This window comes from Rutidosis leptorrhynchoides, chromosome 9, assembly GCF_046630445.1.
Source record: "Rutidosis leptorrhynchoides isolate AG116_Rl617_1_P2 chromosome 9, CSIRO_AGI_Rlap_v1, whole genome shotgun sequence".
NCBI classification, from domain to species: Eukaryota; Viridiplantae; Streptophyta; class Magnoliopsida; order Asterales; family Asteraceae; genus Rutidosis; species Rutidosis leptorrhynchoides.
The window spans coordinates 211,152,282-211,224,370 of record NC_092341.1 but is presented as its reverse complement, the minus strand read 5'-3'; the positions used below and the strand labels follow the sequence as shown (position 1 = coordinate 211,224,370).

The window sequence follows — 72,089 nt, the reverse complement described above, 5'->3', positions numbered from 1 at the left end:
CCAAGAAGGTGACATGGTGATGCTTAAGGTTTTTCCATGGAAAGGTATTATTCGGTTTCGAAAACAGAGAAAGTTAGCTCCTCGGTTTATTGGCCCATTTAAGATTTTAGCTCGTGTTGGTGAAGTCGCGTATCGTTTGGAATTACCCGAAGAGCTTGCGGGGATCCATAATACATTCCATGTTTTCCATCTCCGTAAGTATCTAGCGGATGATTCTTCTTGGGTGCCATTAGACGAGATCGAGCTAAACAATAAGTTAGAGTATATTGAGGAGCCGATTGCTATACTCGATGAGAAAGTCAAAAGGTTGAGAAATAAAGAGGTGAGAACTTTTAAGGTTCAATGGCGTCGTAATAAAGGTTCTGAGTTTACTTGGGAGCCCGAAGAATTCGTGTTGGTTTATCTTCCCTCTTGTCATGCGGCTTGGATCGCGAGGACGCGCTCTGATTCAAGTGGGGGAGAGTTGTAAGACCCTAATCATTTTGTACAGCAGTGTATATATGACACATAGAGTGTGGGTATCTTTGTGTAATTAAACTGAAGTCAGAATCTGTCCAGCACTTAGTGCGCGCCGCGCACCCTTTACTGTAGCCGGATTCTGCTCTTTTAATGAGATATTTTGATGGGCTTTTTGGTAATTTCACTTGCGGACGAGTTAAAGGCTACCAGATCAGTTTGAGGTGAGTCATAACTCCATTATCACCAACCTTATCATGTTCCACTTCAATTTTAGAGAGAGAGAGAGATTCTTGTGTGAGAAAGTTCAAGCAAGGGAAGAAGGAGCTAGTTTTGGGTCTTAGCTCGAGTTATAAAGTTGTTCATCTAATCACTAGCTACGTTGTGATTGTGGTGGTAAGTTCTAACTTTGATTTCCTTATTTTAATTGATTTAAGGGTTAGAGTTTGGGTTAGTGATGAACATAAAACCCATATTTAATGATTTTGGGTGTTCTTGGGTAAGATGGAGTCATGAAGACTCAATGGTAACTAACCTAGGGTTTCAAAGTGTTAATTGATGTTTATGAGTCCTAATCGGTTAGTTAATCACTAGCACACCTAGTTAATTAGTAAATGGGTGTTAGATGGGTTAGTGGATGACCCGAAATGGGTGTGTTGACTTTAAATTAGTCAAAGGGCTAATGATTGACCTAGTTGGGAAATATGGGTATGAAATACCCTAATTGTATAATAGTTAGTGTTGTTGGACCTTAATCACTACCTTTTAAGTGATTAACGATGGTCTTGACCCTTAAGGGGCAGTTTTGGTGAAAATCGAGAATTTAATGCATTTAAGTCATTAAATGCACATGAGTGAAGTGTTGGTATTTAGTCTAACAAGTTTGTTTGTTGATCGAGTACTTATTGCATTAGGTACTTGGCTTTGAAGCTTGTGGAAGGATAAAACCATTACCAAATCTTTAAGGTGAGTGGAATAATTATGCGTACATGTATATGGCGTGTTTATTTGTGAATGTTATGGTATGAACCACGTGTCGGTAGTACCATAACATGTATGTGACTAGTATTATGATGTGAACCACGTGCCGGTAGCATCAAGTGTGAACCACGTGCCGGTAGCACTATAAAATTTGGATGTGAACCACGTGCCGGTAGCATCAAGTGTGAACCACGTGCCGGTGGCACTATAAAATGAGGCTTGAACCACGTGCCGGTAGCGCCAAAGTGTGAACCACGAGTGATGTCGTGCGAGGTGTATATAAAATAGCTATTAATTTTTACAAGAAAATACTATTAAATACGATACAATTTTACACAAGATATTTATTTATTTAGAGAATGGATATACTTAAACCTTGCTACAACACTTATAGGCAGTGTACCTAATCGTACAGTAGTGTAGTTTTTAGTAAGTCCGGTTCGTTCCACAGGGAATCTTTTTAAACAAAGCTTAACGCTATATTAGTTTACTTTTATAAAAATACAAATATATATATATATATATAAGTAATATTATTATTATAAAGGGGGGTTTTTACCATTTAATGACCGGTTTGTCGATTTTAAAACTTTAGTCGCAGTTAAAACCAAATGTAAAATATTAAAAATAAATACAAGACTTAAATTAAAGCGTAAAGTAAATAACGATAATGAAATTGTGAATAATAAAAGTGCGATAAAATAAACTTGCGATAATTAAAAAGTACGATAATTAAAAGTACAATTAAATACAATAACAATAAAAATGCGATAATTAGAAGTGCAATTAAATATAAAATAAAGGAAATTAAATATGAAATAAAAGAATTATGCTTATTTAAACTTCCGTATCATGATGTTTGACGTGTTGATTTTAGTTTTATGCCCATGGGTTAATTGTCCTTTGTCCTGGATTATTTAATATGTCCGTCTGGTTTTTGTCTATAACATTCCATCAGTCATAAATATAAATTGCGAGTGTCCTCGTCAAATTATTCTTATACCCGAAGTTAAATATTCCAACTAATTTGGGACTTAAACTGTAACAAGATTTTAATACTTTGTTTAATAATTACACCAGGATGTCGACTGAGTGTAACCCAAGGTTTTAATATTTTGTTATCAATTATACCAAGTGTCCTTGTACATAATTTCACCCCTTTTAATTATTCTAGTGGCTATTAATCCATTCTCGTGTCCGGTTAAATGAACGATTATTCGTACATATAAATACCCCGCCCATCGTATCCGATCGAGTGTATATGGTAATTTATAGGGACGCCCAATTGTAAATCTTTATATTAACATTAACAAACTATCATTTAGTTAAACAAATATAAAGCCCATTAATAGCCCATAGTCTAATTTCCACAAGTGTCGTTCTTTTGTCCAAACCTCAATTATAGTACAAAGCCCAATTACCCAATTTTAGTAATTAGCCCAACATCATGATTACTTCGGATTAAATAAGCATAATAATAACTTAGCTACGAGACATTAAATTAAAAAGGTTGAACATAACTTACAATGATTAAAAATAGCGTAGCGTTATACGGACAGAATTTTGACTTACACCCTTACAATATTCGCTAACATACCCTTATTATTAGGATTTAAAATTAAAATTTAAATATAAATTATATATGTATTTTTACGTATATATTGAGAGAGAGAGATATATTGATGATAAAAAATGATCAGAATTCGGTTGGCTTTATAGGGAATTTCAGAATTTGGGGCTCCGCGACTCGCGGCCCTTTTTGCCTTCAAACTCCGCGAGTCGCGGAGTTTGTAAATACAGCTCACACAATTTGGAGTCTTTCTTGCCGACGGTTTTTATTTATTTATATAATATATAAATAATTATAAGAATTATTTAAATATTATATTTATGTGCATAGTTGACTTGTAATTTTTAGTCCGTTGCGTCGAGCGTTGAGAGTTGACTCTGGTCCCGGTTCCGGATTTTCGAACGTCCTTGCGTACAATTTAATATCTTGTACTTTGCGTTTTGAATCTTGTACTCTTGTAATTTCGAGACGTTTCTTATCAATAATTGGAACCTCTTTGATTGTATTTTGTACTTTTGAGCTTTTTGGTCGTTTGCGTCTTCAATTCGTCGAATCTGTCTTTTGTCTTCACCTTTTATTATTTAAACGAATATCACTTTTAAATAGAACAATTGCAACTAAAAGCTTGTCTTTCTTGAGGAATAATGCTATGAAATATATGTTCATTTTTAGCATTATCAAATATTCCCACACTTGAGCGTTGCTTGTCCTCAAGCAATATCGTCTTGAAATACTAGAATCACTTCTTTATTCTTCACACTTTGTACATCAGTGATTTCTATACGGCGGTATAAACAATGGTAGTAACGATATGGTTTACAGTCCCACATGACTATAAAAATTTAGATCCATTAAGGAAATTGGATCTTTATGAAAACATTTGATCTTTTGAAAATTAAATCTAGTTTTTACCCTAGATAAGTTTTCAGGAATAACCCTTTACCGGTGTTTGCAAAATATTTTTGTGGGTTTGGTGGGTTTCAGATTTGAAAATTTTAGCTCAAAACTTATGGTTTTGTGTCACCCACTTGCTAACCTTGTATTTGGAAAGCAACACGTCCAGTTTACTTGTCCCGTATATTACCTTTCGGTAAACTACCGTCCGGTTATAAAGGAAAGCGTTGAACAAGCAACTGTTAAGGCAATGTCCTTTGACATGCTTTTAATTATGGTCTATAACGTGTCGGACGCAATTACTATCCTTGGTAGGAGCAATAGTAAAGCTCACCCTTATGATTTTTCGGTCTGGCACAAGGTCCTGTCTTTGACCACTATGCAACCACCGTTCTTACGGTTGACACCCGATTTAGTTCAGGTGACCTAATGAATTCCAGGTGAATTCCTAGGATTTTACGTTCAATGGTAATGAACGCATTGAAAATAGGGTTTTCAGAAAACAGATCGGTTTGTAATTTTGATCAAAATATTTTCTCGTTCAAGCTCGAGTTTAGATATCATTGAATTCCATGAGTTTGTAATTCTCAATCTTTAAGGTCAATCTCAAGGATTGAGTAATATCAGGCTTAAAAGCTGATTTTTGATCTTTTAAGGAGATTATCCTTTCTGGGGATCTGATTCATTAGTCTTATCCAGCTAATTTGCATGGTGCCTCCCCATTTTACGAGATAAATCCTTTTCATGGTTAGGATAAATCTGACCACTTGGCGACCCTGTTTAATGCTGAGGTCCGTGGATTTCCTGCTGATTTTAGTGATGACTTTTCTAGATTTTTCGTCAACCTACAGCTGGTCTGGACGACAACTTCTTGACCTAAATCAAGAAGCGCGTGTCTTTTTCGGTAGACTTTACTTCCTTTTAATGATGGAATTGATTCATTGTGTAGATCCATCTTTCTTACAGTAAATCAGGTAAAACTTTTTAGTTTAGTCTAAAACAAAAGCACCTGCAATAAACTTTACAGAAACATGTGATAGATAGTTTTTAATTGAATAACTTGGTACATTCTCCCCACACTTAGTTTCTTTCTTTGCCTTTTTATTCTCCTTTATTCCATTTTAAATGAATTCAAGCGTTTTAGGGTGTTTCTCAATTTATGTCCTTTCCGAGGTAACGATAATTTCGGTATTAACACCTAGTTTTCACCGTTCATAAATATATATAAACATGAGCGTGAGGGTACGAAATAATATTATTTTTAATACAAAATACTACAAAATATGACACAAGTTTTATTAATTTACGAATGGGATATACCTAAACCTTGCTACAACACTATAGGCAGTGTACCTAATCGTAGAGTAGTGTAGTTTTTAGTAAGTCCGGTTCGTTCCACAGGGAGCTAGTGATTACGTACTATATTTTTATAAAACTATATTTATATATATATATATATATATATATATAAGTAGTAATATTATTATAAAAGGGGGTTTTTTAACGTTTAATGACCGGTTTGTCGATTTTATATTTTTAAGCGTAAAGATAAATGACAATAATTAAAGTGCGTAAAATATATAAATGACGATAAATAAAATAACAATAAATAAAATTGCGATAGAATATGAAATAAAAGGATTATGCTTATTTAAACTTCCGTAATCATGATGTTTAACGTTTTGATTTTAATTAATTGTTACTCGGGTTAATTGTCCTTTGTCATGGTTTATTTGATACCTATCTGGTTTTTGTCCATAATAGTCCATCGGTCATAAATATAAAGTGCGAGTGTCCTCGTCAAATTACCCTTATACCCGAAGTCAAATATTCCAACTAATTAAGGATTTAAACTATGACGCAGTTATCACTTCTGTCAACAATTACACCAGTTATCACTGTATGTAATCCACCCCTATTTTGATTAGATATGAATATTAATTTACCCACTTGATCAGTTTGAATAATCAATTACCCAACCCGAATAATTAATTAAATGATTATAATAGATTCCATATGAACGTCACTAAATAGGACAACCATAATCATTATTAATTATTAGGATAATTAATTTGAAGATAGGTTCGACAGACTCCAATGAGTTGTCACTCAATTAGACAATACCCCCCATCTATTAATAGTCAATAGTCCAATTTCCACAAGTGTCGGTCTTTTGCCCAAACCTTAATTATGGTACAAAATCCAATAACCCCGTCTTAATATTTAGTCAAACATCACGATTACTTCGGCTTAAATAAGCATAATAATAACTTAGTTACGAGACATTAATTTAAAAAGGAAGAACATAACTTACAGTGATTATTAATCGTGTAGCGTTACACGGACAGAGTTTCGACTTTAAAACCCTTAAAACATTCCTTACAATAACCCAATTATTATTAAACTTAAACTAAAATTAAAATTATAATTATAAATATATATATTACATGTAAAGAGAAAGAAAGAAGAAAAGGTGTCCATAAATCGATCAAATGAATTGCCTTTTATAGGCAAATATTGAATTGAAATTTTCACTTATGACTCCTTAACTATGCTCAATTAACAACTTTTTATTATTTATTATTATTCTTATTATGAATTATTTAAATATTATATTATATTCTTGTGCATAGTTGACTTGTACTTTCAGCTCCGTTGCGTCGAGCGTTGATAGTTGGCTCGGGTACCGGTTCCGAATTTTCGAACGTCCTTTCGTATAATTTAATATCTTGTACTTTGCGTTTTGTAACTTGTACTCTTGTCATTTTTAGACGTTTCTCATCAATAAATTGATCCTTTTGAATTGTATCTTGTACATTTGAGCTTTTTGGACGTTTGTGTCTTCAAATCTTCGTTTTCGCCTTTTGTCTTCGCACTTATTTATTTAAACAATTACAATGAAAATATAATACAATTACATATGAAAACCTATTATTTAGAAGGGATATTGCTATAAAATATATGTTCCTTTTTAGCCATATCAAATATCCTCACACTTGAGCGTTGCTTGTCCTCAAGCAATACAGAACTTGAAATAAAAACATACATGAATCACTTTTTTATTCATCACACTTTGTACATTAGTGATTTTGATATGGTGGTATAAACAATGATAGTAACGATAGAACCATGGTTAAAGGTGGGTGTGTCATCCACAGTTACCGCGGGTTTAGGTCAACGACACTTGCAATCAAATAGCCAATTTACTTTCGGTTTCCAAAGCAAAGTGCACATTTGAAAGGTGGTTTACAGTCCCACATGACTATAAAAATGTAGATCCTTAAGGAAATTGGATCTTTATGAAAACATTTGATCTTTTTGAAAATTTAATCTAGCTTTTACCCTAGATAAGTTTTCCGGAATAACCCTTCACCGGTGTTTGCAAAATATTTTTGTGGGTTGTGTGGGTTTCAGATTTGAAAATTTTAGCTCAAAACTTGTGGTTTTGTGTTACCCACTTGCTAACCTTGTATTGGGAAAGCAACACGTCCAGTTTACTTGTTCCGTATATTACCTTTCGGTAAACTACCGTCCGGTTGTAAAGGAAAGCGATGAACAAGAAACTGTTAAGGCAATGTCTAATGACATGCATATGATTATGGTCTTAAAACGTGTCGGATGCAATTACTATCCTTTGTAGGAGCAATAGTAAAGATCACCTATAATTTTTTTCGGTCTGGCACAAGGTCCTGTCTTCGACCATGCTATGCAACCACCGTTCTTATGGTTGACACCCGATTTGGTTCAGGTGACCTAATGAATTCTGATGAATTCTCAGGATTTTACGTTCAATGGTAATGAACGCATTGAAAATAGGTTTTCAGAAAATAAATCGGTTTTATTTTTTATCAAAATATTTTCTCGTTCAAGCTCGAGTTTAGATATCATTGAATTCCATGAGTTTGTAATTCTCAATCTTTAAGGTCAATCTCTAGGATTGAGTAATATCAGTCTTAAAAGCTGATTTTTGATCTTTAAGGAGATTATCCTTTCTGGGGATTTGATTCATTAGTCTTATCAAGCTAATTTGCACGGTGCCCCCCCATTGTGCGAGATAAATCCTTCTCATGGTTAGGATAAATCTGACCACTTGGCGACCCTGTTTGATGCTGAGGTTCGTGGATTTCCTGCTGATTTTAGAGATGACTTTTCTAGATTTTTCGTCAACCTACAGCTGGTCTGGACGAGAACTTCATGACCTAAATCAAGAAGCGCGTTTCTTTTTCGGAAGACTTTACTTCCTTTTAATGATGGAATTGATTCATCGTGTAGATCCATCTTTCTTACAGTAAATCGGGTAAACCAGTTAATTTAGTCCAAAGTAAAAGCACCTGCAATAACTTTACAAAAACATGTGATAGATAGTTTTTAATTGAATAACTTGGTACATTCTCCCCACACTTGACTTTTTTCATGCGTCTTTTTATATCTTAATAAATAAATTCAAGCGTTTTAGTTGTTTCTCAATTTATGTCCTTTCCGAGGTAACAATAATTTCGGCATTAACACCTAGTTTTATCCTTCATAAATATGTATAAACATGATTTTGAATTCATTTAGTTAAAAAATTTTAAAATTTTCATAATATTTAGAAAATAAGCCAAGTATAAACTCGAGAGAATTTATAACCCTTCCCCACACTTGAGATCATGCAATGCCCTCATTTGCATGAAATCAGACTATAATTATAAATTCATGAGGGTGATTAGTGTAGGAAAGTGATTAAAAATACCCAGTTTGTAATTACAAAGCTCGTCGAATGATAGATGGCGCGCCTCATCGTTGATTCCTTCATTTATTATATCACATTTGTTGTTTTGCATCTTGTCATCAAAATCAGTAGCTTTTGCTGAACTTAATGTTAGTCTTTGAAAGTGCGTTGTTTTACCCTGTTGTTTACATGATAAAATACAAACATATATACATATTTTTAAAGTTGGGTATATTACCCCACGTTCAAAAATTTATAAAATCAAATATATTTTTTTTTGCATACTTTAAATCAATAAAATTAAAAATAATGATGACAAAATTTTTCGCCCCGCCCTCGGGTAAAGTAATTTCGGCTCAACGACCTAGTCTTCAACTCACGACGAATTTTAGAAATCATTTTTTTTCAACTTAATGAAATAAATTAAATTTTTGTTTTTAAATTCACACAAAACTTAAAAAGAAAACATATTAATTTCATATAAAACCTAAAAAACAAAAAAAAATTCAGAATGGGGGGAGAAAACTAGTTCTTTAGTGTCTGCTAGTGGAAAAGACCAATCGGATTCCATTCTCGGAACTACACGAGAACAGAACAACTAACTCCAAAAACTTGATGATGTAGCGTGAGGGTACGAAATAGTATTATTTTTAATACAAAATACTACAAAATATGACACAAGTTTTATTAATTTACGGATGGGATATACCTAAACCTTGCTACAACACTATAGGCAGTGTACCTAATCGTAGAGTAGTGTAGTTTTTAGTAAGTCCGGTTCGTTCCACAGGGAGCTAGTGATTACGTACTATATTTTTATAAAACTATATTTATATAAATATATATATATATATATATATATATATATATATATATATATATATATATATATATATATATATATATATATATATATATATATATATATATATATATAAGTAGTAATATTATTATAAAAGGGGGTTTTTTACCGTTTAATGACCGGTTTGTCGATTTTATATTTTTAAGCGTAAAGATAAATGACAATAATTAAAGTGCGTAAAATATATAAATGACGATAAATAAAATAACAATAAATAAAATTGCGATAGAATATGAAATAAAAGGATTATGCTTATTTAAACTTCCGTAATCATGATGTTTGACGTTTTGATTTTAATTTATTACCATGGGTTAATTGTCATTTGTCCTGGTTTATTTGATACGTCTATCTGGTTTTTGTCCATAATAGTCCATCGGTCATAAATATAAAGTGCGAGTATCCTCGTCAAATTACCCTTATACCCGAAGTCAAATATTCCAACTGATTAAGGATTTAAACTGTGACGCAGTTATCACTTCTGTCAACAATTACACCAGTTATCACTGTATGTAATCCACCCCTGTTTTAATTAGTTTATGAATATTAATTCATCCACTTGATCAGAATGAATAATCAATTACCCAACCCAATTGATTAATTAAATGATTATAACAGATTCCATATGAACGTCACTAAATAGGACAACCATAATCATTATTAATTATTAGGTTAATTAATTTGAAGATAGGTTCGACAGACTCCAATGAGTTGTCACTCAATTAGACAATACCCCCCATCTATTAATAGTCAATAGTCCAATTTCCACAAGTGTCGGTCTTTTGCTCAAACCTTAATTATGGTCCAAAGTTCAATAACCCCATCTTAATATTTTAGCCTAACATCACGATTACTTCGGCTCAAATAAGCATAATAATAACTTAGTTACGAGACATTAAATTAAAAAGGAAGAACATAGCTTACAGTGGTGATTAATCGCGTAGCGTTGCTCGGACAGAATTTCGACTTAAAACCCGTAAAACATTTCTTACAATAACCCAACTAAACCATAACTTTATTATTAAAATTAACTTATATTAAAATTATAATATAAATATATATTACATATTACAGAAGAGAGAAAGAAATATGAAGAAAGGTGTACATAAATCGATCAAATGAATTGCCTTTTATAGGCAAATATTGAATTGAAATTTTCACTTATGACCCCTTAACTATGCTCAATTAACAACTTTTTATTATTTATTATTATTCTTATTATGAATTATTTAAATATTATATTATATTCTTGTGCATAGTTGACTTGTACTTTCAGCTCCGTTGCGTCGAGCGTTGATAGTTGGCTCGGGTACCGGTTCCGGATTTTCGAACGTCCTTTCGTATAATTTAATATCTTGTACTTTGTGTTTTGTAACTTGTACTCTTGTCATTTTTAGACGTTTCTCATCAATAATTTGAACCACTTGGATTGTATCTTGTACATTTGAGCTTTTTGGACGTTTGCGTCTTCAAATCTTCGTTTTCGCCTTTTGTCTTCGCACTTATTTATTTAAACAATTACAATGAAAATATAATACAATTACATATGAAAACCTATTATTTAGGAGGGATAATGCTATGAAATATATGTTCCTTTTTATCATTATCAAATATCCCCACACTTGAGCGTTGCTTGTTCTCAAGCAATACAGAACTTGAAATAAAAACATACATGAATCACTTTTTTATTCATCACACTTTGTACATCAGTGATTTTGATATGGTGGTATAAACAATGATAGTAACGATAGAACCATGGTTAAAGGTGGGTGTGTCATCCACAGTTGCCTCGGGTTTAGGTCAACGACACTTGCAATCAAATAGCCGATTTACTTTCAGTTTCCTAAGAAAAGTGCACATTTGAAAGGCGGTTTACAGTTCCACATGACTATGAAAATTTAGATCCGTTAGGAAATTGGATCTTTATGAAAACATTTGATCTTTTGAAAATTCAATCTAGCTTTTACCCTAGACAAGTTTTCCGGAATAACCCTTCACCGGTGTTTGCAAAATATTTTTGTGGGTTGTGTGGGTTTCAGATTTGAAAATTTTAGCTCAACACTTGTGGTTTTGTGTTACCCACTTGCTAACCTTGTATTGGGAAAGCAACACGTCCAGTTTACTTGTTCCGTATATTACCTTTCGGTAAACTACCGTCCGGTTGTAAAGGAAAGCGATGAACAAGAAACTATTAAGGCAATGTCTAATGACATGCATATGATTATGGTCCAAAAACGTGTCAGATGCTAGTACTATCCTTTGTAGGAGCAATAGTAAAGATCATCCTATGATTTTTCGGTCTAGCTCAAGGTCCTGTCTCCGACCATGCTATGCAACCACCGTTTCTTACGGTTGACACCCGATTTGGTTCAGGTGACCTAATGAATTCCAATGAATTCTCAGGATTTTACGTTCAATGGTAATGAACGCATTGAAAATAGGTTTTCAGAAAACAAATCGGTCTGTATTTTGATCAAAATTTTTTCTCGTTCAAGCTCGAGTTTAGATATCATCGAATTCCATGAGTTTGAATTCTCAATCTTTAAGGTCAATCTCAAGGACTGAGTAATATCAGTCTTAAAAGCTGATTTTTAATCTTTAAGGAGATTATCCTTTCTGGGGATCTGATTCATTAGTCTTATCAAGCTAATTTGCACGGTGCCCTCCATTGTACAAGATAAATCCTTCTCATGGTTAGGATAAATCTGACCACTTGGCGACCCTGTTTGATGCTGAGGTCCGTGGATTTCCTGCTGATTTTAGAGATGACTTTTCTAGATTTTTTGTCAACCTACAGCTGGTCTGGATGACAACTTCTTGACCTAAATCAAGAAGCGCGTGTCTTTTTCGGAAGACTTTACTTCCTTTTAATGATGGAATTGATTCATCGTGTAGATCCATCTTTCTTTAAAATATATTACAGTAAACCGGGTAAAACTGATTAGTATCATCCAAAGCAAAAGTACCTGCAATAATTATTATACAAAAATGTGATAGATAGTTTTTAATTGAATAACTTGGTACATTCTCCCCACACTTAGCTTTTATTTATTCTTTTCTTTGCCTTTTTATTCTCTTCTATCCCATTTTAAATGAATTCAAGCGTTTTGGGTTGTTTCTCAATTTATGTCCTCGAGGTAACAATAATTTCGACATTAACACCTAGTTTTATCGTTCATAAATATGTATAAACATGATTTTGAATTCATTTAGTTGAAATTTTTTCAAATTTTCACAAAATTTGGCAATTAAAACAAGTGTAAACCCGAAAGAATTTATAACCCTTCCCCACACTTGAGATCTTGCAATGCCCTCATTTGCAAGAAATCAGTAAAAATTTAAATTCATGAGGGTGATTAGTGTAGAAAAATGATTAAAAATACCGAGTTTGCAAACATATTGTTGTTATTTCACATTTGATATTTTGTTTCTTGTCGTCAAAATTAGTACCTTTTTCTGAACTTAATGACAGTCTTTGAAAGTGCGTTGTTTTACCCTGTTTTGTATATAACATAAAATACAAACAAACATAATTTTGAAGTTGGGTATATTACCCCACGTTCAAAAATTTATAAAATCTAATATTTTTTTGGCATACTTTAAATCAATTAAATTAAAAATAATGATAACAAAATTTCTCGTCCCGCCCTCGGTTAAAGTAATTTCGGTTCAACTACCTAATCTTCAACTCACGACGAATTTTAGAAATCATTTTTTTTACTTAATGAAATAAAGTAAATTTTGTTTTTAAATTCACACAAAACTTAAATTTAAAAAGCATATTAATTTCATATAAAACCTACAAAATAAAAAAAAATCAGAATGGGGGGAGAAAACTAGTTCTTTAGTGTCTGCTAGCGGAAAAGACCAATCGGATTCCATTCTCGGAGCTACACGAGAACAGAACAACTAACTCTAGAGAGCATTTTCTTTTTAGAACACTTGAATCTCCCCACACTTAGGTAGCTGTGGTGTCGAAATTGTGAATAACTTCATCGTGAATTTCTCTTGGACCATAATCAACTTGCATATCCATGACTTTTTTTTAAGCCATTGGTCGGATTCCTGTGTAATATCCACAATTTCAACTAGTTTCGCCTTTTCTTTAGGCGATAGATTGGATACTAACCGGTTACATAACTTAGAGTTCCCCTTGGTTCTAGCATCGCGAATCCGTTTAATAAGTTTCTTCATTGAACTATTAATAACGGGATCATTTAATTTCGTATCAACAACGGGGTTCTTTGTTATCAGGTCATCATTAGGTGTTACTTCATTTTCCCCACACTTAGGCGTTTTATTATTGTTAAGCACTACCGTTGGAGTTGGTAAAACAACATGGTTCTTACCAATCGTTTCCGCTGGTTCAACGGTTTTGGTTGGTGGAGATTTAGACTTTCGAATCATAAAGGTGATCGATTTCTCATCATTACTAAGTGTCATTCTACCCTTTCTTACATCAAATAACGCCTCGGTGGACGCTAAGAATGGTCGACCTAAAATTAGAGGAATGTTTGAGTCCTCTTCTATGTCAATGACAATGAATTCGACTAGAAAGGTTAAATTACCTAATTGAACGGGTAGGTTGTCAGCAATTCCAACTGGGTGCTTAATGGTTTGATCAAGGAGTCGAACACTCATATCCGTTGGACTTAACTCACCTACACCTAATCTCTTATATAATGAAAGAGGCATAATACTTACACTCGCACCTAAATCTGCTAGTGCATCATACATGACACAATCACTAAGTAGACAAGAAACAATAAATTCACCTGGATCACCTATCCTAGGTAGAGGTTTTGGTGGAACTGTCTTCACTGGGTTTACTTCTACGGTTTTTATTTCTTGCACTTTCTTATTCTTCTTCTTCTTCTTTCCAGAGGTATCACAAACTTTATTACCTATTACTTGCTCATACTCAACTCCTTTTCTTGGAAACGGGATGGGTGGTCTGTATGGTGCCACCACTGGCTTTACATACTCGGGTGGTGGTGGTGGTGTAACTTCTTCATTGTTACTTACATCTAAAACCTCCCCATCTTCTGATGCTGGTTTTTCAGAATTTGTTGAAACCATATTAACATTTTCATTCCGAGGATTTACTTCAGTATTACTCGGTAGCTTTCCTTGTTTCCTTTCACTCATCAATCTAACAAGAGTACCTACTTGTTTTTCTAGATTCAAAATAGAAGCTTGTTGAGTTCTAAATGACTGATCAAACCTCTCATTCGTTTGAGTTTGAGTTTCAATAAATTGTGTTTGAGATTCAACTAGCTTAAATACCACTTCTTCCAGATTTGAATTTTTCTCTTCGGTTTGTTGTGGTGGTTTATACAAGCCAGGTCTTTGTTGATTGAAAGTGTTATTTTGAGTTGGTTGGTTATTCGGACCTTGTTGGTTATACGAGTTATTGTCGGGTCCTTTTGGATTGTAAAGAATGTTTTGATTTCGATTGAAGTTTGGCCTTGGCGGTTGATAATTCTGATAACTATTTTCCAGCCTTTGGTTCATGTAGACAACATTCTCACGTTGTTCCATCGTTTGTTCAATGTGACAGTCTTTCATTAAGTGTGGTCCACCGCATTGCTCACAACTGATTCGTATTGCGTGAATATCTTTATTCATCTTTTCCATTCATCTCTCGAAAGCATCTATTTTTGCGGAAACGGAATCAATGTTATGGCTAGAATCGGCTCTAGCCGCTTTAGATGAACGATATATATCTTTCTCTTGGTGCCACTCATGAGAGTGGGAGGCTGTGTTATCAATAATTTTGTAAGCTTCAGTTGCGGTTTTCTTCATAATGGAACCAGCAGCTGTTATGTCAATGTCTTTTCGTGTAGCAACGTTGACACCTTGGTAGAATATTTGTACTATTTGATAAGTGTCTAAACCGTGTTGAGGACATCCTCTCAACATCCTTCCGAATCTTGTCCACGCCTCATATAATGTTTCATTTCACTTTTGTGTGAACGTAACAATTTCTCCTTGAAGTCTCACGGCTTTAGATGCCGGAAAGAATCTTTTAAGAAATTTATCAACTAAAACATCCCATGTGTCAATCGCCCCTTCAGGTAACGATTCTAACCAATCTTTGGCTTCTCCCTTTAAAGTCCAGGGAAACAACATGAGATAGATCTGTTCATCCTCAACTTCTCGGATTTTGAATAGTGTACAGATCCTATTAAACGTACGAAGATGTTCGTTTGGATCTTCCTTCGGCGCACCACTATATTGGCACTGATTAGTTACCATGTGTAGGATTTGTCCTTTGATTTCATAATCTGGCGCATTAATGTCTGGCATAATAATGGCGTGACCTTGGCCCGTGCGTGTGGCTCTCATTCGGTCTTCCATACTTAGAGGTTCCAGATTTTCCATAATTGAATTTGTTGAATGCGAATCACTAGAAGATTCTGATTTAACGGTTTGTGGTTCAGGAGGAATGATTAGTGGTTCTGGATCTTGGAATTGTCCCTGAATATTCTCCGGATTCACAATTGTTAGGTCGGGTTCAAAAGATGGATTATCGGAAATTTGAGTTGGAGTTCTTGGTCGTCTAGATGATGATTCTAAAGAAAAATCAACGGTGATAATATTGGCTAGATGTCTTGATCGAGTTATAGGTGGTGAACGTATGAAAGGTGGTGAACGTTTTACTCGGTGCATTCACTAAATATCCTATTAGTTTTTAAAAGGAAAGAAAAATTATATAAGTTATCCAATTAATAGACTTTTCTGATTTTGCCCACGTTTCGAATAGCCAAAAGATGCAGCAGAGGGGCAGGATTCGTTTGGTCTCAATATAATTGAGTACTGTTTGGCTCCAATAACCCGGTCCACGTACAAATTCAACTATTACTACGAACCAGAAATTTTGATGTCTATTAATTTAACCACTTAAAATAAATTTTCGTAATTTTAAGAAATTTAGATAAGAAGTAGAATAAAAATCTTATCCTAAAATTAGAATAGCGAGAAATAAGAAAGAAAAAAAAACGCGTCGAAAAAGGTCGAAAAATAAAAGGTCGAAAAATAGGCGTCGAAAAATAAAAATAAGAAAGTAGCGCGAAAAACGGCGTCGCAAAATTCTAAAGCACATAAATCTTAGTCTAAGGAATAAGCACTTAAGGGATTTTACGGCAAACCTAAAAATTCTAGAAATAAAAATAACTATGACAAAACTAAACTTAATACTAAAAATTGTAACTAGAGTCTAAAAATCTAAAGGTACTAAAAAAAAAACTTTTTTTTTATTTTTTTTATTTCATTTTTTAAGGATTTTAAAATTTTTTTTTTAAAATTTTTTTTTTTTATATTTTTTTTAAAACTTTTTTTTTTTAAAAAATTTCTTTAAAAAAAACGATTTTTTTTACAATTTTTTTTTAAAACGAATTTTTTTTCTTTAAAAAAAATGATTTTTTTACACAATTTTTTTTTAAGGAATTAATAATTTTTTTATTATTATTATTTTTTTCAAAACTTTTTTTTAACTCATTTACTATTCATGAATAGTAAATAAAAAGAAATTAATTAATTTACTATTCACATGAAAGCGACATGATAGAAATTATTAATTGCAAGTTACATAATATACCCCTGAAATATTTAATAAATACGACTTTTTAAAAATTTTAAAACTTTTACGATTCAAAATAGTAAAGGAAAGAAATTAATTAATTTACTATTCACATGAAAGCGATATTATAGAAATTATTAATTATAAGTTACATAATATACCCCTGAAATATTTAATAAATACGACTTTTTAAAACTTTTAAAACTTTTACGTATCAAATTTGATTCTAAAATATTATTATATTATTATATTTTATTTCAATATTATTATATTATTATATTTATTAAATTATTATATTTAAATTAATATATCTTTAATCAATCAAAAACTAAAAAAAAAAAACTTAAATACCCCGTGAAAACACAAAAAGTGTCCCCGAAATTACTTTTTTATAACTATAATTTTACATATATAAATTAAAAATATAGCGTTTTAACGCTCCCCGGCAGCGGCGCCAAAAACTTGATGATGTAGCGTGAGGGTACGAAATAGTATTATTTTTAATACAAAATACTACAAAATATGACACAAGTTTTATTAATTTACGGATGGGATATACCTAAACCTTGCTACAACACTATAGGCAGTGTACCTAATCGTAGAGTAGTGTAGTTTTTAGTAAGTTCGGTTCGTTCCACAGGGAACTAGTGATTACGTACTATATTTTTATAAAACTATATTTATATATATATATATATATATATATATATATATATATATATATATATATAAGTAGTAATATTATTATAAAAGGGGGTTTTTTACCGTTTAATGACCGGTTTGTCGATTTTATATTATTAAGCGTAAAGATAAATGACAATAATTAAAGTGCGTAAAATATATAAATGACGATAAATAAAATAACAATAAATAAAATTGCGATAGAATATGAAATAAAAGGATTATGCTTATTTAAACTTCCGTAATCATGATGTTTGACGTGTTGATTTTAATTTATTACCATGGGTTAATTGTCCTTTGTCCTGGTTTATTTGATACGTCTATCTGGTTTTTGTCCATAATAGTCCATCGGTCATAAATATAAAGTGCGAGTATCCTCGTCAAATTAACCTTATACCTTAAGTCAAATATTCCAACTGATTAAGGATTTAAACTGTGACGCAGTTATCACTTCTGTCAACAATTACACCAGTTATCACTGAGTGTAATCCACCCCTGTTTTAATTAGTTTATGAATATTAATTCATCCACTTGATCAGAATGAATAATCAATTACCCAACCCAATTGATTAATTAAATGATTATAACAGATTCCATATGAACGTCACTAAATAGGACAACCATAATCATTATTAATTATTAGGTTAATTAATTTGAAGATAGGTTCGACAGACTCCAATGAGTTGTCACTCAATTAGACAATACCCCCCATCTATTAATAGTCAATAGTCCAATTTCCACAAGTGTCGGTCTTTTGCCCAAACCTTAATTATGGTCCAAAGTTCAATAACCCCATCTTAATATTTTAGCCTAACATCACGATTACTTCGGCTCAAATAAGTATAATAATAACTTAGTTACGAGACATTAAATTAAAAAGGAAGAACATAGCTTACAGTGGTGATTAATCGCGTAACGTTGCACGGACAGAATTTTGACTTAAAACCCGTAAAACATTTCTTACAATAACCCAACTAAACCATAACTTTATTATTAAAATTAACTTATATTAAAATTATAATATAAATATATATTACATATTACAGAAGAGAGAAAGAAATATGAAGAAAGGTGTACATAAATCGATCAAATGAATTGCCTTTTATAGGCAAATATTGAATTGAAATTTTCACTTATGACCCCTTAACTATGCTCAATTAACAACTTTTTATTATTTATTATTATTCTTATTATGAATTATTTAAATATTATATTATATTCTTGTGCATAGTTGACTTGTACTTTCAGCTCCGTTGCGTCGAGCGTTGATAGTTGGCTCGGGTACCGGTTCCGGATTTTCGAACGTCCTTTCGTATAATTTAATATCTTGTACTTTGCGTTTTGTAACTTGTACTCTTGTCATTTTTAGACGTTTCTCATCAATAATTTGAACCACTTGGATTGTATCTTGTACATTTGAGCTTTTTGGACGTTTGCGTCTTCAAATCTTCGTTTTCGCCTTTTGTCTTCGCACTTATTTATTTAAACAATTACAATGAAAATATAATACAATTACATATGAAAACCTATTATTTTAGGAGGGATATTGCTATGAAATATATGTTCCTTTTTAGCCTTATCAAATATCCCCACACTTGAGCGTTGCTTGTTCTCAAGCAATACAGAACTTGAAATAAAAACATACATGAATCACTTTTTTATTCATCACACTTTGTACATCAGTGATTTTGATATGGTGGTATAAACAATGATAGTAACGATAGAACCATGGTTAAAGGTGGGTGTGTCATCCACAGTTGCCTCGGGTTTAGGTCAACGACACTTGCAATCAAATAGCCGATTTACTTTCAGTTTCCAAAGCAAAGTGAACATTTGAAAGGAGGTTTACAGTTCCACATGACTATGAAAATTTAGATCCGTTAGGAAATTGGATCTTTATGAAAACATTTGATCTTTTGAAAATTCAATCTAGCTTTTACCCTAGACAAGTTTTCCGGAATAACCCTTCACCGGTGTTTGCAAAATATTTTTGTGGGTTGTGTGGGTTTCAGATTTGAAAATTTTAGCTCAACACTTGTGGTTTTGTGTTACCCACTTGCTAACCTTGTATTGGGAAAGCAACACGTCCAGTTTACTTGTTCCGTATATTACCTTTCGGTAAACTACCATCCGGTTGTAAAGGAAAGCGATGAACAAGAAACTGTTAAGGCAATGTCTAATGACATGCATATGATTATGGTCCAAAAATGTGTCGGATGCTAGTACTATCCTTTGTAGGAGCAATAGTAAAGATCATCCTATGCTTTTTCGGTCTGGCACAAGGTCCTGTCTCCGACCATTCTATGCAACCACCATTTCTTACGGTTGACACCCGATTTGGTTCAGGTGACCTAATGAATTCCAATGAATTCTCAGAATTTTACGTTCAATGGTAATGAACGCATTGAAAATAGGTTTTCAGAAAACAAATCGGTTTGTATTTTGATCAAAATATTTTCTCGTTCAAGCTCGAGTTTAGATATCATCGAATTCCATGAGTTTGAATTCTCAATCTTTAAGGTCAATCTCAAGGACTGAGTAATATCAGTCTTAAAAGCTGATTTTTAATCTTTAAGGAGATTATCCTTTCTGGGGATCTGATTCATTAGTCTTATCAAGCTAATTTGCACGGTGCCCCCTATTGTACAAGATAAATCCTTCTCATGGTTAGGATAAATCTGACCACTTGGCGACCCTGTTTGATGCTGAGGTCCGTGGATTTCCTGCTGATTTTAGAGATGACTTTTCTAGATTTTTTGTCAACCTACAGCTGGTCTGGACGACAACTTCTTGACCTAAATCAAGAAGCGGTGTCTTTTTCGGAAGACTTTACTTCCTTTTAATGATGGAATTGATTCATCGTGTAGATCCATCTTTCTTTAAAATATATTACAGTAAACCGGGTAAAACTGATTAGTATCGTCCAAAGCAAAAGTACCTGCAATAATTATTATACAAAAATGTGATAGATAGTTTTTAATTGAATAACTTGGTACATTCTCCCCACACTTAGCTTTTATTTATTCTTTTCTTTGCCTTTTTATTCTCTTCTATCCCATTTTAAATGAATTCAAGCGTTTTGGGTTGTTTCTCAATTTATGTCCTCGAGGTAACAATAATTTCGGCATTAACACCTAGTTTTATCGTTCATAAATATGTATAAACATGATTTTGAATTCATTTAGTTGAAATTTTTTCAAATTTTCACAAAATTTGGCAATTAAAACAAGTGTAAACCCGAAAGAATTTATAACCCGAGAGAATTTATAACCCTTCCCCACACTTAAGATCTTGCAATGCCCTCATTTGCAAGAAATCAGTAACAATTTAAATTATTGAGGGTGATTTGTGTGAAAATGATTAAATTTTTACCAAAGTTTCCAAATATATTGGCGTTTGTTTGCTGAATGATAAATGGTGCACATCATTTGTTCATTCCGTCTTGTTGTTATTTCACATATATTTTGCATCTTGTCGTCAAAATTAGTTGCTTTTGCTGAACTTAATGCCAGTCTTTGAAAATGCGTTGTTTTACCCTGTTGTGTACATAAGATAAACTGCAAACATATATACATATTTTTGAAGTTTGGTATATTACCCCACATTCAAAAATTATTAAAATCTAAGAATAAAAGTTACAAAATTATAAAAACTATTACAATATTAACATAAGTATTAAACGTATCAACATTACAAATTACAAAATAAATAAAACTAAGTAGACTAGGGATGATACTGGTACCAATAGGGGTTCCATGCATAACCATAGGTGCTATAAAATGCTTCGGCATGATTATACGTAGGATACGGTGGTTGCATCTCTATAGACCAGGGAGGGAATATGGGTTTTGGAGTAGGAATATAGTTTCTACCTATATGTTGGCAATGAGCTATGATTTGGTTTTGATGAACTTGCCAATCTTCAAATGCTCTCTGTCTAGCATTTTCGTACTCCTGTGAAGCTATAAATCTTTGCATTTCTTGCATTTCATTTTGTGACGATCGGTCCAAATCCATATGGACGAACACGTCATTCATTGATTTCATTGCGAGGTATTTGACCTCTATGATACGTTTTGTAAACATTGCATTCTTTTGAAAAGGCACACCATAAATGAATATTTAAATCAAAGGTTTTCGACATCTAATGATTTCTACATATAGACAATCACCATAAATAATAGTTTACAACAGTACTTCCATTGACAATGCAGTCAAAATAAGATACATGGTGATGATTTGGTGAATGCAATGTTTCCTTGAAAAATATGTCATGCAAGACTCCATGCACATAGCTTGTCTAACATCTAAGCAAACAGCGGAAGACTTCTAGGAAACCTGAGAATAAACATGCTAACAAGTGTCAACACAAAGGTTGGTGAGTTCATAGTTTTAGTGTTTCGTATAATCTGTATATAAAAGTGGATCACAAGATTTTAGTTGTTTCATCCAGAAATGTTTATCAATAGATTATATAAAAGTGGATCACAAGATTTCAGTTGTTTCATCCAGAAACGTTTATCAAAAGATTATATAAAAGTGGATCACAAGATTTCAGTTGTTTCATCCAGAAACGTTTATCAAAATATTCTACGAAATTGAGCACCCTGGTAACTAAACTTTAACGTATATATAATTTGTACCCTTTGTATAATCATCTTAATAATACACGCAAACCAACGTGTACTCTTCTCAAATAGCATACGTCCGTTAAAAGGCTAGCGCTCTAGCTCGGACGGGGATGTCAAGCCCTATGGATCCATATACTACTACCTGCGCCCACCAGTTCTTATAACTGGCAGTTACTAGTTACCAAAGCTAAGGGATTTTCGGTTCAAACTCAGTGTAGAATTTAGTATGTACTTGTATCCATTGCGTTTAAAATAGAGTGCATGTATTCTCAGCCCAAAAATATAGATTGCAAAAGCAATTAAAAAGGGAGCAAATAAAACTCACACATATAAATATTGTATATCGGTTAATAAAGCATTTGCATGTATTCTTAGCCCAAAAATGTAGAGAGTAAAAGGGATCTTATGAAACTCACGCATATAAATCTAGTATTTTCAGTATTTATAAACAGTCGCATGTATTCTCAGCCCAAAAATATATTGAGTAAAAGGGATCATATGAAACTCACAGTTTAATATTGATATACAATATTGCAGGAAAGCACGTAGACGCATCGGAGATGATAAACACGAGGTTTGATTCACAAAAATACCCCCGAACATTACCCATAATTTCCTTGGCAATAACCCATATTTTCCTTAGCTCTAGCTCACTCGGAAACTCGTTTTGAAAATTACTTGGACATCACTCCGTCGTAATATTTTTTTGTACATTATTATTTTTGTATCGCAAAAATAATAACACTAATAATAATAAAAAAAAATAATAAGATTAATAATAATCTTATTAATAATAATAATAATAATAATAATAATAATAATAAATAATAAATAATATTACGGAGTATATATATATTTGTGTATGTGTGTGATTTAAATCGAGCGAAAACACTGAAATTTATAGATGTGGCCTGAAATCTGGAGTCATGCGACTCGCATGGAAATGGCCTTCTGGCCATGCGACTCGCATGAGGACCAGGGACAGCTCACATTGTTTTGGCTCCTAGCTTGTCGACATAATATAAAATAAATATAAATATAATATATATAATTTAAATTAATTAATTATATATTATATTAAATTCACGTGCATAGTTGACTTGTAATTTTTGTTCCGATAAGTCGTACGTTGTCACTCGACTTATGTCCCGGTTCCGGTTTTTCGAACGCCCTTTCGTACGCTGAGAAAACTTGTACTTTACGTTTCGTGAATCGTACCTTTGTCAAAATATAGTCTTAAATCATCCATAAAATATACCACTGTAGCAAAGTTACTGTAGTAATTCACTGTAGCAATTCACTGTAGCAAAGTCAATTTCACTGTAGCAAATAGTGATTTTCAAAAACACTGTAGCATTTTGGGTACTGTAGCAATTTGAAATGTTACTATCGTTTTACTAAATAACTTGAAATTATATATATGTATATATCTTTTTTAATATATAGAAATCAGTTTTTTAAATACACATTGGAAGTTATTTATAAATAAATTTTAATAATAAATATTTCAACTTATCATATATATTCAAATAGATATTTAAACCAATAAGTTTAATGTACGGTATCAAATAATTAATACATTGTTACCTTTTCAAGTTATAGTATATATGTATCTATTTACATATAATTGTTCGCGAATCGTCGAAAACAACCGAAAGGTATTTAAATATATAAAAGTAGTTCAAAAATTTTGAGATTCAGTTTTACAGACTTTGCTTATCGTGTCGAAAATGTTAATCATACAAAGATTAAGTTTAAATTTGGTCAGAAATTTCCGGGTCATCACACATTTCCCCCTCCTACATTATCTTGTTGTTGGTTTCTCTCAACCTGTGGATGTCTACCATGGTATTGTACTGCGGCGTTATTTCGCCTCTTCAAAACTTTCGCACCATGGTATACATTTAAACCTATAGTATCGCGGGGTTCTGGTTCTTCGACTAATAATCCCCCCTGACTTATATCCACACCGAGATATTCAGCAATCAAAGTAATAAAAATACCACCTCCTATTATGCTATGTGGTCTCATCCCCCTAACCATAGCTGATAAATAATAACCCACACAATAAGGTATACTTACAGCGCTTTGTGGGTCTCGAATACACATATGGTAAAACAAATCCTGTTCATTTACCTTTTCCTTGTTCTTACCTCTTTGTGTAATCGAATTAGCTAAAAACCTATGAATTACTCTTAATTCGGCTCTATCTATATCCAAATAAGAGTAATTTCCCCCTTTGAATCGGTGATGGCTTGTCATTTGACTCCATACACCGTGTGTATCAAAATTTTCATCTATCTTTCTACCATTTAGTATCAACCCTCTACAATCTGTAGATGCTAACTCCTCAGGCGTATATATACGTAAAGCCTGAGCCATGTCTAGTAAAGACATGTGGCGCATCGAACCTCCTAACAAAAATCTAATAAAAGATCGATCGGTTAAACTAGCTATCCGATCATTTAATTCTATACTACACAACAATTCTTCACACCATACTTTATATACAGGTCTACGCATGGTGAATAAACGTACCCAGTCATTAAAAGTAGAATTACCATACCTCTGTGCAAGTAATTCCCTAATTGGCCCGGCCAATTCTACAGCTTCTAATGGTCCCCATTCTATGACCCTAGGTACCTCAACAACTTTAGAATGAAGAGTATGCAAACCCCTTTGGTATTTTGGATAATCTATCCAAAGTCTGTCAAATCTCAGGTTCGGATGCAAATCTTCCAAGTGCATATCAGAAAATGTCATGACTGGATGAGGTATATCTTGCTTGTAGTAGTTATCCACCTCCTGTTGTTCCGCATTCTCAGCAGGAGCATTGCGAGCTTGGGATGAAGATTCACCCCTTTCAGTCTGCAAAACACATCAAACACAATTTTTGTGCATCCAAATATTCATTAGTGTCAGCAAAATCATCAATCAAAATAATTACAATGACATGATCAATTTATATCAAACTTAAGCTCATTTTCATATTTTCATCAAATCTACACTTTTTCAAATAAGCATATACGAAAATGTTGGCCAAGTTCATAAGCATTCAACTCAAATAACATGTCAAAATAATCATTACTAGCAATTAAACAAGTTTCAAATGGCATTATCTCTCAAAAATCAAATTCATGAATTTTAGACTTGAAAAAGTCCACTTTAATTCTCAAAATCATGTTTAGGCTCAAAGTTTGGATCATTTAACTACCTAAACATGTTACACTACTTAATTTAGCAACAATTCATGACAAAAATCGGCCATAACCTGTTTATATCAAAAAGCCCCAAATTTGCTCAAGAACACAAACCCTAGATTACTCTAAATTTGAAGTTTAAGGCTTCTAATCATGTTAAATAGCATCAATCTAGGTTATACAAGCATAATACATAAACAATTTAAGCATAATTACACTAAAAAGCATCAAAATCGAATTGGGGAAAAAATTGCTCAAGAACACTAATTTTCGGATTAAATGGTGTTTAGGTGTAGAAATTTACTGTTTTTCTTGAGTAATTCCTTGATAGCATCCTTCTCAACATGATTTTAGTAAAAGATTTGATGATTAACGGTTAAAAATTGTGATTTTGGGGTGTATTTTTCGGGTTTTTGTGGAGTATTTTCGCAGTGTTTTCTGTGGGTTTTGTGTGGACTGAGCTGTTCCAGCTCTTATATTTTTTTTCTGTAATTCGATCCCTCCGCGAGTCGTTGGGTTTAAAGCTTCAAACTCCGCGAGTCGCGGAGTTTGTTAATTTTTTTTTTTAACATCTTATACTAATTAAAACAATTAAGTAATTAATTTTAAAATTTTGTTTCCCTTGTTATTTAGGACGAGGTCGTTTCGGATCGATGTCCTAGTCCGTCCTTCGACAAAATTTTAAAATTTGTCTTTTTGTAGCGATTGTTTTAAAAGCTAAGATTTTGGGGGGTTTTTTTTTTTTGGCATACTTTAATTCAATAAGATTAAAAATAATGATAATAAAAGTTCTCGTCCCTCCCTTGGGTAAAGCAATTTCGGTTTAAAGACCTAGTCTTCAACTTACGACGAATTTTAAAAATCATATTTTTAACTTAATGAGATAAAGTAAATTTTTGTTTTTAAATTCATACAATTTAAATATAAAATTCAAAATTAATATTAAAAATTCACACCAAACTTACAATTTAAAATGCATAAAAATTCATATTTTAAAAAATTAAAAATTCACACCAAACTTAATTTAAAAATTCATATTATAAATTCACACCAAACTTATATTAATTTTTCAAATATTTACAATTTTAAATATATTGTTTTTATAAAGTTTACAATATTAATTTAAGATTTATATATTAATTTTAAAAACATGGTAAAAATAAAATTAAAAATCTTTTTGGCTTTTTATCCCACTTTAATCAATCAAATATTATCAAAAATATGCGCCCCTCTTTTCGGTAAAGTAATTTCGGTTCCAAGACCTAATTTAACTCATGACGAATTTTTGAAATATTTTGGGTTGATTTATTAAAGATATTTATACCTTAAGAATAAACGTTAAATTTCGCAGTGATGTAATAAATTTTTGTATGATATCAACAATTTCGGTCGCCAAACCTAATTTTATTTAATACCAATTTAATACTTTATAGCGAACAAATTAGCGTTTATTATCAAAAGGTTAAAAATAAAAAAAATAAAATAAAAACTGTACAAACATACCTGTGAAATAGATTTCTTAGTTATATGATCTATCCCATTCATAAGATAGTCGGTTTAATTGGTTTTCCATAGCTACATAGGCGTAACCTCGAGCATTCAGTGTCTTTTCTTCTAAACATATGAACGGTCCGTCTCTGCATAAAGTAACAAATTCTGTATTTGAATAGGTTTGATTATTTGAACATTTACCTCCATGTGACCATTTTCCGCATTTGTGACATCTTTCTAGGTGTCGTGCTCTTCTTTTCGCTGCGGATTTTGATTTTCTTTTACCAAATTGTAACTTATTATCTTCGCATCTGGATTCTTTTCTAACTCCGTCCATTCTTTCTCTAATTACTGATACTATTTCACTCGGTAGTATGTCATTATTACGTTTAGTGATCAAAGCGTGTAGCATTAGACCATGGTTAGTTCACAGGCAGTCTTCATTTTGTAAAAACCTAAAAAAAATAAAAATTCAGAATGGGGGAAGAAGACTAGTTCTTTAGGGTCTGCTAGGGAAAGACCATTCGGGTTCCATTTTCGAGAACTACACGAAAACAGACAATCTAACTCTAACAGAAATACATATTATCCTTTAAAGACTTGATTCTCCCCACATTTAGTTAGCTGTGGTGTCGAAATTGTGATTAACTTCGTTGTCGACTTCCATCGGACTATCTATGTAGTGTTTAACTCTGTGACCATTAACTTTAAATTCAATTCCATTTGAATTTATTAATTCTATCGTTCCGTATGGAAAAACTCTTTTAACTATGAATGGTCCAGACCATCTTGATTTCAATTTTCCAGGAAATAGCTTGAATCGTGAATTGAAAAGAAGAACTCTGTCTCCTTCTTTAAATTCTTTTGAACTTCTGATTCTTTTATCATGCCATTTCTTCGTTCTTTCTCTATAGATTAACGAATTATCGTATGCTTCATGTCTTAATTCTTCTAATTCATTTAGTTGACTTAATCGTAGACGTCCAGCTTCATGTAAACCAAGATTACATGTCTTCAAAGCCCAAAATGCTTTGTGTTCAATTTCTACTGGAAGATGACATGCTTTTCCATAAACAAGTCTAAAAGGTGTGGTTCCAATTGGAGTTTTGTAGGCTGTTCTAAAAGCCCAGAGTGCATCCTCCAATTTAATGGACCATTCCTTCGGATTTGATCCTACGTTTTCTCTAGAATACGTTTTAAAGCTCGGTTGGTATTTTCAACTTGTCCACTTGTTTGTGGATGATATGCGGTGGAGATTTTATGAGTTACTCTATATCTTTTAAGAACTTTCTCAAGTTGATTATTACAGAAATGAGTACCCCGATCACTTATTAAAGCTTTCGGTGTTCCAAACCTTGCATAAAGACGTTTTAAAAAGTTGACTACAACTCGTGCATCATTAGTTGGGGGAGCTTGTGCTTCCGCCCATTTAGATACATAATCAATGGCTACGAGTATATATAGATTATTATGAGATTTTGGAAATGGACCCATAAAGTCAATACCCCAAATGTCAAATACTTCACATACTTGGATGACTTTTTGTGGCATTTCATCACGTTGACTTATTTTTCTGGCCCTTTGACAAGCATCACAGGATTTGCAAAGAAGGTGTGAGTCTTTGTAAATTGTAGGCCAATAGAATCCAGCATCATAAACTTTTCTTGCTGTTAGTTGAGGCCCATAATGCCCTCCTGTTGGTCCTGTGTGACAATGGTTTAATATTTTACTAGCTTCATCTCCAAATACACATCGGCGTATTATTCCATCGGGACAACTTTTAAAAAAATGTGGATCTTCCCAAAAATAGTGTTTTATATCACTGAAGAATTTCTTTCGTCTTTGGTACGATAATCCTTTTTCAAGGAATCCACAAACTAAGTAGTTTGCATAGTCTGCAAACCATGGAATTTCTTTATAATCTATCTTCAATAGATATTCATCAGGAAAGTTGTCTTGTATGGCCGATTCATTTAGAACTTCTAATTCGGGATTTTCAAGACGAGAAAGATGATCAGCGGCGAGATTTTCTGCTCCTCTTTTATCTCGGATTTCAATATCAAACTCTTGTAAGAGTAAGATCTAATGGATTAATCTTGGTTTAGCAACTTGTTTTGAAAATAGGTATCTAAGAGCAGAATGGTCGGTATAGACCACCGTTTTTGCTAGAACGAGATATGATCGAAATTTGTCAAAAGCAAAGACAATAGCAAGGAGTTCTTTTTCAGTAGTTGTATAGTTCGTTTGTGCTCCTTGTAACGTCTTACTAGCATAATATATAGATTGAAATCGTTTTTTAATCCTTTGTCCTAAAACAGCTCCCATTGCAAAATCACTTGCATCGCACATTAGTTCAAATGGTAGATTCCAATTTGGTGTTATGATGATCGGCGCATTAGTTAGTTTTTCTTTAAGAATATTAAAAGATTTGATACACTCATCGGAAAAGATGAATGGAGCATCCTTTTCTAGGAGTTTATTCATAGGAGTGGCAATTTTAGAAAAATCTTTTATGAAACATCGGTAAAAACCGGCATGCCCTAGAAAACTCCTAACTCCTCTAACATTGGTGGGATGTGGAAGTTTAGCAATTACATCTACTTTAGCTCTATCCACTTCAATTCCTTCTTTTGAAATTTTATGACCAAGAACGATGTCTTCTTTAACCATGAAATGGCATTTCTCCCAATTAAGTACTAGATTTGATTGTTCGCATCTAATAAGCATTCGTTCCAGATTATCTAGACATGATTCAAATGTATCACCGAAGACTGAAAAGTCATCCATGAAAACTTCCATGCATTCTTCTATCATGTGGTGAAAAATCGCCATCATACACCTTTGAAAGGTTGCAGGGGCGTTGCAAAGTCCAAATGGCATGCGTTTGTAAGCAAAAGTACCATAAGGGCACGTGAATGTGGTTTTCTCTTGATCTTCGGGTGCTATTGGAATTTGAAAATATCCGGAAAATCCATCTAGAAAACAATAGTAACTGTTTCCGGCTAATCTTTCCAACATTTGATCTATGAAAGGTAAGGGAAAGTGATCTTTTCTGGTGGCGTCATTTAATTTTCTATAATCAATACACACACGCCATCCTGTTACAGTCCTAGTAGGAATAAGCTCATTTTTCTCATTTGTAATGACAGTCATGCCACCCTTCTTAGGCACGCATTGAACTGGGCTTACCCATGGACTATCAGAAATTGGATAAATTAAACCTGCATCTAGCAGTTTAATAATCTCTTTCTTAACTACATCTTGCATATTAGAATTTAGTCTTCGTTGGCGTTGCACATACGTTTTATGACCTTCTTCCATAAGGATTTTATGTGTGCAATACGAAGGACTTATTCCTTTAATATCATGAATCTTCCATGCAATGGCTGGTTTATGAGCTTTCAACACAGAAATGAGTTTTGATTTCTCATTTTCAGTAAGAGAAGACGATATTATTACAGGTAATTCAGATTCACCATGTAAATAAGCGTATTCCAAATGGTTTGGAAGTGGCTTTAACTCTAATTTTGGAGGTTCTTCTATCGATGATTTGTATCGATATCTGTCTTCTTCTTTTAGCATTTGAATTTCTTCTGTTTTTGGTTCATATCCATTAGCTATAAGTGTAGCTAACATTTCAGCTTCATCAATTGGTTCATTACCTTCTCCTAAAGAACATTCTCCTGTTCCTTGTAATTCTGGAAATTCTTCTAATAATTCTGCATGTGCATCTATAGTTTGAATATAATAACATGTATCATCTGCAGATTGTGGTTGTTGCATTGCTCTATCAACTGAAAAGGTAACACTCTCGTCCTCTATACTTAGGGTCAATTTCTTACCGAACACGTCTATCGTTGCTTTAGCCGTATTTAAGAATGGTCTTCCTAATATGAGAGGAACTTGAGAATCTTCTTCCATGTCCAGAACAACAAAATCTACTGGAAATACTAAAGTACCAACTTTAACTAGCATGTTCTCCATTATCCCTCTAGGATATTTTATTGATCTATCGGCTAGTTGTATGCTTATTCTGGTTGGTTTCAATTCTCCAAGGTCTAGTTTAGCGTATAGTGAATATGGCATTAGATTTATACTAGCACCTAAGTCTGCCAATGCTTCTATTGAACTAAGACTACCCAGAAAACATGGAATTGTGAAACTTCCTGGATCAGATAGTTTTTCTGGTATCTTATTCAACAGCACTGCTGAACAATTAGCGTTCATAGTAACAGCCGAGAGTTCTTCCATTTTCTTTCTATTTGAGATTAGATCTTTCAAGAATTTAGCATATCTAGGCATTCCTGAAATTACATCAATGAAAGGAAGATTTACATTTATCTGTTTAAACATATCCAAGAATTTGGATTGCTCGGCTTCAAGTTTCTCTTTCTTCATTTTACTCGGGTAAGGAAGTGGTGGTTGGTATGGTTTAACATAAGGTTTATCCTTAGCTGTGTTATCTTCATTAACCCTTTCAACTACCGGTTCTTTTTCCTTATCTTGATTAGGTTGTGGTTCTTGTGGAGTAGGAATAGCTTCATCAGAAGTTACAGGTATTTCAGGTGGTTTAAGTATTGTACCACTTCTTGTGGTAATAGCTTTAGCTGTTTCATTCCGGGGGTTAGCATTTGTATCACTAGGTAGACTTCCCGGTTTTCTTTCACCTATTAACCTTGCTAGGTTACTTACTTCTTGTTCCAGATTTTGAATAGAAGCTTGTTGATTTCTAAATGCTTGAGCATTTTGTTCATTGGTTTGTTTTTGAGATGTGAAAAACTGCGTTTGAGTTTCAACTAGCTTCGTCATCATATGTTCTAAATTCGGCTTTTTATCATCGGTTTGTTGTGGTGGTTTGTTTTGAAAATTAGGTCTTTGCTGATTGTAATTATTATTGGATACTTGTTGATTACTATGACCTTGTTGGTTGTTGTATGGAATATTTCTGTTATAATTCTGGTTTGGATTGTAAATCGGTCTTGGCGGTTGATAATTATTCTGATAATTATTTCCAGGCCTTTGGTTTATGTATGAAATATTCTCTGTTTGTTCCATTGTTAATTCAATACTGAGACAATCTTTTGTCAAATGTGGTCCTCCACACTGCTCACAACTAATTCGTATTGAGTGAATATCTTTAGTCATCTTTTCCATTCGTCTCTCCACAGCATCTATCTTTGCGGAAATGGAATCTAAGTCATGGCTAGAATCGGCTCTAGCTGCTTTAGATGATCTAACGATATCTTTTTCTTGGTGCCACTCATGTGAGTGGGAAGCAGTGTTATCAATAATTTTGTAAGCATCAGTTTCGGTTTTCTTCATAATAGAACCACCAGCTGCTATATCTATGTCTTTCCTTGTAGTGATGTCGCATCCTTGATAGAATATTTGTACTATTTGACAGGTGTCTAAACCATGTTGCGGACATCCTCTTAATAACTTTCCAAATCTTGTCCACGCCTCATATAGAGTTTCATTTGGCTTCTGTGTAAACGTAACAATTTCTGCTTGAAGTCTTACGGCTTTAGATGCCGGAAAGAATTGTTTAAGAAAATTTTCAACTAAAACATCCCATGTATCAATCGCCCCTTCAGGTAACGATTCCAATCAATCTTTGGCTTCTCCCTTTAAAGTCCAGGGAAATAACATGAGACATATCTGTTCATCCTCCACTTCTCGGATTTTAAATAGTGTGCAGATCCTATTAAAGGTACGTAAATGTTCATTTGGATCTTCCTTCGGCGCACCACTAAATTGGCATTGATTAGTCACCATGTGTAGAATTTTTCCTATGATTTCATAATCTGACGCATTAATGTCTGGATGAGTAATTGCGTGACCTTGGCCAGTGCGTTTAGCTCTCATTCGGTCTTCCATACTTAAAGGTTCCAGATTCTCCATAATTGAATTTGTTGAATCGGAATCACTAGAGGATTCTGATTTAATGGTTCGATCCTCAACAATCTTTGTTTGAATGATTGGTGGTTCCGGAGGAAAGTTCAGTGGTTCAGGATCTACGAACCGTTCCTGAATATTCTCCGGATTCTCAATTGTGAGGTCGGGTTCAAAAAATGGATTATCGGAAATTTGAACTGGAGTACTTGGTCGACTGGATGACGATTCTAAAGAAAAATCAACGGCAGTAATATTTGCTAAATGTCTTGATCTAGTTACAGGTGGTGAACGTACAAAAGGTGGTGAACGTCTTGCTCGATGCATTCACTGAATATCCTATTAGTTTTTAAAAGGAAAGAAAAATTATAATAAGTTATCCAATCAATAGACTTTTTTGATTTTGCCCACGTTTCGAATAGCCAAAAGATGCAGCAGAGGGGCAGGATTCGTTTGGTCTCAATATAATTGAGGACTGTTTGGCTCCAATAACCCGGTCCACGTACAAATCCAACTATTACTACGAACCAGAAAATTTTGATGTCTATCAATTTAACCACTTAAAATAAATTTTCGTAATTTTAAGAAATTTAGATAAGAAGTAGAATAAAAATCTATGTCCTAAAACTAGAATAGCGAGAAATAAGAAAGAAAAAGAGTTCGTTGGAAAAAGATCGAAAAAATAAGAAAGAAAGATAAAAGGCGACGGAAAAATAAAAGAAACTTATAAAACTTAAAAACACTTGACTAACCTAACCTTATTACTACAACTAACTTAAAATTATAATCGCAAATTGAGATTACTAATTGGAATGATAATTGATACATAGGTAAAAGGTGTCTAAAAATATTAAAGCTTACAGGAAAAACTAAATCCCAAATGGAAATAACTTAAAAAGAAACTAAAACTTAAAAAGGTGTCGCAAAATTCTAAAGTACCTAAATCTTAGTCTAAAGAAAAAGCACTTAAGGGATTCTACGGCAAAGCCTAAAAATCTAGAAGTAAAAATAACTATGGCAAAAAAAACTAAGTTTAAAACTAAATATGAGCTAAAAATACAAATATTACGCTAAAACAATTAAAAAAGGACAAAATATAAAAATATACTAAAAGTTATAAAAAGTACAATTTTTATAAAAATATTATTTTTGTATTATTTATTATAATAGTATTAATTTTTATATATAAATAAAACTAATTAAAATTTAATATTACAAATTAATTAAAAACTTAAAATAAATAATATTATATATAAAACCTAATTAGGTTTAATAATAATATTAATAAATAATTAAAACCTAAATCGAATTAATTGCTGGACCAGGTTCGTGTCAGACGGCTCCGCGAGTCGCGGTTCCCGAAGCTGCAAACCCCGCGAGTCGCGGGGTTCCAGAATTTAACTCTGGTACAGTTTAAAATTTGACGGTTTTTTTTTTGTTTTTTTTTGTTTTTATATTTTCTGTTTATAAAATCTAAATATTTGTATAATAAAAACTTATATTTAAAAACTTAAAGAAAAATAGAACTACTTTATAAAACTTAAATATTTAACAAAATCTTAAAAATACTTATATTTTTATTTTTCTTTTTATATTTTCGAATAATTAAAACGTATTTTTATAAAAACGAATTTTAATAAAAGTAAACTTAAAATCTTTTTTTTTTTTATATTAGCGTTGCTTCCGGCTTTTAAGCGTTTCCCCGGCAGCGGCGCCAAAAATAACTTGATGTCGTGCGAGGTGTATATAAAATAGCTATTAATTTTTACAAGAAAATACTATTAAATACGATACAATTTTACACAAGATATTTATTTATTTAGAGAATGGATATACTTAAACCTTGCTACAACACTTATAGGCAGTGTACCTAATCGTACAGTAGTGTAGTTTTTAGTAAGTCCGGTTCGTTCCACAGGGAATCTTTTTAAACAAAGCTTAACGCTATATTAGTTTACTTTTATAAAAATACAAATATATATATATAAGTAATATTATTATTATAAAGGGGGGTTTTTACCGTTTAATGACCGATTTGTCGATTTTAAAACTTTAGTCGCAGTTAAAACCAAATGTAAAATATTAAAAATAAATACAAGACTTAAATTAAAGCGTAAAGTAAATAACGATAATGAAATTGCGAATAATAAAAGTGCGATAAAATAAACTTGCGACAATTAAAAAGTACGATAATTAAAAGTACAATTAAATACAATAACAATAAAAATGCGATAATTAGAAGTGCAATTAAATATAAAATAAAGGAAATTAAATATGAAATAAAAGAATTATGCTTATTTAAACTTCCGTAATCATGATGTTTGACGTGTTGATTTTAGTTTTATGCCCATGGGTTAATTGTCCTTTGTCCTGGATTATTTAATATGTCCGTCTGGTTTTTGTCCATAACAGTCCATCAGTCATAAATATAAATTGCGAGTGTCCTCGTCAAATTATTCTTATACCCGAAGTTAAATATTCCAACTAATTGGGGACTTAAACTGTAACAAGATTTTAATACTTTGTTTAATAATTACACCAGGATGTCGACTGAGTGTAACCCAAGGTTTTAATATTTTGTTATCAATTATACCAAGTGTCCTTGTACATAATTTCACCCCTGTTTTAATTATTCTAGTGGCTATTAATCCATTCCTGTGTCCGGTTAAATGAACGATTATTCGTACATATAAATACCCCGCCCATCGTGTCCGATCGAGTGTATATGGTAATTTATAGGGACGCCCAATTGTAAATCTTTATATTAACATTAACAAACTATCATTTAGTTAAACAAATATAAAGCCCATTAATAGCCCATAGTCTAATTTCCACAAGTGTCGTTCTTTTGTCCAAACCCCAATTATAGTACAAAGCCCAATTACCCAATTTTAGTAATTAGTCCAACATCATGATTACTTCGGATTAAATAAGCATAATAATAACTTAGCTACGAGATATTAAATTAAAAAGGTTGAACATAACTTACAATGATTAAAAATAGCGTAGCGTTACACGGACAGAATTTCGACTTACACCCTTACAATATTCGCTAACATACCCTTATTATTAGGATTTAAAATTAAAATTAAAATTTAAATATAAATTATATATATATTTTTACGTATATATTGAGAGAGAGAGATATATTGATGATCAAAAATGATCAGAATTCGGTTGGCTTTATAGGGAATTTCAGAATTTGGGGCTCCGCGACTCGCGGCCCTTTTTGCCTTCAAACTCCGCGAGTCGCGGAGTTTGTAAATACAGCTCACACATTTGGAGTCTTTCTTGCCGACGGTTTTTATTTATTTATATAATATATAAATAATTATAAGAATTATTTAAATATTATATTATATTTATGTGCATAGTTGACTTGTAATTTTTAGTCCGTTGCGTCGAGCGTTGAGAGTTGACTCTGGTCCCGGTTTCGGATTTTCGAACGTCCTTGCGTACAATTTAATATCTTGTACTTTGCGTTTTGAATCTTGTACTCTTGTAATTTCGAGACGTTTCTTATAAATAATTGGAACCTCTTTGATTGTATTTTGTACTTTTGAGCTTTTTGGTCGTTTGCGTCTTCAATTCGTCGAATATGTCTTTTGTCTTCACCTTTTATTATTTAAACGAATAAACGAATATCACTTTTAAATAGAACAATTGCAACTAAAAGCTTGTCTTTCTTGAGGAATAATGCTATGAAATATATATTCGTTTTTAGCATTATCAACGAGCCGGTAGCACTATAAAAGAGTGAGACTCAAATGCGTATGGTGTGAACCACGTGCCGGTAGCACCATAGCGTTATGGTTAACCATATTATGTTGATGGATATTGTTTAGCATGCTATATATATTGTGTTGTGTATATGCTAATGTGATGTTGTGATGAGGTACGAGTTGTTAGAATTATGAGTAAGACGGCATGCTATTTGAGTTATATTCTCGTATGAGGTATTTGGTGGGTGCGAATGCAAATAGATGGGTTATATATGTGTATGTATAATTGTTGCACTCACTAAGCTTTGCTTACCCTCTCGTTGTTTATCTTTTTATAGGCTCCGGTGAAGACAAGGGTAAGGGCATTCGTATGGATTAGAGATCCCGCTTGGTTTGTAGGGGACGCTTTTGGATGTTATAGCTTTTGGAGTTTGACCGAGATTTGGGTAGTTTAACCCCCAAACACCATGCTCATAGTGTCGTTTGGAATTTAAACTCTTATGGTCGAACTTTTATGTTTTGAACGAAACTCGTAAAACGGCCGATGTGGGCCCCGTTTTGTAAAACTCATTTTATGATTGAATCGTATGAGTTTTTCATATTTGAACATGTTGTGAAAAACGTTTCGTCTAAAAATGTCGGGAAGTGGGAGATCTTTATTTGAAAATGGACAAAACCGGACAGAACTGATTTGGGCCTGTGCGCGCCGTGCACCCTGAGGTGGTGCTCGTGGCGCACTCTCCTGATATAAAAAAAAAAAAATTTTGTTTCGCGTAATCGGTTGGTTATTGGTTTGGGTTGTTACATAACAGTGGGTACTTTTGAGTCCAGTACGCAGGACAACACCATTGTTCATTGGAAATCAAGTCACTAACTTTTGATTTCATATTCATACCTGCTAAATGAATATCACGAGGGGATATAAATTGGATTAACGGTCCCAAATCGTTCCATGAGTCAAACCATGCAAAAATTTTAGATTCATCACCAATCTTGAAAATAAGATGGTTCCTGATCTCCTTACGAATTTGAAGAATCTTCCTCCAACCATAGCTAGCATCGACAGTAGACTGAATATCCCAAAAGTTGCGATTGAGAAGACGATATTCGTGGATCCATTTAACCCATAAGGAATTCTTGTTGTTCAAAATATTCCACACATGAGAGGCAACAAGAGAAACGTTCCAATACTTGAGCCTTTTTAACCCGAGACCACCTTCATCTTTCGGGAGACAAAGATCATCCCATTTCACTTTTGCTTTACCTTTTTTCATCTCACCCTGACACCATAAGAATCCCCGCATAATCTTTTCAATGTCCTTGATAATTGCATCCGGTAAGATAAAAGCAGAGGCCCAATATACTTGCATCGAAGACAAACTGAAATAATAAGTTGCACTCTCCCGGCGAAGGAAAGCGACTTATTCTTCCAATCATCCACCTTGTTTTGTACCTTCTCAACCAAGATTTTATAGTCACTATATAGTAACTTGGATGACACTAGAGGCAAACCAAGATAACGGACAGGAAGTACTCCTTCAAATTGCATGATAGCAAGTATCTGCTCCTTCACTGATTGAGTCACATTCGAGAAAAATGTCGTGCTCTTCTGAATACTTGGGACTAATCCCGAGCAACGTTTAAAAGCATCAAGAGCTTCATGCACCACCTGGACCGAACCAATGCTGCCATAACAAAAAATAAACAAATCATCCGCAAAGCAAACATTAATTATCTCTTGTTTTTCACATTTCGGGTGGTATGTAAAGTCATCAGCATTACGAACATTTCTTTTTAACATTAGAGTCAAAACTTCCCGTGAAAAAATATCTAAAATTAAATAAAAATTAAATCACTAAAATTAAATTATTAGAAACAAAAATATCTAAATATTTAAATCACCTACTCAATTAAGTTTTATGTTAATTTAATAATTTAATTTAATTAATTTTTAATTTTTTTTAATTTAAAGAAAAACGTTATTGTTATTGTTAATTGTTATACTTCAGAAAATTCAAGAATGGAGATGGAGAAGTTTTAATCCAACTAATTAAACAACATTGATACAAATTAGCGCCATGGTTACGTCTTGTTCTTATTTAACAATTAACAATATCGACAACGCCTTAATTCCCCTTCCTTTCTATACTAGATTCTGATTCTCTCTTCGAATCAATTCATATATTCATATATATAAATACATACATTAAACACGTTTTCTCTGTGTTGATATATACAAATTGTATACGTATAATTTGTTCGAATTACAATGACGCCGACCTTCAAAGACCTCCAGTTGACGGAGGTTGATAGCGGCGGCGTTCGTGATTCGTCGGCGATCGACATTGCTGGTGGTAATCTAGAGGACGTTAGGTTATTAGATTCATATGATGATTATGATCATCCCGAGGATGATTATCGTGATAATATTAAGAAAAATAATAATGACGGTAAACATAAGGCCGGTTTAAAAGATGAAAGAGTTACGAGAATTCAGGTGAGAGTCACCGGAATGACGTGTGCGGCGTGCTCCAATTCCGTTGAAGGAGCACTTTTGAGCCTAAACGGTGTCGTTAGCGCTTCTGTTGCTTTGTTGCAGAACAAAGCTGACGTCGTTTTTTATCCTAATTTGATTAAGGTATTACTCTATTTATTTTATATTATCACCATCATTAGATACAAAAATGATTTGTGATGCCTAGCATCTGAGTTGTATATGTAAATTTGCTATATAAATATAAATAATTTTTGTGATTTGAAGTTTTAGGTAACCTGGAAATGGTATTTATTTGTGTTGTGTGTTAAATATAATAATCGTATATACATTGATGATTATCGAATTCCCTTAGCGATTGTCATCACACATTCGATAGATTTTCTTTTATGTTTGTTTTTGTTGTGTAAACCTATATTATAAAGTTAAGTTTATAAGGATTACAGATGTAATTAAAAAATAAAATTCATATTCAATTATTGCAGCTATCAAAGTTATAGTATTATATACTTGAGAATTACTCCCTAAATAAGAAATGGTAATGAAAAGAATTCATAAATTGACCCTTAATTAACCATTGTTGAAGATTTTCTTCATTTTATGTACAGTAGTTGATTTATCTGTTTTACTTAAACCATTTCGATTGATCCTCTTACTTCAAGATTCAAGGATATGAAGATGCTTGAAAGCTTAATTCTTTATAGCCTGCATTGAGCTTAAACTGAACATTACATGTTTTTATTTTTTAATAAATTAAAATAAGAATTACCTTATTAAATCTACAAAGTAGATTGTGCTACCATCAATTGATTTCTTACTTTCTTGTTCAAATGTCCCCTGCAGTTGTACTGTGGAAACTCAAATCAGTTAATTAGTTATCTTTGTATTTTGCCTTTTGTTTTCAATTTGGTCTTGGTCATTAGATTCATTATCCATTGGATCTTAACGTTTGTTGTAAACTTTTTAGTCCTTTTTTTTTTTTTTTTTTTACATTTTTTTAGCATTTATAAGTGTGGTAAAATATCACAGTTTCGGTATCGATCATTAAACTAACTTAATGCTCTTTTTTCAGGATGATGATATTAAGAATGCAATAGAGGATGCAGGGTTTGAAGCAGAGATCCTTCAAGAACAGGGTCCCACAAGGGCAAAGTCACACGGAACTTTAGTAGGGCACTTCATAATCGGTGGCATGACATGTGCAGCGTGCGTTAATTCGGTTGAAGGCATCTTAAGAATGCTTCCTGGTGTTAAACGAGCTATCGTTGCTCTTGCAACTTCACTAGGGGAAGTTGAATACGATCCTTCAATAACCACCAAAGAAGATATCATCAACGCGATCGAAGATGCCGGTTTCGAGGCGTCTCTTGCACAAAGTACAGGACAGGACCGAATCATGTTAGGAGTAACTGGAATATCAAATGAATTGGATGTGCATATGATAAACGATATACTATGCAACTTGAAAGGAGTGAGACAGTTCAACTATAACAAAACGACAAATGATTTGGATATTCTCTTTGATACCGAAATTCTCGATTCGAGAGCCTTAGTTGATTCCATCAATGATGAAAGCTGCGGGAATTTTGAAGTGCGTGTAAAGAACCCGTATATGAGGATGGTTTCTCAAAACCTAGAAGAATCATCTCACATGTGGCACCAATTTAAATTCAGTTTATCTATCTTTGTAAGCATATTAACTGCTCATATTATTAACTTTATTTCTCAATTTACAGGTGGCAATTCGACCCATTTACTCCTGAGTGGGTTGATGCAGGTTATGTTTCATGTCTAAGGACCAAACAAGTAGAATAAAAAAACATTAAATTGGAAAAGCATCGAATAGATAGAAAAGTCACATACACCAAATCTATGAACTTTGTTTATGTAAAAATGTAATTAGGAATATCTGTCATAATGTTTGAGACACAAATTATTTAAAAAACGTACTATTTTGGCCCGAATTCATTTGACATGTTAACCAACCAACCTGCCTGACCTGGCCATTTTTCCATCTCTGGGCCCATACTCTGATGTTTTTTTGTTCGTTTTAACAAAAAACACAATTCATCTCACATAATTCGTGTAAGTAGAACAATACAGTTTGCGGACTATAGCTTTGCAGAGTGTTATATTGGTCCATTTGTGCCAGTCACAAAGTATTTTATATTATTTCACTTGATAATAGTTCTCTTTGATTGCAGATTCCTATATTTTCAATGAGGTTCATAGGTCCACATATACCTTTACTTAATTCAATATTGCGTTTTTGGATTGGACCATTCAAAATTGATGACTGGTTGCGCCTTATATTGGCCAGTCTTGCCCAGTTTGTCGTTGGGAAGCGTTTTTATCTCGCAGCTTTTAGAGCACTACGTAATGGTGCAACAAACATGGATGTTTTGGTGGCATTAGGAACTTCAGCTGCATACTTTTATTCTGTTTATGCACTTCTATATGGTGCAATTACTGGGTTTTGGTCTCGAACATATTTTGAAACAAGTCCCATGTTAATAACTTTCGTATTGTTCGGTAAGTACTTGGAAAGTATTGCAAAAGGGAAAACATCAGATGCAATAAAGAAGTTGGTAGAACTCGCACCTTCAACCGCTTTGCTACTTATTCTAGAAAAAGGTATACTGATTAATGATTATTGAAATATGGGTTAAGAAATTCATAAACTTTTAAAGAAATATGATACGAAGTCAAGGGGGTTATGGGTAATTAATAAAACTATAGGGGTTAAGTAGTATTTACTATGTATATATTTCCACCATTACTTTTACTATATCCACCATAAAGTACTAAGATACCCTTCATGAAAGGTTTACACAAATATCTTGTTACAACTTATCAAGGGTATTACTGAAAAAATTGCATCAAATGTTAGTGGAAGAATAAAATTGAATGGTGGAAGTATGTCTAGATTATGGCAGTTATGTCGTTTATTTGGTTCTCTGGAACTTGGGAGATTTCCTACGTCTCGAATTGTAGGCATTAATCTGTATATTAATATTAGTATTGATTAATAAAGTATTATTCTATTATCAATTCGTATCAAAATAGTTTTCTTAGCTATTTTTTTCCACAATAATATTTTTAAGACATAATTACGCAGATAGTCCTTCAGCTTTGTCCAAATTTGCGGATATAGTCCCTAGCATTTTTTTTGCACTGATAGTCCTCATGGTTTGCATTTGTTGCGTGGATAGTCCCTCCGTCTGCAGATCATTAAATGTTTCCGTTAACAACAGTCATGTGCCAAGCATGTGAGGGTATTTTCGTCTTTAACGGAGAAAATTAACGAGTCTTAAGCGGAGGGACAATCCACACACAAAAATGAAACCACAAGGACTACCAATGCAAAACATAAGTTTAGAGACTATAACCGCAAATTAGAGTAAAACACAGGGACTATTCGTGTAATTATGTCTATTTTAAATGAGAACTTGATTGTGTTATTTTTGATTTTGTGACAGGTGGAGATGTTATTGGAGAAAGGGAAATAGATGCATTACTGATTCAACCTGGTGACTTATTGAAAATTCTTCCTGGTTCAAAGGTTCCAGTTGATGGTTTTGTTGTGTCAGGTTCAAGCTATGTGAATGAGAGTATGGTTACTGGTGAATCAGCCCCTGTTTTGAAGGAAATAAATTCGTTGGTGATTGGAGGTACAATAAACTTACATGGCTCCCTCCATGTTCAAGCTACCAAAATAGGTTCTGATACAGTTTTGAGCCAGATTATTTCTCTGGTTGAGACAGCACAAATGTCAAAAGCTCCTATCCAAAAGTTCGCCGATTATGTGAGTACATGTGTCAACCATCTTTACATATGTTGCATGTATATGGTACCAGTGATTTAAACGTAACCCATTCCGTTTCGCCCAAAAAATGCGTAATTAGTCAGTCAAGCCTAAAAAGTTAGGTCAAAGTCGGTCTGAGTCAGTCAAAGTGAGTCGAATGGTCAAAGTTAGGTCGAAATTGTAATAGTTTTATACTCGGATTTCTTTCCCTGTACATAATGTTTTAAATATCTACGTTTGCAATATTGAAGTTATATATATATATATATATATATATATATATATATATATATATATATATATATATATATATATATATTACTATATACAGGGGCGAAGATGGTATGGGGCAGGGGGGCGGGCGCCCCCGGTGGATTTTTTTTTTTCAGTGTAAAAATTTTGGATTTTTCGACTTTGCCCCGGTGGATTTTTTTTTTGCCCCCAAACCTACATATTTTGCCCCAAAACCTTCAAATTTTGCCCCAAAATCTCCAACTTTTCCCCAAAAATATTCAAATTTTGTCCAAAAAAATTGCTACGGTTAAAAATTTTTTTTTTGCCCCCGGTGAAAAAAATCCTAGTTTCGCCTCTGACTATATATATATGGGGTCCCCGAATTTTTTTTTCAAAGCTAATTATATTTTAAGGGCACTTTAGTGATTGTTTACCTAAGAAAAACCACAAATTTTAAAAATATATGGGGTCCTATCCTTAATTTTAGTGGTTTCCTACACAATTTGAAGTATACATTCTACAAAAAAAAATTTATACTAGTGGGGTCATAGGACCCCACTCATCATGTACTAAACTCGCCCCTGCGACTGACTCGTTGTTTCAAAGTGCCGACCGACTCGTCTCCGTATTGCGACGTTTCCAACCTTGTATGGTACTCATTGAGTCAATTATACTTTATTGGTGTACTCCAGGTTGCAAGCATTTTCGTCCCTACAGTCGTTATTTTGTCAATGACAACATTCATTTTGTGGTAAGTTTTTTAATGACTTGGTAAAATGAGTTAGTAAGAAAACGTTGTTATGATATTTCTTTATCATTTGCACGTAGGTTTTTTGGTGGAGTATTTAGAGCTTACCCAAGAGATTGGCTACCTCAAAACGGTAGCTACTTTGAGTTTGCTCTTATGTTTTCGATTTCAGTGGTTGTTGTTGCGTGTCCTTGTGCACTTGGTCTGGCCACTCCAACTGCTGTAATGGTTGCAACCGGGGTTGGCGCTAATAATGGTGTTTTGATCAAAGGTGGAGATGCATTAGAAAGGGCTCAAAAGATTCGTTGTGTGTTATTTGATAAAACCGGGACGTTAACTCAAAATAAAGCTGCAGTAACCACTGTCAAAGTATTCTCAGAAATGGACCGTGGAGATTTCTTAACGTTGGTTGCTTCTGCTGAGGTATATAACTCATAATCATTTTACATATACTGAATATACATATATATTATATATACACATATCACATTTTCATAAGAGTGATGTAATTCGTCTCAGGCTAATAGCGAACATCCGATATCAACGGCAATATTGGAGTACGCTCGCCATTTCCATTTCTTTGAGGATCCCAACGTGACCACAGATTCTCAAAATGATGCAACAAATACTGGGTGGCTACTTGATACGTTGGATTTCTCTGCGATTCCTGGAAGAGGCGTTCAGGGTTACATCAATGAGAAGCAAATTTTGGTGAGACTCCGATATTAAATCCTAGAAATTTTTTTGACCCAGTTATTTATAAATGGACAACCTCCAATTTTATTACACATTTTTTGTTGATAAGTATGAAATGTGTCAAATAGGAGGTTGAAAGTCTCCCAAAGTGTGTATATACTGTACACACATTGCTAAATCAATCATTTGGTTGATTAGTTATAAGGGTTTTCTAATCATATCTTGCACATTAGGCTTTTTTAGTTTTTATAGAAGCGAGCAAAAAACTGTTTGTGAATTTACCTGACCCAATCTCTTCCCTTACCAATCTCACCCAATTTACATCCTGTACTAAATGTTATTAAATCTTCTACAGATGTTTGCTTATATGTTTTTTTTTTTTTTAAATAGGTAGGGAACAGAAGTTTGCTCGCTGAGAAAGGGGTCACAATTCCAACAAATGTTGAAGATTTTGTGGTGGATCTAGAAGAGAACGCAACGACTGGCATATTGGTGGCGTATGATTCTGAACTTATTGGTGTTGTAGGAGTTGCAGATCCTCTAAAGAGAGAAGCACCTATTGTTGTCGAAGGCCTTTTTAAAATGGGTGTTCGGTCCATCATGGTCACTGGAGATAATTGGCGTACTGCTAAAGCGGTTGCAAAAGAGGTTTGTATTCTCATTTTAATTAAACTTTAGTACAATAATGCATGTCTTCAACTGTGAATCTGTGATAGTTGGTTTTGGTTGCGAATTGTGGGAAAAGTTTCTGAAACAGGATGAACAATTTTGATGCTGAAAAAGACAAACATGTGTTCATAAAAAAAAGTTAGTTGATGCTCAAAATCATTTTTGTGCAAAACCTTTTTGGCATGTTATCAACCTGCTCAACTTGCCAATTTTAGAGAGTTGTGAAGAACATAGCACAGGGGTTCAGGTTGTAAGTGTCGGCCGAGTCAGCAGACGCGTTGGCCGACACCCGTCGGTCCTGAGTCACCCAAAAACGCCTTAAAAGTTGGTCAACGCTAAAAAGTCGGGTCAAAGTAGGTATGAGTAGGTCAAAGTCAATTAGGTCAAATTTTTTATATTTTTTAAAGTTAGATTTTCTGCCATATATCTCTATGTTTGAAATTATTAGGTTTTATGTTTGATATATTTATGTGTAACATATATATGTTTGATTTATTTATTAATTCTATTTAAGGGTGGTTGTTAAAAAACATAAAATAATTGTAAATTATCAATAACCGCCATCTAAAAGTCAACTTAACCGCTATATATAACTTTTTTAAGCACCTTAATGACAAGCCTAAGGGCTGCTGTTAGAAAATTCCTTTTATTAATTACTAAAAGTCAACATCGGTCAACGTCCGACTCGTCCCCATCTCGTCCCCGACTCGCGACTTCTACAACCTTGTGGTTAATTGGGTAAGCTTTGTCACATGTTCTTTTTTTTCATCTATACCCCCACAATACTCCAGTATATACCTATTGATTCTACAACCTATATATTCTTTCCCAATTTATCTCAATAATGATCGCATATACCGTAATGAAAAAGAAACAGGATGGTTAGAAACTTTATGTGCTAATCCCATTTTGGTTTGCAGGCTGGCATTCAAGACGTACGTGCAGAGGTGATGCCAGCTGGCAAAGCCGAAGTTATCCGTTCATTTCAAAAAGACGGCAGCATAGTCGCTATGGTGGGTGACGGCATCAATGACTCCCCTGCCTTAGCAGCAGCAGACGTTGGCATGGCAATTGGTGCAGGAACTGACATCGCCATTGAAGCTGCAGACTACGTTCTAATGAAAAACAACTTAGAAGATGTAATCACAGCCATTGATCTATCGCGCAAAACGTTTGCTCGTATCCGTTTAAATTACGTTTTTGCCATGGCCTACAACTTTATCGCCCTTCCTGTTGCAGCCGGAGTTTTATATCCATGGTTTAGACTCAGATTGCCACCATGGATTGCTGGTGCATGTATGGCATTTTCATCTGTAAGTGTTGTTTGCTCTTCTTTGCTTTTGAGACGGTATAAGAAGCCCAGACTTACAACTATACTCGAAATAACCCTAGAGTGAACCAACTCAAATAAATGAAGCAATCTAAGATAAAAATGTAACATATTTTTAATTTTCTGTTTAATACGAAATTCATAGTTTTGCTAGGGTTATTGGTTGTAATCATTTAGTGTATATACATACCTTCTCAATGTAAATGCAGATTCGAAGTATAGACCTTGCAAAAAGACGTTCGTTTGTGATCTTTATAATACCTTTCGACGTAGGTAATGAATATATTAATTTGTAATCGGGCATAAAAATGTATGAAATAAATAATAAATGAGAAGTGAACAAAATTGTACTGTGTTTAGCTTGACATTGATAAACCTTGATCAACACTAACGAATGCACTTCCTTCAACTACCATATTTGACTCGAACACCACTTGGTTCTCTGAGATATTTCGCAAAATGGTAATGGGGAACGAGTTACTTGCATTAGTCATTAACGAATACTGAACAAAGTTTATGCGTCGAGGAAAAACAAGTATCTTGCGAAAATCGACTGTCCACGATGTACCATTAACACTCGTTACGCTTCTAGCAACAGTCGCCTTAACGTTCATCCCGTTTACGTTATTCTTATCGACAACTACTTGACCAATTTCTTCAAAGTCTTTGTTACTTTGATCCAAATGAACAATATCAATCCCCTTGTTTGAACCCGAAAACATATTATTCACTATATTTATTCCATCTACAACTCCACGAACCGACTTCAAAACAATAAATGCGTCACCGAGAAAGAAACAATCAGAGACATGAAACTGTACCGGATCTTCAGCAACTATTCCTGTATAATCAAAGTAAGAATTCACAATTCTCGTTTGTGTTATTCCGGGTACTTTTAAATATATCCCGGTCCCACCAAACCAATTCGCCTTATTATAACAATGAACGCCTGTGATAACATTCGCTTGGCCAGAAATCATGATACCAATTGCAGCTGAGAAAATAACGACATCTGTAACTGCATTGTCGTTTCCTTGTAAATCTATGGCGGTCCCAGTGAAGTTACGCTCACCGGGGTCACTGCCAGCTGTAATATGTTGTCCTAAGAACGAGTTGCGAATGTAAGTCTCGTGACCACGTTGTACTAATATACCAGTTGTGGTAAAATGAGCGATGTAACAATTATCAATGCTTGTTCTAAGAGCATCTACTGCTCGAATACCGCCTCCTCTAAAATTGCAATCCAACATTATATCTCTAAGTGTAACGAATTCGTAACTGTAATCTTGATTTGAAGACGATGGTGATGATGATGATAAGTCTATCATGTAACTGTCAGTTGTGAAATTATCAGATGCTTTTAGCGTTCCTCCGGATATCTGTTTTATTAATCAACCAAATATCATTAGTCATATTCTTCAAATGCTCATAAATAACTTTAAGAGCTGTATTAACATGCTTACATGTTTAAAATCCTTGTATAGTTTAATAACCTTCACTTTATTTATAATTAATATGTAACTGTTACGACTCCTTAGGATAGAACAATCTCTTTCTTTGATTCGTGACATCAATAATAATAGACAAAAATGAGTTTCATAATAATATTTATACTTCTACACTACTATAGTATATATATTTACACTTCTGTACTATCATGTGGTGTAGAAGTGATTGTTCTATCTGTTAGAAATTGGGTATGATTTGACTGTGATTGATTCTTAAATCGTGTGTTCATTTTCTCTATAAAGTATTTCGACCCAACGATTGCCTTGATTTCACGAAATATTTACAGGGATAAGACAAGAATGCAATTACTGTTTTTGGCAATGAAATCACTAATCAATTATCTCATAGAATTTGTGGATGTTTTCTGTTTGTTGTATGAATGCAGAGAATATCCAAAAACGGATATGAAAAACTGTACATGAAACAGTTGGGAAATGAAAAGGTGTATCCCTTCATTTTGGAGGGAATATCTGTTATACCGAAAATGTATAACTATTGGCTGGAACTGTTGGAATACACTTCTCCTACAGAGGCGATGCCCCTTGGACCCCGCAAGGGGGCACAACCCCCTTGACCTCCGCAACTCTTACGGGCGTGTACTCCACACTTTCCAGACCCGTTGTTAAGTATAACTAGCAAACTCTTACATTTAAGTAAATCACAATTAACTAAAATGAATGTTGGATGACAATAAAATCACCAACACTATCCTACACTATCCTAACGTAATAATCACAACATCACAATTTTTAACTATACACTCCTATTTTATAATATACTTTCTCCATTCCAAATTAATTAAATTAATTATAAATGATATGAAATAAAAGTTTCTGTGCTTCTCGTTCATTCTGTAACCGTATATATACAAAAAACATATACATAACCACTAACAAACATCCTCATATTATTGGATGAGATATATACTTGCTAAAACGATAAAATTTAATAGACAACTGTAGCAAGAAGCTAGAACAAAAACACAATTCAACGGCTTAGAAAGACAAACGGTCCAAGTTGATCCCCATTCCATCTCTAATTCCACACATTGTTTACCCTTCTATCAGCTAACAAACATTCAACATTTTCATCTAAATGATATAGACAATTAAAAGGTACACAAAGAGGAGTATCCTCTATCCAACAATCTGTCCAAAAATGAATCTATTTACCATCACCTACATGTCGTTTAATGTAAGACATAGGTAAGATATTATCACGATGCAGTTGATGTGAAGAAACTACAATGTCATTCCAGACTCCTTGCGCTTTTGAACCCGAAATGATGAATCCAAAATTCTGGCCATGAATCGACGACAACAATTTATCCCATTAAGAATCCGAATTAACGTTACATCTGCATCTCCATTTCTGAAGCAAAGCGAGATTAAAAGCTCTTAAACTTCCAAATTGTAAACCACCCTTCTCGAAAGATGCAAGAATCTGCTCTCATTTAACCCATGCCATTTTATTAGGTGAACCATTTGACCCCAAAAGAAGGAACATCTCAGCTTCTCTAAGGATTAATTACCGATTCCGGGCAACGAAAAAGAGACATGTAGTAAATACTTAAACTTACCATAACCGATTAGATAAAGGATAATCGGCCACCTATAGACAATAAATTCACCTTTCATGAAGATAATCTTCTTTTGAATCTATCAATCAAAGAGTCCCAACTTGCAATTTTCCTCATATTAAGGCCTAAAGGAAGCCCTAAGTAACGAGAAGGAAAAGTGCTAACAGAAACACCCAAGTCACTTGCCATCCCATGAATAATCAAGTATGGAAAAATTAAATCCATACTTGCTGACTATATGATTATATATACATTACCATGTCCAAATATAAAAGACATGGCAACATATTCGACTAACAAATCACACGGTTAATACACCACTACAGTCGAAGCGGGAGGTTCGCAAACATTGAGACTGTCCTGAAAGTCATTAAATAAAAGATGAGGAAGACCCTTAGTGAAAATATCGGCAATCAGGTAGCGAGTGGGTACATATAGAATCTGAACCTAACCGCGAGCTACCTATTCATGAACAAAATGATTATCCTATTAGATATGCGTGGTATGTTGGTGTTGAATTGGATTACTCGAAAGAAAGATCGCGCTTACATTATCACAATATACTAGGGTAGCTTTGTGCATAGGACGATGAAACTCAAGAAGTCGATTTTGAATCAAACATGATTCGGAGACAACGTTAGCAACACCTCTATATTCCGCTTCGGCACTCGAACGTGACAAAGTTGGTTGACGTTTAGATGACCTTGACACCAAATTATCACCAAAATAAACACAATATCCCGAGGTAGAACGTCTAGTGTCCGAGCAACCCGCCCCCCCCCCCCCCCCCCCCCCCCCCCCCCCCCAATCTGCATCGGTGTTGGACACGAGATGTCGACTGGACGATTTAGTAAGATGTAACCTGTGATATATGGTACCCTAAAAATAGCAAAGTATTCTCTTGAGTGCAACCACGTGAAGGTCATCTAGATCGTGCATATGTAGACATATATGTTGTACAACATAATAAATGTCGTTCCTAGTAAATGTAAGATATTGTAGCTCACTCACCAAACTGCGAAAATTTTTTGGATAATGATAAGGGGCACTTGCGTGTGAACTTAACTTCTATTTGGCGTCAACCTGAGTGTGTGATGGTTTACATATAAACATATCTGCACGAGCTAAGATCTCCCTGACATATGTGGATTGACTCAAAGATAAACCGATAGGTGTTTTTTTTTTACATTAATGCCAAGAAAATAACTTAGTGTGCCTAAGTCCTTCATGGAGAATTCATCACCAAGCTTTGTCATGAAATGTTGTCTAAGAGTATCTGACGAAGCGGTTACAATAACATCATCAACGTATAACAAGATGTATGTCATGTCATGTCCTTTTTTATAGATAAAAATGGAGTGATCACACAGACTATGAGTGCAACCAAGAGTAAATACATAATTCGTGAACCACTGGTACCAGGCTCGAGGTGCTTGTTTGAGACCATAGAGTGATATTTTCAAATGACAAACATAGTCCTGTTGTGTAGGATCTCAAAAACCCGTCGGTTGATACATGTAAACGCTTTCATTCAGTTGACCATTTAAACACACATTTTTGACGTCTAGTTGCTGAATATTCCAAACGTTCGAAAGAACCAAGCCAAGTACGATTCAGATAGTACTCGGTTTTACAACCGAACTAAAAGTTTCCATACAGTCAATGCCAAACTGTTGTGACCTGCCATCACCAACCAAACAAGCTTTCTATCGCTCAAAACAATCATCAGAATTGAACTTATGTCTATAAATCCACATTGACGAATAATATTCATAATAGGCTTGCAGGGGACTAACACCCATGTCTTATTTTGCATGAGAGCACTAAATTCATTGGCCATGCCTAACTTCTAGTCGAATCATTTAAGCTATATTTGGGATTTTTTGGTATAGGAGAGAGTAGAAGAAGTATAAAGATTAAATTTAGGTTTTGGTTTAAAAATACCTGACATACTGCGAGTGGCCATGGTTCGAATTGGAGGTTGGGAGTTCGTAGTCGTAGTGGATGTGGACTGAGTAGAAATGGGTGGTATAGAAGGAGTGGCATAGGATGTGTAGTATTTACAAAAGATGGTGGAGATGGTTAAGTATTTAAATGAGAGAAATGGGTCATAACAGTAGGTTATAGTGGTGCTAGAGGTGAATAGGCCACACAAGGAGGTTGTTGGGCCGAGGTAGTAGCTTGTATAAGAGGAATATGGGCTGAAAATATTTAGGCCAAAGGGTGATCAGTTGGTGGAGTTTGTTGAGCTGAAGTGGATGTGTGAGTGTGAGAGATGAGAGTAGTAGATTAGCCCAAGTTAGGTGTTGGGCCTGGGTGCGGTGAAGTATTATTTAGGAGGTCAGTAGGTAAATTTAGGAGATCATCATGTAGGAAGGTATAATGTTCAGAAGAGTATTTCATGGTGGAGGCAAATGTAAAGATGTTTTCATCAAAAAGAGCATGACGAGAGGTAATGATTTTCTTGTTTGCGAGATCATAGCAAAGATAACACGATGTATTGTAGGACATCCTAAAAAAGCACAAGGTGTGGAGCGAGGTTTTAGCTTATTGATCGTGGTGGCGGGAATTAATGGATAGCATAGACATCCAAAAACACGAAGATGAGTTTAGGAGGGAAATTTGTTATATAAAGCTTAAGTAGGAGAGTGATTTTCTAGAAGTTTTGTGGGAAATTTGTTATATTAAGAAGATAAGTAGACATGTTTAAGGCATGGTGCCAAAAGTGTGGTGGCATGGAGGCGTGAACTAAAAGTATATTATTGATTGCACGTATTTTTCACCCGGCTTTTCCATTTTGAGGAGAAGTGTACGGGCAAGAAAATTGAAATACCATTCCATTTTGTTGGAAAAATTATGAAACTTAAGTTGTTATATTTCGTGTCATTATCACATTGGAGGGATATAATTTTAGTAGAGATTTTGGTGTGAACGTAAGTGTGAAAGGCTACAAATATATTAAAGACTTGAGATTTTATGGCCAATGGGAAATGTCAATAGAAAATTTGTGTACTCATCGAGAAATAATACATAATATCTATGACCGGCGGAACTTGTAATGATGTTCATACATCACTATGTACAATTTCAAAAGGAGAAAAAGTAGATGAAGTAGAATTAACAAATGGTAATTTAATATCTTTGTCAAGCACATGAGAATCACATAAGTTGGAAACTTTATTACACAAAATAGAAATAGAGTTTTTATTCCTAAATACACGTTTAATAGATGCGGCTGGATGTCCAAGACGCTTATGCCATAAGTCGTGAGAGAAAGTAGCAAGAAAGTACGGTTGATGAAGTTGGTTGAGTGTGGAATTGGTGAGTGGGTACCCGGAGTTATCACATCACATGAGGGTTAGGCCCGTCCTATAATCCTTTATAGTGAAACCAAAAGGGCCAAACAAAATAGAAAATTAATTATTAGTATATAGGCAACAAACAGAGTTTAAATTCTTAACAAGAATAGGAGAATATAGAACGTTTTTAGTAGTATGGGTGGATAAGGGTGTGGAAGTGTGGTTTACGAGTACCACGAATTGGAAGAGCGTGTCCATTACCAAAAATAATAAATTTTGGTTCTCTCAAAATAGAATAAGAAGAGAGTTTACCTTACGAGCCTATCATATATGATGATGCCCCTCATGTCCATGTACCAATTTTCATCGGGAGTGTTCAACGTCATAGTGTGTAATGCTTGTTCAATGTCAGTAGCCGCATACTTGGATGAGGGAAGACTAGAAGAATCCGAAGTAGTATAGTTGTGTTGAGGACGATGCCCAAGAATACATGGCCCACATGTGTTGTTCTTGTTGTCGGCCCTAGCCTAAGCGGTCGTGGTTGCAGTTGGGTAAGGCCAAGGTGCCACACTCACATCTACCAGACCACCACTGCAACATAGGACCACCACAGAACCACCGGACCACCATTACAGGGAATACGTGCCTTAAGGTGTGAGTTTTGATAACAAGAAGTTTACCACACTCATATCTAACCATTTTCATTTGCTAATTATTAGTATTATTATTATTATGTATGTTGTTCTTAATTATATACAATATGTAACTCACTTCTTGCGGCACACTATTCGCAGCGACATGCCTCAATATTGTCATTTACGGAGGGAAAAACTAGCGAGAACAAGATTGGAGGGAAAAATTTATCGCGCAAACATGCTACGGTGTCTATTTGCGACAACTATAGGCACCGCAAATGCATTTCCAACGTCTGACCAGAATTTAATGAGAAAGAAAATCAAAAGGAAAATATTTTATTTTATTCGCAGCGACATGGTAAAAAATTATCGCTGAAATTGCATGGTGGACCTAGTTTCTGGTAAAAAAACTGGATTTTTTATCGTGTAGCGGTGCTATTTGCGGCGAGATTTCATCGACGCAAATGCTTTCGTAGCCCGTCCTCGTTTTTCTTGTAGTGCACCCCCGGGCCGGCACCACCAGACTATTAGACCACTACCAGACCATCAAACCACCACCAGACCAACATACCACCACCAGATAACCGAACCACCACTGGACCACCAAACTGCCAGCAGACCAACGAACCACTATGGGGCTACATGACTACTACAAGACCACCAGTGGATCAATGAACCACCAGCGGACCAACACCGGATAACCGAACTACCACTTGACTACCGGACCACCGAGTCATCACCAGATATAATTAATTAATATTAATATTAAATACAAATGAATATAATTATGTGAAATTGTTAGGTGTTTGCTAGTATTTATAATAGGAAAACTCAAAATTCTAAAATAATTACATGAAAGGCGGAGAGATTAATAACAATATACTAGCTTATAACTCGCGATTTCGCTTCGGAGGACTTAAATGTGAGTTGATATTAAATTTTAATATCTTATCTTAATAGATTTTAAAGAAGTACATAAATAAAAGTATGGACAATCCTGAAATTTCACCCACCCCGGGGTAAAACCATTAAATCTTATCCACGGGGATGAGTACGGGTAAAAACTCTTACTCGGTGACGGCTCGCATACAGGTTGTGGGTAAAATCCGATTTGCTAATCCATGAGAGTATTTTAACTCACACATGGGTGTACACATATAACTAATAAATACAAAGAATTTATTATGAGATTATAAATTATTATAAAGTAATACATATAAGAAAAAAATAGTTTTCATTTATTTTATATTATAATACATATTGTTTCACCTTGTTTAGATTAGTAAAGTTGTATATTTCTAAATTAACAGCGGGTCATCAGTATTTGAGGGTCATGGGTATTTAAGGGTCATGAGCATGGGCGAAAACATAATGCTCGTTAACGTTTACACGGGCCCCATCCGGTTTAAAAAATGGGCACGTCGCCAATCTAAATGAGCGAGGACCACCCCTAGGTCAGTCAACAACATTGATCTTCCCCGTTCTTTTTTAGAATTTGCTCACTTAGCCAATTATGAGCCGGGTGTTTTTCAAACATGTTTAGCCTAAAGATAGGAGTAGACGATTTTGAAGTTTCGTATATGTTAGAATCTAAGGAATTGAATAATGATTGTGGATATTTATAATGAGCGAATTTATTTGATACAATTTTATTTTCTTTTGGGATAAAAATTACAATTAATTAGTATATATACAATTTGGATTTGATATTCATCAAATAAGATAAGTACTTGGTTCTCAAGAATTCGCTAGTTCATCGATACATATTTTGTATGTGATATAGGTTTTTAAATAATAAAAGGCAATATAAGAGAAAAAAGGAGCAATAAAAATATTAGCTAATCATCTCAATTAAAGACAAGATTAAAAGTTGAAAATTTATCTATAAGTTAAAGTTTTGCCATAAAAGATTTGATTAGATCATAATAGTTTTTTTATTATAAATAATAAATATAAATATAGATATATTGAATATAGAATACGAACGCGTGGATGATTAAGTCCCGATAAAAAAAAGAAGAAGATAAATATAGAAATTTCAAAGTGAGTCACAAAAGATAGTACTTTTGTAAAGCATTAATATTCTAGATTTCGTTTTATAATGGAGTGGTTAAGTGGTTATACTAGACACCAACCATAGACGAAATCTGCATGATTTCGTTTTATTATGGAGTGGTTATACTAGACACCAACCATAGACCAAATCTGCATGCGCATTCAAGCGACATCGAAGCTTTCTAGATATGATGTGGTTGGGGAAGTGTGATGATTAATTATTAAAGAAATTCATCAATTTCTGTTTGTACATATATCTACATTATTATCCTTTTATATTAAGAGCACTCTTTATGGAGGGCATTAGGTGCTAATTAGTGTTAAAAAAAAAATTTTTATTGTTTAAACTCACTGTTATTAGGTCTTTGTTTCACATATATTTCGAATGGTATGCTAGCTCAATTCGTTTTCAGCGTCTTTAGGACTATTCATTCATGCATTTTTGTATCTACAACCTAATGCAACTATATAATTGTGCTTTATTTACTTCTTGAATCATTAGTATGTTTATGAATTACTACTCACTCACTCACATATTTATTGTTCATTAATTTTTTTTGAATTGTTTTAAATTAATTACCCACTTTCATTCATAAATAAGAATATTAAGATAAAGTTTTTTATACAATTTCTTTATGCATGTAAAAGGAAAAAGTGAATAAAAAGTAAGAGTACCTTAAACTAAAAAGTTAATAAATAGTATGTGTAATCGTCATTTTTCTTAAATTGTTTGATTTTTGTTTAGAGAAAATGAATTTGAGACGGATGACATATTAATTTTACCACTCTATCGAAATAGAAGGAACTATTTCAAGAACAAACTTTATGAATGATCATGTGGATACAAACATTTATCTATAAATGAAAGTTGTCTTCAAACTTTCCATTTTCTGGCTCTCAATTCAAAAGTTTATTACTTTTATCATGTAAAGAGTCCATCATCCACCGATATTGGCTAAATACCTTTCAGTCACAAACTCAAGATGAGAGAATACGGGTATATTTTAGCCAATTTAGGTGAATGAGTGACTTTGTATGATAGTAGAAAAGTAAAAATTCTAAACTGAGAGTGCAAAAAAAGAAGCCTTAAAATGATTTCACAATTTTGTACTGTATAAACAACATGGACCATTCATCAAATTTATTCTAATTATAAATATTTATACACCACAAATGCATGTTTAAGTTAATTAACAACGATTTATAACCAACTTTATGTTATACTCGTATTTAAATCCTAAGCCTAGTCCAATAACTTTTTTCTTTTTATAAAATCTACAACCTAGCTAGAATAAAGTTGGCAAGAAGTAGGAACAAATAACATTTTGAATAATAACATATTAATAATAAATTTATATAAGAAAAAAAATATATATATACCAAGATGTTGCCTCGGCCGGTGACGGGCAGCTTTATTGGACGGTTGATGTTGTAAATCCCACCTTCAAGCCTTATCTGTACCCCACCTAGATTGCTAATCCCTTGGATCAAGTCCACGTCAGCGTTGATAGAAACTGCGTCCGATATCGCAGCAAGGATTGCATTTGTACTGTCCGATTTCCCTGTGGGATCCGCTCCGTACGTGATCACATCATACACTCCAGAACGCCCTCTTGCCTGTACGTACGATTTCATCACATTAGTATGAGATTGCTCTTTTGCGCGTTATCACTAAACATCAACTAGCAACATGGTTGTATCTACAAGCAAGCATAGTCGAATCTAAGATCTAAACTCATGAGTCTTCAGTTATCTAAAACTTTTAAATATCTTAATAGCTTAATGCATGGCCTATACCATAAAATCACTAATTTTACCTACTTTACATAACTATTAGTGTCATAGACAACACTAAAACTCCTTAATTGGATCCGCTCCTGTCTACAAGTAATGACGGCTACAACCTCAATCTTCGTACAAGACAAACTGATAAACGTACACTCAAACACAACACCAAAAGATTCAACAAATATATACCTAATCGTCACTAAAAAGGATACTCTACAAGCCAACAATATATTTACAACGCCATCGTACACCGATCAATAATTCTAATTACTTAATATAATACACATTGTCTTGTAAACCTATATATTCTCCAGAATTTTCAATAGATTATCAAAATTTGATGTGATAATTATAATTATAATTATAATTATAATTATAATGCAAGAACAAATTATAGTAACAATCATGATCGACATTCATAATGAATCATATTTAATTAAAGTTTCAATGAATCATATTTGAATAAAGTTAATGTAAAATTTGTGTCTACATATATAATTAATCGAATATAGTATGACACATTGTAGAACAAGAGTTACGCTTACTTACTTCCGGAGACGGAGACGGAGACGGAGATGGAGATGGAGACGGAGACGGAGATGGAGATGGAGATGGGGAAGAAGATGAGATAAGGGAGACACGTTGTAGCTGGAAGAAATACGACTTGAATTCTTGCAATTTTCGAATGTGAAAGTTGTGATCAAGAGGCTCCTCACCGACTAACCAATCCGCAGGAGATGAAAATGTTATACAAACATGATTAACCATGATAAAAGAAGACAATCCTAGCAGTACCATCTTCATATCACCTAGAAACAAACCCATTCGCGTTGCTAATGTTTCCTATTTTCTCTATATGGTCCTACTACTTTATATACGTTGTTGTGTAAATATATAGTAGTGAGAGAACACGGGTGGGCGAACTAAACAAGAAATTGAAAAAATAGGGAATTTGTTTTAAATTTTTTTATAATAAAACATTAAAACTAGCTCCTCAACGATGTATACAAGTGGACCGTTAAAGTCTAATATGAGTTATCTTTCTTATAAAATGAATACTCTTTTTATATATATATATTTTTTTATATTTCTATGTATGGTTAATTATTCAATTTTTATCTCAAATTAATTGTCCACTTTTATAAATAGAAAAAAATAATATGATAACGTTCTTTTATGCCTATACTATTTATACGTAAAATAAAACGATAGGTATAAAGTAAAGGATAAGACTGAAAAATTAACAAAAAAGTACATATGACAATAATATTTTTCTTAAACTGTGTGTTTTATTATAGGGACAATAAAATTAGGATGGAGGCAGTAATATTTATTACAATAGTACAACGACAAATAATGTTTAATCTTTACTAAATTTGATGCACGCTAAAGTGGATGGTATTTGAATTTGATTATTCTTTTTGATAATGCAATAATCTAATAATTAATTTTGTAAGTGTTTGATAAATTAGATTTTTGATAAATTAACAAACACAATTAGAAAGACTTCAGTGTAAGTTGGCTCTTAATAACTCGATGGTGGATTGGTCGAATCTAAGTGTCGCCATTGCATTATACTCCTCTGTCCGTGGAGAAAGTGAAGCTCTTTTTGACTTGTCCGAAAATCTTGTGAAGTACCACACAAGTATGGGCCTTATGGTTGTGTTGATATTTGTGGGGATTTGGAGATTATAATAAATGCTACTTCACCATCTACCGGTTCGAATGACTTTGTTTTCGTTGGGTTGTTTGCTACGATGGCTGAAAATTTCCATTAGAATGCTTGATTGGAACTACGAGGTATTCTGGTAAATTATGCGTCCGGCGGTAATGCAAAGTTGGTTGCAAGATGCTTTAGGGAAATGTTGTTTGTTGCAATTTCTTCATCTCATCTTGTAAATATTAGATCTCTTTATGCGTTTGTGTTAGCAAAATGCACGAAACATATGAACGGCTTGGTTGAACCTGAGCTTAGTGATTAGGGTGATCATAATACCCATGCTTGGGTGAGCGAACTCTGTGACCAGGCTGCAATTGCTAGTTTGATTGTATATGACTTCCAATCTGACTTTGTAGCTTTGGCTAATCGAGCCATTTGGATTTATACTGATTCCAGCGTCGTTAAGAGTGGTAATTTGAATCACGTTCATGAGATTGTTGATATCAGACAAAAAGTCACGTTTTACCCTTGATATTAACCCCATTTATAATTGATTAATTTACTTTATCAAAGATTTAAGTATTTATTTTCTTTATTTGGTAGATCAAGCAACTACGAAGACGATGTAAGAAGAATAGACAAAAATGATTTAAAACGAAGAAAATAGAGCGAAAACGCAGAAAGTCAAGTTACGATCCCGATGACTAGCTACGACCAAGAAAACGGACTGACCACCAGTTGAACAGATCCACTGAAAGGTTTGGACATCTGAACAACCCACTTGAACAACTAGCTTGTAAACGACCTAATTGAATGGCTACATTGAACGAGTCCAGTGAACGGCTCGGCCCATGAATGATATGTTTGAATGTCTAGGACCCAAATGAACGGCTATGTTAAACGGCTTGACTCAAAATCTCAAGCCTTAATTGGGCCCTCCCATTTCTCATTCCAACACACTTCCCACTTCACACACTTATCACTCACCCTTCCTTCTCTATCTTTCTCTCACTAGAATAAATAGTTACTTTCAAAGTCTTCTCACATATGATCTAAATACGCATTTTAGAAGGGAACGTGAAAGATTGTAATAGGAGCAGAGTGCGTCTAGAAACGTCAACATTTGTAACTGTCAAGACTCCATTTGTATACGGTGAAAGCTATCCTTAAATTACTGTTATAGTTATATTGTTTTAAGCTGCTTTCATTCTATCAATAATTGTCTGTTATATTTGTTTGTATGTTGAATATTTATCTTAAAACTTCATGCTTTGTTATGCTTAAAGTTTATCCAACTTACATAACCCTTTCCGATTACCCACGTGACTATAACCTTGCATTAGAACTTGATCACTTTTGATAGAAGGTAAGTAGTTATACTTGTTAAACGCCATAATAGGATTAAGAAACTACGAGTAGATAATGTTTGTAAATTGTATAATAGCTGTCTATTTCTCCTAGTGAATTTTCCGTCTTAAGATTATTTTTGACTTAAGAATCATGGTGTCTACTAGTACATAGTAGTTTGCACTATAACTTACTGAAAGACATGGTCTGCGTCGAATATCCTTAAATGTTGTGATTGATTCGGGGTTGTGTAATTGCATCGAAAAAAAGAGACTTCTAGTTTAATTAACAGTTACCTTAGAAACCCTACGTTTGCACATCTGTTAATGTTTAAGCCTAATCAAGTGTTTAGTGGTTATCCCTGTAAGAGTTAAACTGGGTTAAGAAAGACCAAATCTATGCTTTGGTATGCCACTCTATTTACGAGCCTAGGATTTTATCCAATAAGGTTGTTTTAATCATCTAAGATTAACCTTGAGAGTTAGGCATATTAGTTTGGTTAGAATCTTCAGAACCTAATCCTCAGTGACAAATCAGATGGGCCTTAAACCTATTTGATAGGAAATTTGAGTTCATCTTAGTAAAACTTTATCTTCGATTTACCGCCAACTCTGAATATTGCATCAACTACTTCTACTTTATCTGTTTATTTAATGTTGTCCTTTAATAGTTTAAATAATTATTTTAAAACCTAAAATCAACTTACTTGCCACCTCGTTTACTTAAGACGTAACTTTGATCTCACGTTTTTGGCAAATGTTAAAAAATAAGACCTCGGGTTATACTCATCACTTGCTCGTTAGAATAAGCAAGTAGGTGATACATAGCTAGAGTCCTAGCTAAATATAAATTTAAAATTATCTAGTTACCCCTTGGGACTCGCCCTGCTAGCCTCGTTCCATGATATGTGTAACTGACTTCTTGAGCGATATTAGTTGTGCCTCCGGCTTCATCGTTTTATGCCAACCATCTAGATTCCATTTAAGTTGCGTTAAATGAAGTCGGGGCGTCTCAAGATGTTAACGATTCTGATGTGGAGGCCGAACAGTGGCGAATCTAGGATTGAAACTCAATAGGGCCCTAGACAATTTAAGTGATACATTGTAATTTTTTTTTTCCTAAAATATGACTGTTTACTTAAAAAAAAAACATTGATTTTAAAAACATATGGGGTCATATCTTTAGATTTATGGTGTCTTATAAAAATTTAGTGGTAATTTACACAAAGAAATCAAATTTTTGTGGGGTCCTTTGACCCCATACCATATAAGCTACAATCGCCTCTGAGGCCGAAGTGGTTTTGAGTTCAGTAGGTGTTGTTGATGCCGCTGTTGGTTTTGGTTCTCATAGGGTGGTTGATAATGGTTCTGAGGATTTATTATTTTCGGATCTATTTTGTGTTCTGAAGAACAATGTTGTTGTCGATTCTGAAGCTTTGGGGGCTACTCATGGTGATGACTCAGTTGTTGTTGGTGTTGTGTTTCCGTGCTTGGGTAAGCCGTGTGAAGGGTTTGAAATAATTTACAAGTTCACAAGCTAGCCGATGAGAAAGAAGGTGGGGGCATATTTGGTTACAAGGAGACTTCTAAAATGAACAGTTCCGGTTGTATCGCTTGTGATGAAGAGGGCGAGTCTTTGATCATGGGTGCTTCGGTTTCTTGCGAGGATTCTTTTCTTGAATCGAAGCTCGGACCTTCCACGGTTGTTGGTAAAATTATAAGGTCCTCAGTGGCCGCTTCTTTTCGGTTGAACCCTGTTTTCGTTTGCTTCTCGTTCGTGAAAGTCCATGTCTTTTCAAAATATTGATATATCGAATGGTTTCGAAGACGGTATCACGTGGTAAAAAGGCTTCTCTTTCTGCAGAGAAGTTTGATTGTCTTTGAGAGGTTTTGGCCGTTTTTTCTGTTTGTTGTATTCTTTTAATTTATTGGGGGTTTGTTTTTTTTCATGGTTTTTAGTTTGATCCTTGGCTCGTGTAAGCGTTTTGTTGTCTTGTGTTTTAGTTTATGTGGTTGGTTCCTGAACTTTTATTTCATGTTTTGCGTCGGTTTGGCTCACTATTAGATAACCTTGTTTTGGCTAGTTAGGGTGTACTTATTAGGATTAATGCTTTCTAGTTGCGAGACATGCCGATATTCCTTGTATATTTGTTAGTGTTTTATCGGTTGATCAAAGTCATTTGATAATAGTAGTTTTTGTTCCTTTCGAAAAAATAGCAAAACAAGAAATATACAGTTTAGAGAATTTATTAGAATAACGGTTTGTTATAATAGACCGTTATTAGAATAGGCCTTGTGGATCATTTATTGTGTATTAAAATATTATAATGGAGGTTGGAAGTAGATTAATCCATCCTATTGAATATTGTGTTTTCTGTAGGTGAAAAAGGTGGTGGGCAAGTAACCAACTTCCTACATTACAATCGTGACATATATGACTTGTCAATATAGAATAGAAGCAGTTTATAATAGTAAGCTGCTGCTTCTTCTTATTTATCATATAAACTTCTTATTTATCATATAGAATTAATAGAAAAATATTGTGAAAAAGTTCGACTAACTTAATGAACTACAGTATTAGTTTGTTTAATTTATTAGTAGACTTAACAAAATCACGATATGTAGGTTAGCATCAGCCATACCAGTTTACTCAAACTATGTAGATTAATATGTTTTTTTAACATTGAAATTGGAGTTATTGGCGGGGACCACTAAAGGAGTTCTCACCCGATCATATCCGTTCTACGTGTCAAAGATGTTTCACCGAACAATTGCCATAGGACATGTTCTAAGTGTAGTCACCCTTGGGAAGCACCCCCTGAACAACTGTCATATGATAGACTCAGACAGCGATGCTTCCAGATGATTCCATAACCAACTGTAAAGCAAATTGCATTATGAAATTTCCAGATGAGACTTAAACTCGAGACCTCAAGGACACATAAAAGGGCGGTAACCACTCAGTTCAATGGAGATGGTTTGTATTTTATTATGTTACTTATCGTGAGAATGGAGAATGGATTTCGGTCCGTAGAGATTGTTTTGTTGTTGCAGTTGTAATTTTAGTATTTTGCTAAGTTTTATCTATCAATATATATATATATATATATATATATATATATATATATATATATATATATATATATATATATATATATATATATATATATATATATATATATATATATATATATATATATATATATATATATATATATATGTTTGCCTTAAAAAAATAAATTATTATATTAGTTACAAATATTACTCCCTCCGTCCCATATCTATTGTCATCAGACAAAAAATACACAGTTTAAGAAACATTATTATTATGTTGTAATTTTTTGTCAACTTTACAGTATTACCTCTTACTTTTTACCTATATTTTGTCTTACATGCATAACTTTACCTCATTATTTTTATGTATCTGAAATGAACCTCGACTCTTTAAAAGAAAACGACCATCATTTTTTTCAACTATACTGCGCGGCGCCCCATCAATCTGCGCGTCACGCTGTACAACGTATCTCAAACTGTCCTGGAAATGTGTTATATTGCGCAGCCTCCAGAAAGGTTGCGCGACGCCCAGTAGACATGTACCAAACATGCACTTTAGAAATTCATTTTGACACAATGCCAAGTCATCACCAAAGATCACCAAACCATGTCACCTCAAACAAACCCGTTTTGACATCAATAAGTAATCAAACTAACATAACAATTACAATTACAATTACAATTACAATTACAACTAGTTTACGAACCTCGGGTATTACTGATAATGCTAAAAACGAACATATATTTAATAGCATTATCCCTCAAGAAAGACAAGCTTTTAGTTGCAAATGTTCTATTTACAAGTGATATTCGTTTAAATAATAAAAGGTGAAGACAAAAGACAGATTCGACGAATTGAAGACGCAAACAACCAAAAAGCTCAAAAGTAGAAAGTACAATCAAAGTGGTTCAAATTATTGATGAGAAACGTCTATAAATTACAAGAGTACGAGCCGCAAAACGCAAAGTACAAGATATTAAATAGTACGAAAGGACGTTCGAAAATCCGGAACCGGGACCAGAGTCAACTCTCAACGCTCGAAGCAACGGACTAAAAATTACAAGTCAACTATGCACATGAATATAATATAATATATAATTAATTCTTAAAATTATATATATATTATATTATATATAAAACCGTCGGCAAACTAGCAAACAAACATTTGTGAGCTGGATTCCCAGGCCATGCGATCGCATGGCAGCAGATACCTGGCCACATCTATAAATTTCAGCATTTTCGGACGAATGTTTTAAACCGAATTGACTCTTTATCTCTCACAGATATATATATATATTATAATTTTAAATTATAATTATAATTTTAATTTTAATAATAAGGGTATGTTAGCGAATGTTGTAAGTGTGTAAGTCAAAATTCTGTCCGTGTAACGTTACGCTATAATTAATCATTGTAAGTTATGTTCATCCTTTTTAAATTAATGTCTCGTAGCTAAGTTATTATTATGCTTATTTAAATCGAAGTAATCGTGATGTTGGGCTAAAATATTAAAGACGGGGTTATTGGGCTTTGTACCATAATTGGGGTTTGGACAAAAGAACGACACTTGTGAAAATTAGACTATGAGCTATTAATGGGCTTTATATTTGTTTAATTGAATGATAGTTCGTTAATTTAATATAAAGATTTACAATTGGATGTACCTATAAATAACCATATACACTCGATCGGACACGATGGGCGGGATATTTATAAGTACTAATAATCGTTCATTTAACCGGACACGGGAATGGATTAATAGTCAATGGACTTATTAAAACAGGGGTGAATTACATACAAGGAAAATTGGTTTAATTATAGTTTAAGTCCCCAATTAGTTGAAATATTTGACTTCGGATATAAGGATAATTTGACGAGGACACTCGCACTTTATATTTAAGACTGATGGACTGTTATGGAAAAAAACCAGATGGACATATTGAATAATCCAGGACAAAGGACAATTAACTCATGATAATAAACTAAAATCAATACGTCGAACATCATGATTACAGAAGTTTAAATAAGCATAATTCCTTTATTTCATATTTTATCGCAATTTTATTTATTGTCATTTTATTTATCGCATTTTAATTTATCGCACTTTAATTATTGTCATTTACTTTACGCTTTAAATTAAGTTATTTTTATTTTTAATATTTTACATTAGGTTTTAACTGCGACTAAAGTTTTAAAATCGACAAACCGGTCATTAAACGGTAAAAACCTCCTTTTATAATAATAATACTACTTATATATATATATATATATATATATATATATATATATATATATATATATATATATATATATATATATATATATATATATATATATATATTTATATATATATACAAATATAGTTTTAAAAATATAGCGTTAAACTTGGCTAGCTCCCTGTGGAACGAACCGGACTTACTAAAAACTACACTACTGTACGATTAAGTACACTGCCTATAAGTATTGTAGCAAGGTTTAGGTATATCCACTTTATAAATAAATAAATAATTTGTGTAAAATTGTATCGCTTTTAATAGTATTTCCTAGTAAAATATAAGCTATTTCGTATACACCTCTACGCACATCAAGTATTTTTGGCGCCGCTGCCGGGGACTGCTTAAACGACGGAAGCGAAAAGCTATATATATATATATATATATATATATATATATATATATATATATATATATATATATATATATAAAGATTTTTAATTTACTTTTGTAAAAATACGTTTTAAAAATATAAAAATATAAAAAGAAAAACAAAATATATATATTTTTATGAGTTTGTTAAATATATATATATATATATATATATATATATATATATATATATATATATATATAATTATAAAGTTTCATTATTTTTATTTTAGTTTTTAAAATATAAGTTTTTATTTGTTTATATAAATATTTTATAAAAACAGAAAAATTAAAAAATTAAAGATTTTCGGGCCTGGTACTGTAGCAGCCCATATTCTGGCCTGGAACCCTAATCCATGCGACCACATGAAAATATAACGCGATATCCATGCGATCGCATGGCCTTGTTTGACACGCCATATTTGACCTAGTTCTGCATTAATTACGGAGTATTAATTATTATTATTATTATAAATCCTAATTAGGGTTAATTATTTAATTAATTAGTTTAGTTTTTAGTTTTAATTTGTAATTTAAGTTTTAATTAGTTTTATTAATTATATAAATTAATACTTTTATAAAATAAATAATATAAAAATAATATTTTTATAAAAATTAGTAATTTTATCATTTTTTTTGTCTCTTTTTATAAATTGTATATTTTTATTATTTAGTACGTAATTTGTATTTTTATCGCTCGTAACTAGTTTTAAGATATAGTTTTTGCAATAGTTATTTTTATTTCTAGATTTTTAGGCTTTGCCGTAAAATCCCTTAAGTGCTTTTTCTTTAGACTAAGATATAGGTGCTTTAGAATTTTGCGACGCCGTTTTAAGATTTTAGTACTTTTTAAGTTATTGCCGTTTTGGATTTAGAATTCCTTTAAGCTTTAATACCTTTAGACGTAACTTTTAATTTTTAGTTTTTAGACTTTTAAGTTTCGACGCGCTACGTTCTTTTTATTATTTTTCGACCTTTTATTTTTCGACGTTTTTCGACGCGCTCTTTTTCTTTCTTATTTTTCGACGCTCTAGTTTTTAGGACATAGAATTTTCTATTTCTTCTCTAAAATTTCTTTAAATTTCAACGAAAAATTATTTTAAGTGGTTAAATTGATAGACATCCAAAATTTTCTGGTTCGTAGTAATAGTTGGATTTGTTAGTGGCGAGTTGTGGGCTTCCGATTTAAAGGGTCCTGGCTACCTGTTGCATCTATTGGCTATTCGAAACGTGAGAAAAATCAGAAAAGTCTATTAATTTGATAACTTATATAATTTTTATCTTTTTTAACTAATAGGATATTCAGTGAATGTAGCGAGCAAAACGTTCACTACCTTTCATACGTTCACCACCTGTAACCAGATCAAGACATCTAGCCAATATTGTCACCGTTGATTTTTCTTTAGAATCGTCATCTAGTCGACTAAGTATTCTAATTCAAATTTCCGATAATCCATTTTTTGAACCAGACCTCACAATTGAGAATCCGGAGGATATTCGGGGACAATTCAAAGATCCTGAACCACTAATCATTCCTCCTGAACCACAAATCACTCATCCAGAGATTGTCGAGGAACAAACCATTAAATCAGAATCCTCTAGTGATTCAGATTCAACAAATTCAATCATGAAAAATCTGGAACCTCTAAGTATGGAAGACCGAATGAGAGCTAAACGCACTGGCTAAGGTCACGCAATTACTCAACCAGACATTAATGCGCCAGATTATGAAATTAAATGACAAATCCTACACATGGTGACTAATCAATGCCAATTTAGTGGTGCGCCGAAGGAAGATCCAAACGAACATCTTCGTACTTTTAATAGGATCTGTACTCTATTTAAAATCCGAGAAGTGGAGGATGAACAGATATATCTCATGTTATTTCCCTGGACTTTAAAGGGAGAAGCCAAAGATTGGTTAGAATCGTTACCTAAAGGGGCGATTGATACATGGGACGTTTTAGTTGAAAAATTTCTTAAACAATTCTTTCCGGCATCTAAAGCCGTGAGACTTCAAGGAGAAATTGTTACGTTCACACAAAAGCCAAATGAAACTCTATATGAAGCGTGGACAAGATTTGGAAAGTTGTTAAGAGGATGTCCGCAACATGGTTTAGACACTTATCAAATAGTACACATATTCTACCAAGGATGCGACATCACTACATGAAAAGACATCGATATAGCAGCTGATGGTTTCATTATGAAGAAAACCGCAACTGAAGCTTACAAAATTATTGATAACACTGCTTCCCACTCACATGAGTGGCATCAAGAAAAAGATATCGTTAGATCATCTAAAGCAGCTAGAGCCGATTCTAGCCATGACTTTGATTCCATTTCTGCAAAGATAGATGCTGTTGAGAGATGAATGGAAAAGATGACTGAAGATATTCACTCAATACAAATTAGTTGTGAGCAGTGTGGAGGACCACATTTGACAAAAGATTGTCTCAGTATTGAACAAACAATGGAACAAAGAGAGAATGTTTCATACATGAACCAAATTCCTGGAAATAATTATCAGAATAATTATCAACCGCCAAGACCAATCTACAATCAAAACCAGAATTATAACCGAAATGTTTCATACAACAACCAACAAGGTCCTAGCAATCAACAAGTATCCAACAATACTTACAATCAGTAAAGACCTATTTTTCAAAACAAACCACCACAAACCGATGATAAAAAGCCAAATTTAGAAGATATGATGTCAAAGCTAGTTAAATCTCAAACGCAGTTTTTCACATCTCAGAAACAAACCAATGAACAAAATGCTCAAGCATTTATAAATCAACAAGCTTCTATTCAAAATTTGGAACAAGAAGTAAGTAACCTAGCAAAGTTGATAGGTGAAAGAAAATCGGGAAGTTTACCTAGTGATACAAATGCTAACCCCCGGAATGAAACAGCTAAAGCCATTACCACGAGAAGTGGTATTACACTTAAACCACCTGAAATGCCTGTAATTCTGATGATGCTATTCCAACTCCACAAGAACAACAACCTGAACAAAATAAGGAAACAGAGCCGGTAGTTGAAAATATTAATGAAGATAACACAGTTAAGGCTAAACCTTAAGTTAAACCATACCAACCACCACTTCCTTACTCGAGTAAAATGAGAAAAGAAAGACTTAAAGTCGAGCAATCCAAATTCTTAGATATGTTTAAACGAATAAATGTTAATCTTCCTTTCATTGATGTGATCTCAGAAATGCCTAGATATGCTAAATTTCTAAAAGATCTAATCACAAATAGAAAGAAAATGGAAGAACTCTCGGCTGTTACAATGAATGCTAATTGTTCTGCAGTGCTGTTGAATAAGATACCAGAAAAACTTTCAAATCCAGGAAGTTTCACGATTCCATATTTTCTGGGTAGTCTTAGTTCAATAGAAGCATTGGCAGACTTAGGTACTAGTATAAATCTAATGCCGTATTCACTATACGCTAAACTAGACCTTGGAGAATTGAAACCAACAAGAATAAGTATACAACTAGCCGATCGATCAGTAAAATATCCTAGAGGGATAATGGAGAACATGCTAGTTAAAGTTGATACTTTAGTATTTCCAGTAGATTTTGTTATTCTGGACATGGAAGAAGATTCTCGAGTTCCTCTCATATTAGGAAGACCATTCTTAAACACGGCTAAAGCAATAATAGACGTGTTCGGTAAGAAATTGACCCTAAGTATAGAGGACGAGAGTGTTACCTATTCTGTTGATAGAGCCATGCAACAACCGCAATCTACAGATGATACATGTTATTATATTCAAACTATAGATTCACATGCAGAATTGTTAGAAGAATTTCCAGAATTACAAGGAACAGGAAAATGTTCTTTAGGAGAAGGAACTGAACCAATTGATGAAGCTGAAATGTTAGCCGCACTCATGGCTAATGGATATGAACCAACAACAGAAGAAATTCAAATGCTATAAGAAGAAGACAAATATCAATACAAATCATTGATAGAAGAACCACCGATATTAGAGTTAAAGCCACTTCCAAACCATTTGGAATATGCTTATTTGCATGGTGAATCTGAATTACCTGTAATAATATCGTCTTCTCTTACTGAAAATGAAAAATCTCAACTCATTTCTGTGTTAAAAGCTCATAAACCAGCTATTGCATGGAAAATTCATGATATTAAAGGAATAAGTCCTTCATATTGCACACATAAAATCCTTATGGAAGAAGGTCATAAAACGTATGTGCAACGCCAACGAAGACTAAATCCTAATATGCAAGATGTTGTTAGGAAATAAATTATTAAACTGCTTGATGCAGGTTTAATTTATCCAATCTCTGATAGTCCATGGGTAAGCCTAGTTCAATGCCTACCTAAGAAAGGAGGCATGACTGTCATCACAAATGAAAAAAATGAGCTTATTCCTACTAGGACTATAACAGGATGGCGTGTTTGTATTGATTATAGAAAATTAAATGACGCCACCAGAAAAGATCACTTTCCCTTACCTTTCATTGATCAAATGTTGGAAAGATTAGCCGGAAATAGTTACTATTGTTTTCTTGATGGTTTTTCCGGATATTTTCAAATTCCAATAGCACCCGAGGATCAAGAGAAAACCATGTTCACGTGCCCTTATGGTATTTTTGCTTATAAACGCATGTCATTTGGACTTTGCAACGCCCCTGCAACCTTTCAAAGGTGCATGATGGCGATTTTTCATGACATGATAGAAAAATGCATGGAAGTTTTCATGGATGACTTTTCAGTCTTCGGTGATACATTTGAATCATGTCTAGTTAATCTTGAACGAATGCTAATTAGATACGAACAATCAAATCTAGTTCTTAATTGGGAGAAATGCCATTTTATGGTTAAAGAAGGTATCGTTCTTGGTCATAAAATTTCAAAGGAAGGAATTGAAGTGGATAGAGCTAAAGTAGATGTAATTGCTAAACTTCCACATCCCACCAATGTTAGAGGAGTTAGGAGTTTTCTAGGGCATGCCGGTTTTTACCGACGTTTCATAAAAGATTTTTCTAAAATTGCCACTCCTATGAATAAACTCCTAGAAAAGGATGCTCCATTCATCTTTTCGGATGAATGCATCAAATCTTTTAATATTCTTAAAGAAAAACTCACTAATGCACCGATCATGATAACTCCAAATTGGAATCTACCATTTGAACTCATGTGCGATGCAAGTGATTTTGCAATGGGAGCCGTTTTAGGACAAAGGATTGAAAAACGATTTCAACCTATTTATTACGCTAGTAAGACATTACAAGGAGCACAAACGAATTACATAACTACTGAAAAAGAACTCCTTGCTATTGTCTTTGCTTTTGACAAATTTCGTTCATATCTCGTTCTAGCTAAAACGGTGGTCTATACGGACCATTATGCTCTTAGATACCTATTTTCAAAACAAGATGCTAAACCACGATTAATCCGTTGGATCTTACTCTTACAAGAGTTCGATATTGAGATCCGAGACAAAAAGGGAGCAGAAAATCTCGCCGCTGATCATCTTTCTCGTCTTGAAAATCCTGAATTAGAAGTTCTAAATGAATCGGCCATACAAGATAACTTTCCTGATGAATATATATTGAAAATTGATTATAATGAAATTTCATGGTTTGCGGATTATGCAAACTACTTAGTATGTGGATTCCTTGAAAAAGGGTTGTCATAACAAAAACGAAAGAAATTCTTTAGTGATATAAAACACTATTTCTGAGAAGATCCACATTTGTTTAAAAGTTGTCCCGATGGAATAATACGCCGATGCGTATTCAGGGATGAAGCCAGTCAAATCTTAAACCATTGTCACACAGGACCAACAGGAGGGCATTATGGGCCTCAACATACAGCAAGAAAAGTCTACG

General features: G+C 33.5%; 2 protein-coding genes and 1 non-coding gene across 4 annotated transcripts; 2 read left to right on the top strand and 1 right to left on the bottom strand.

The window, feature by feature from the left end:
* The first annotated feature begins 15,364 nt into the window (after nt 1–15,364).
* Nucleotides 15,365–15,471, top strand: LOC139869471 (small nucleolar RNA R71). Its single transcript, XR_011766079.1, has one exon. It is a non-coding gene; the product is annotated as a small nucleolar RNA R71 (small nucleolar RNA).
* A 23,468-nt stretch (nt 15,472–38,939) lies between these two features.
* On the top strand, nt 38,940–46,840 carry LOC139866537 (copper-transporting ATPase RAN1-like). 2 transcript variants are annotated; one of them, XM_071854791.1, is made up of 10 exons: nt 38,940–39,090; nt 39,145–39,308; nt 40,237–40,851; nt 41,369–41,798; nt 42,644–42,969; nt 43,896–43,954; nt 44,032–44,374; nt 44,471–44,662; nt 45,038–45,295; nt 46,237–46,840. In XM_071854791.1, exons 1-10 carry the CDS (start codon nt 38,940–38,942, stop codon nt 46,711–46,713), a joined length of 3,015 nt encoding a protein of 1,004 aa, XP_071710892.1. In that variant the 3' UTR covers nt 46,714–46,840. The 2 variants fall into 2 exon arrangements, with proteins under 2 accessions (XP_071710892.1, XP_071710890.1); XM_071854789.1 differs by having other exon boundaries at nt 38,940–39,308.
* Nucleotides 46,841–47,002: 162 nt separating this feature from the next.
* Nucleotides 47,003–58,336, bottom strand: LOC139867687 (polygalacturonase QRT3-like). The gene is made up of 3 exons (XM_071856052.1): nt 58,083–58,336; nt 57,104–57,335; nt 47,003–48,025 (listed from the first exon to the last, which is right to left on the bottom strand). The coding sequence occupies exons 1-3, from the start codon at nt 58,334–58,336 to the stop codon at nt 47,003–47,005; spliced, it is 1,509 nt and encodes a 502-aa protein (XP_071712153.1).
* Nucleotides 58,337–72,089: the final 13,753 nt, after the last annotated feature.

Bases quoted from the DNA above. Each gene is read 5' to 3' on its own strand.
- LOC139866537 (XM_071854789.1), top strand. From the start codon at position 38,940: ATGACGCCGACCTTCAAAGACCTCCAGTTGACGGAGGTTGATAGCGGC. The intron at 44,375-44,470 runs GTATATAACTCA...AATTCGTCTCAG, and splicing joins CGTTGGTTGCTTCTGCTGAG to GCTAATAGCGAACATCCGAT. The intron at 45,296-46,236 runs GTTTGTATTCTC...TTTGGTTTGCAG, and splicing joins CTAAAGCGGTTGCAAAAGAG to GCTGGCATTCAAGACGTACG.
- LOC139867687 (XM_071856052.1), bottom strand. From the start codon at position 58,336: ATGGGTTTGTTTCTAGGTGATATGAAGATGGTACTGCTAGGATTGTCT. The intron at 57,336-58,082 runs GTCTCCGTCTCC...CGTACAGGCAAG, and splicing joins CCGTCTCCATCTCCATCTCC to AGGGCGTTCTGGAGTGTATG. The intron at 48,026-57,103 runs GTATATATATAT...TTAATAAAACAG, and splicing joins CCGGCCGAGGCAACATCTTG to ATATCCGGAGGAACGCTAAA.